At 37.3% G+C, this 72,089-nt stretch overlaps 1 long non-coding RNA gene across 10 annotated transcripts; it reads left to right on the forward strand.

The window, feature by feature from the left end:
• Window positions 1-19,508: 19,508 nt before the first annotated feature.
• Window positions 19,509-31,068, forward strand: LOC147317004 (uncharacterized). Of its 10 annotated transcripts, XR_015131783.1 has the most exons (11): window positions 19,509-19,592; window positions 19,798-19,863; window positions 21,082-21,242; window positions 21,781-21,942; window positions 22,195-22,303; window positions 22,409-22,528; window positions 22,671-22,832; window positions 28,249-28,362; window positions 29,089-29,246; window positions 29,674-29,731; window positions 30,685-31,067. It is a non-coding gene; the product is annotated as an uncharacterized LOC147317004 (long non-coding RNA). The 10 variants fall into 10 exon arrangements; XR_015131782.1 differs by having other exon boundaries at window positions 19,519-19,863; window positions 30,685-31,066; XR_015131790.1 differs by lacking the exons at window positions 19,509-19,592; window positions 19,798-19,863 and having other exon boundaries at window positions 19,883-21,242; window positions 29,677-29,731; window positions 30,688-31,068.
• The last annotated feature ends 41,021 nt before the right edge of the window (window positions 31,069-72,089 follow it).

Genomic DNA, 72,089 nt, shown 5'->3' on the forward strand with positions numbered 1-72,089 from the left:
TAAAGCCATAAACATGTTTGTCTGAGTCTTCTATCAAAAGTTACAGCTATTTATATGAAGTTGTACAAAAACGCTTTCTTTCGCCAAGACAGTGCGTTTCTCACTGTTACATGCATTTGAATGGGGAACTCGACCGAAACAAAGTATAGGTTTTCATTATGTGTATAACTTGAAAATCTTAGCTCAAACAGCTGCAAATCCTGTTTTCCCAGCACGGGGACCTTGAGTTCTATAAGATAAAGCCATAAACATGTGTATCCGAGTCTTCTATCAAAAGTTACAGCTATTTATATGAAGTTGTACAAAAACGCTTTCTTTCGCCAAGACAGTGCGTTTCTCACTGTTACATGCATTTGAATGGGGAACTCGACCGAAACAAAGTATAGGTTTTCATTATGTGTATAACTTGAAAATCTTAGCTCAAACAGCTGCAAATCCTGTTTTCCCAGCACAGGGACCTTGAGTTCTATAAGATAAAGCCATAAACATGTGTATCCGAGTCTTCTATCAAAAGTTACAGCTATTTATATGAAGTTGTACAAAAACGCTTTCTTTCGCCAAGACAGTGCGTTTCTCACTGTTGCATGCATTTGAATGGGGAACTCGACCGAAACAAAGTATAGGTTTTCATTATGTGAATAACTTGAAAATCTTAGCTCAAACAGCTGCAAAACCTGTTTTCCCAGCACGGGGACCTTGAGTTCTATAAGATAAATCCATAAACATGTGTATACGAGTCTTCTATCAAAAGTTACAGCTATTTATATGAAGTTGTACAAAAACGCTTTCTTTCGCCAAGACAGTGCGTTTCTCACTGTTACATGCATTTGAATGGGGAACTCGACCGAAACAAAGTATAGGTTTTCATTATGTGTATAACTTGGAAATCTTAGCTCAAACGGCTGCAAATCCTGTTTTCCCAGCACGGGGACCTTGAGTTCTATAAGATAAAGCCATAAACATGTGTATCCGAGTCTTCTATCAAAAGTTACAGCTATTTATATGAAGTTGTACAAAAACGCTTTCTTTCGCCAAGACAGTGCGTTTCTCACTGTTACATGCATTTGAATGGGGAACTCGACCGAAACAAAGTATAGGTTTTCATTATGTGTATAACTTGAAAATCTTAGCTCAAACAGCTGCAAATCCTGTTTTCCCAGCACAGGGACCTTGAGTTCTATAAGATAAAGCCATAAACATGTGTATCCGAGTCTTCTATCAAAAGTTACAGCTATTTATATGAAGTTGTACAAAAACGCTTTCTTTCGCCAAGACAGTGCGTTTCTCACTGTTACATGCATTTGAATGGGGAACTCGACCGAAACAAAGTATAGGTTTTCATTATGTGTATAACTTGAAAATCTTAGCTCAAACAGCTGCAAATCCTGTTTTCCCAGCACAGGGACCTTGAGTTCTATAAGATAAAGCCATAAACATGTGTATCCGAGTCTTCTATCAAAAGTTACAGCTATTTATATGAAGTTGTACAAAAACGCTTTCTTTCGCCAAGACAGTGCGTTTCTCACTGTTACATGCATTTGAATGGGGAACTCGACCGAAACAAAGTATAGGTTTTCATTATGTGTATAACTTGAAAATCTTAGCTCAAACAGCTGCAAATCCTGTTTTCCCAGCACAGGGACCTTGAGTTCTATAAGATAAAGCCATAAACATGTTTGTCTGAGTCTTCTATCAAAAGTTACAGCTATTTATATGAAGTTGTACAAAAACGCTTTCTTTCGCCAAGACAGTGCGTTTCTCACTGTTACATGCATTTGAATGGGGAACTCGACCGAAACAAAGTATAGGTTTTCATTATGTGAATAACTTGAAAATCTTAGCTCAAACAGCTGCAAAACCTGTTTTCCCAGCACGGGGACCTTGAGTTCTATAAGATAAAGCCATAAACATGTTTGTCTGAGTCTTCTATCAAAAGTTACAGCTATTTATATGAAGTTGTACAAAAACGCTTTCTTTCGCCAAGACAGTGCGTTTCTCACTGTTACATGCATTTGAATGGGGAACTCGACCGAAACAAAGTATAGGTTTTCATTATGTGTATAACTTGAAAATCTTAGCTCAAACAGCTGCAAATCCTGTTTTCCCAGCACGGGGACCTTGAGTTCTATAAGATAAAGCCATAAACATGTGTATCCGAGTCTTCTATCAAAAGTTACAGCTATTTATATGAAGTTGTACAAAAACGCTTTCTTTCGCCAAGACAGTGCGTTTCTCACTGTTACATGCATTTGAATGGGGAACTCGACCGAAACAAAGTATAGGTTTTCATTATGTGTATAACTTGAAAATCTTAGCTCAAACAGCTGCAAATCCTGTTTTCCCAGCACAGGGACCTTGAGTTCTATAAGATAAAGCCATAAACATGTGTATCCGAGTCTTCTATCAAAAGTTACAGCTATTTATATGAAGTTGTACAAAAACGCTTTCTTTCGCCAAGACAGTGCGTTTCTCACTGTTGCATGCATTTGAATGGGGAACTCGACCGAAACAAAGTATAGGTTTTCATTATGTGAATAACTTGAAAATCTTAGCTCAAACAGCTGCAAAACCTGTTTTCCCAGCACGGGGACCTTGAGTTCTATAAGATAAATCCATAAACATGTGTATACGAGTCTTCTATCAAAAGTTACAGCTATTTATATGAAGTTGTACAAAAACGCTTTCTTTCGCCAAGACAGTGCGTTTCTCACTGTTACATGCATTTGAATGGGGAACTCGACCGAAACAAAGTATAGGTTTTCATTATGTGTATAACTTGGAAATCTTAGCTCAAACGGCTGCAAATCCTGTTTTCCCAGCACGGGGACCTTGAGTTCTATAAGATAAAGCCATAAACATGTGTATCCGAGTCTTCTATCAAAAGTTACAGCTATTTATATGAAGTTGTACAAAAACGCTTTCTTTCGCCAAGACAGTGCGTTTCTCACTGTTACATGCATTTGAATGGGGAACTCGACCGAAACAAAGTATAGGTTTTCATTATGTGTATAACTTGAAAATCTTAGCTCAAACAGCTGCAAATCCTGTTTTCCCAGCACAGGGACCTTGAGTTCTATAAGATAAAGCCATAAACATGTGTATCCGAGTCTTCTATCAAAAGTTACAGCTATTTATATGAAGTTGTACAAAAACGCTTTCTTTCGCCAAGACAGTGCGTTTCTCACTGTTACATGCATTTGAATGGGGAACTCGACCGAAACAAAGTATAGGTTTTCATTATGTGTATAACTTGAAAATCTTAGCTCAAACAGCTGCAAATCCTGTTTTCCCAGCACAGGGACCTTGAGTTATATAAGATAAAGCCATAAAGATGTGTATCCGAGTCTTCTATCAAAAGTTACAGCTATTTATATGAAGTTGTACAAAAACGCTTTCTTTCGCCAAGACAGTGCGTTTCTCACTGTTACATGCATTTGAATGGGGAACTCGACCGAAACAAAGTATAGGTTTTCATTATGTGTATAACTTGAAAATCTTAGCTCAAACAGCTGCAAAACCTGTTTTCCCAGCACAGGGACCTTGAGTTCTATAAGATAAAGCCATAAAGATGTGTATCCGAGTCTTCTATCAAAAGTTACAGCTATTTATATGAAGTTGTACAAAAACGCTTTCTTTCGCCAAGACAGTGCGTTTCTCACTGTTACATGCATTTGAATGGGGAACTCGACCGAAACAAAGTATAGGTTTTCATTATGTGTATAACTTGAAAATCTTAGCTCAAACAGCTGCAAATCCTGTTTTCCCAGCACAGGGACCTTGAGTTCTATAAGATAAAGCCATAAACATGTTTGTCTGAGTCTTCTATCAAAAGTTACAGCTATTTATATGAAGTTGTACAAAAACGCTTTCTTTCGCCAAGACAGTGCGTTTCTCACTGTTACATGCATTTGAATGGGGAACTCGACCGAAACAAAGTATAGGTTTTCATTATGTGTATAACTTGAAAATCTTAGCTCAAACAGCTGCTAATCCTGTTTTCCCAGCACAGGGACCTTGAGTTCTATAAGATAAAGCCATAAAGATGTGTATCCGAGTCTTCTATCAAAAGTTACAGCGATTTATATGAAGTTGTACAAAAACGCTTTCTTTCGCCAAGACAGTGCGTTTCTCACTGTTACATGCATTTGAATGGGGAACTCGACCGAAACAAAGTATAGGTTTTCATTATGTGTATAACTTGAAAATCTTAGCTCAAACAGCTGCAAATCCTGTTTTCCCAGCACAGGGACCTTGAGTTCTATAAGATAAAGCCATAAACATGTGTATCCGAGTCTTCTATCAAAAGTTACAGCTATTTATATGAAGTTGTACAAAAACGCTTTCTTTCGCCAAGACAGTGCGTTTCTCACTGTTACATGCATTTGAATGGGGAACTCGACCGAAACAAAGTATAGGTTTTCATTATGTGTATAACTTGAAAATCTTAGCTCAAACAGCTGCAAATCCTGTTTTCCCAGCACAGGGACCTTGAGTTATATAAGATAAAGCCATAAAGATGTGTATCCGAGTCTTCTATCAAAAGTTACAGCTATTTATATGAAGTTGTACAAAAACGCTTTCTTTCGCCAAGACAGTGCGTTTCTCACTGTTACATGCATTTGAATGGGGAACTCGACCGAAACAAAGTATAGGTTTTCATTATGTGTATAACTTGAAAATCTTAGCTCAAACAGCTGCTAATCCTGTTTTCCCAGCACAGGGACCTTGAGTTCTATAAGATAAAGCCATAAACATGTGTATCCGAGTCTTCTATCAAAAGTTACAGCTATTTATATGAAGTTGTACAAAAACGCTTTCTTTCGCCAAGACAGTGCGTTTCTCACTGTTACATGCATTTGAATAGGGAACTCGACCGAAACAAAGTATAGGTTTTCATTATGTGTATAACTTGAAAATCTTAGCTCAAACAGCTGCAAAACCTGTTTTCCCAGCACAGGGACCTTGAGTTCTATAAGATAAAGCCATAAACATGTTTGTCTGAGTCTTATATCAAAAGTTACAGCTATTTATATGAAGTTGTACAAAAACGCTTTCTTTCGCCAAGACAGTGCGTTTCTCACTGTTGCATGCATTTGAATGGGGAACTCGACCGAAACAAAGTATAGGTTTTCATTATGTGAATAACTCGAAAATCTTAGCTCAAACAGCTGCAAATCCTGTTTTCCCAGCACAGGGACTTTGAGTTCTATAAGATAAACGTTTGTCTGAGTCTTCTATCAAAAGTTACAGCTATTTATATGAAGTTGTTCAAAAACGCTTTATTTCGCCAAGACAATGCGCTTCTCACTGTTACCTGCATTTGAATGGGGAACTCGACCGAAACAAAGTATAGGTTTTCATTATGTGTATAACTTGAAAATCTTAGCTCAAACAGCTGCAAATCCTGTTTTCCCAGCACAGGGACCTTGAGTTATATAAGATAAAGCCATAAAGATGTGTATCCGAGTCTTCTATCAAAAGTTACAGCTATTTATATGAAGTTGTACAAAAACGCTTTCTTTCGCCAAGACAGTGCGTTTCTCACTGTTACATGCATTTGAATGGGGAACTCGACCGAAACAAAGTATAGGTTTTCATTATGTGTATAACTTGAAAATCTTAGCTCAAACAGCTGCAAAACCTGTTTTCCCAGCACAGGGACCTTGAGTTCTATAAGATAAAGCCATAAAGATGTGTATCCGAGTCTTCTATCAAAAGTTACAGCTATTTATATGAAGTTGTACAAAAACGCTTTCTTTCGCCAAGACAGTGCGTTTCTCACTGTTACATGCATTTGAATGGGGAACTCGACCGAAACAAAGTATAGGTTTTCATTATGTGTATAACTTGAAAATCTTAGCTCAAACAGCTGCAAATCCTGTTTTCCCAGCACAGGGACCTTGAGTTCTATAAGATAAAGCCATAAACATGTTTGTCTGAGTCTTCTATCAAAAGTTACAGCTATTTATATGAAGTTGTACAAAAACGCTTTCTTTCGCCAAGACAGTGCGTTTCTCACTGTTACATGCATTTGAATGGGGAACTCGACCGAAACAAAGTATAGGTTTTCATTATGTGTATAACTTGAAAATCTTAGCTCAAACAGCTGCTAATCCTGTTTTCCCAGCACAGGGACCTTGAGTTCTATAAGATAAAGCCATAAAGATGTGTATCCGAGTCTTCTATCAAAAGTTACAGCGATTTATATGAAGTTGTACAAAAACGCTTTCTTTCGCCAAGACAGTGCGTTTCTCACTGTTACATGCATTTGAATGGGGAACTCGACCGAAACAAAGTATAGGTTTTCATTATGTGTATAACTTGAAAATCTTAGCTCAAACAGCTGCAAATCCTGTTTTCCCAGCACAGGGACCTTGAGTTCTATAAGATAAAGCCATAAACATGTGTATCCGAGTCTTCTATCAAAAGTTACAGCTATTTATATGAAGTTGTACAAAAACGCTTTCTTTCGCCAAGACAGTGCGTTTCTCACTGTTACATGCATTTGAATGGGGAACTCGACCGAAACAAAGTATAGGTTTTCATTATGTGTATAACTTGAAAATCTTAGCTCAAACAGCTGCAAATCCTGTTTTCCCAGCACAGGGACCTTGAGTTATATAAGATAAAGCCATAAAGATGTGTATCCGAGTCTTCTATCAAAAGTTACAGCTATTTATATGAAGTTGTACAAAAACGCTTTCTTTCGCCAAGACAGTGCGTTTCTCACTGTTACATGCATTTGAATGGGGAACTCGACCGAAACAAAGTATAGGTTTTCATTATGTGTATAACTTGAAAATCTTAGCTCAAACAGCTGCTAATCCTGTTTTCCCAGCACAGGGACCTTGAGTTCTATAAGATAAAGCCATAAACATGTGTATCCGAGTCTTCTATCAAAAGTTACAGCTATTTATATGAAGTTGTACAAAAACGCTTTCTTTCGCCAAGACAGTGCGTTTCTCACTGTTACATGCATTTGAATAGGGAACTCGACCGAAACAAAGTATAGGTTTTCATTATGTGTATAACTTGAAAATCTTAGCTCAAACAGCTGCAAAACCTGTTTTCCCAGCACAGGGACCTTGAGTTCTATAAGATAAAGCCATAAACATGTTTGTCTGAGTCTTATATCAAAAGTTACAGCTATTTATATGAAGTTGTACAAAAACGCTTTCTTTCGCCAAGACAGTGCGTTTCTCACTGTTGCATGCATTTGAATGGGGAACTCGACCGAAACAAAGTATAGGTTTTCATTATGTGAATAACTCGAAAATCTTAGCTCAAACAGCTGCAAATCCTGTTTTCCCAGCACAGGGACTTTGAGTTCTATAAGATAAACGTTTGTCTGAGTCTTCTATCAAAAGTTACAGCTATTTATATGAAGTTGTTCAAAAACGCTTTATTTCGCCAAGACAATGCGCTTCTCACTGTTACCTGCATTTGAATGGGGAACTCGACCGAAACAAAGTATAGGTTTTCATTATGTGTATAACTTGAAAATCTTAGCTCAAACAGCTGCAAATCCTGTTTTCCCAGCACGGGGACCTTGAGTTCTATAAGATAAAGCCATAAACATGTGTATCCGAGTCTTCTATCAAAAGTTACAGCTATTTATATGAAGTTGTACAAAAACGCTTTCTTTCGCCAAGACAGTGCGTTTCTCACTGTTACATGCATTTGAATGGGGAACTCGACCGAAACAAAGTATAGGTTTTCATTATGTGTATAACTTGAAAATCTTAGCTCAAACAGCTGCAAATCCTGTTTTCCCAGCACGGGGACCTTGAGTTCTATAAGATAAAGCCATAAACATGTGTATCCGAGTCTTCTATCAAAAGTTACAGCTATTTATATGAAGTTGTACAAAAACGCTTTCTTTCGCCAAGACAGTGCGTTTCTCACTGTTGCATGCATTTGAATGGGGAACTCGACCGAAACAAAGTATAGGTTTTCATTATGTGAATAACTTGAAAATCTTAGCTCAAACAGCTGCAAAACCTGTTTTCCCAGCACGGGGACCTTGAGTTCTATAAGATAAAGCCATAAACATGTGTATACGAGTCTTCTATCAAAAGTTACAGCGATTTATATGAAGTTGTACAAAAACGCTTTCTTTCGCCAAGACAGTGCGTTTCTCACTGTTACATGCATTTGAATGGGGAACTCGACCGAAACAAAGTATAGGTTTTCATTATGTGTATAACTTGAAAATCTTAGCTCAAACAGCTGCTAATCCTGTTTTCCCAGCACAGGGACCTTGAGTTCTATAAGATAAAGCCATAAAGATGTGTATCCGAGTCTTCTATCAAAAGTTACAGCGATTTATATGAATTTGTACAAAAACGCTTTCTTTCGCCAAGACAGTGCGTTTCTCACTCATGCATTTGAATGGGGAACTCGACCGAAACAAAGTATAGGTTTTCATTATGTGTATAACTTGAAAATCTTAGCTCAAACAGCTGCAAATCCTGTTTTCCCAGCACAGGGACCTTGAGTTCTATAAGATAAAGCCATAAAGATGTGTATCCGAGTCTTCTATCAAAAGTTACAGCTATTTATATGAAGTTGTACAAAAACGCTTTCTTTCGCCAAGACAGTGCGTTTCTCACTGTTACATGCATTTGAATGGGGAACTCGACCGAAACAAAGTATAGGTTTTCATTATGTGTATAACTTGAAAATCTTAGCTCAAACAGCTGCAAATCCTGTTTTCCCAGCACAGGGACCTTGAGTTCTATAAGATAAAGCCATAAACATGTGTATCCGAGTCTTCTATCAAAAGTTACAGCTATTTATATGAAGTTGTACAAAAACGCTTTCTTTCGCCAAGACAGTGCGTTTCTCACTGTTACATGCATTTGAATGGGGAACTCGACCGAAACAAAGTATAGGTTTTCATTATGTGTATAACTTGAAAATCTTAGCTCAAACAGCTGCTAATCCTGTTTTCCCAGCACAGGGACCTTGAGTTCTATAAGATAAAGCCATAAACATGTGTATCCGAGTCTTCTATCAAAAGTTACAGCTATTTATATGAAGTTGTACAAAAACGCTTTCTTTCGCCAAGACAGTGCGTTTCTCACTGTTACATGCATTTGAATGGGGAACTCGACCGAAACAAAGTATAGGTTTTCATTATGTGTATAACTTGAAAATCTTAGCTCAAACAGCTGCAAATCCTGTTTTCCCAGCACAGGGACCTTGAGTTCTATAAGATAAAGCCATAAACATGTGTATCCGAGTCTTCTATCAAAAGTTACAGCTATTTATATGAAGTTGTACAAAAACGCTTTCTTTCGCCAAGACAGTGCGTTTCTCACTGTTACATGCATTTGAATGGGGAACTCGACCGAAACAAAGTATAGGTTTTCATTATGTGTATAACTTGAAAATCTTAGCTCAAACAGCTGCAAATCCTGTTTTCCCAGCACAGGGACCTTGAGTTATATAAGATAAAGCCATAAAGATGTGTATCCGAGTCTTCTATCAAAAGTTACAGCTATTTATATGAAGTTGTACAAAAACGCTTTCTTTCGCCAAGACAGTGCGTTTCTCACTGTTACATGCATTTGAATGGGGAACTCGACCGAAACAAAGTATAGGTTTTCATTATGTGTATAACTTGAAAATCTTAGCTCAAACAGCTGCTAATCCTGTTTTCCCAGCACAGGGACCTTGAGTTCTATAAGATAAAGCCATAAACATGTGTATCCGAGTCTTCTATCAAAAGTTACAGCTATTTATATGAAGTTGTACAAAAACGCTTTCTTTCGCCAAGACAGTGCGTTTCTCACTGTTACATGCATTTGAATAGGGAACTCGACCGAAACAAAGTATAGGTTTTCATTATGTGTATAACTTGAAAATCTTAGCTCAAACAGCTGCAAAACCTGTTTTCCCAGCACAGGGACCTTGAGTTCTATAAGATAAAGCCATAAACATGTTTGTCTGAGTCTTATATCAAAAGTTACAGCTATTTATATGAAGTTGTACAAAAACGCTTTCTTTCGCCAAGACAGTGCGTTTCTCACTGTTGCATGCATTTGAATGGGGAACTCGACCGAAACAAAGTATAGGTTTTCATTATGTGAATAACTCGAAAATCTTAGCTCAAACAGCTGCAAATCCTGTTTTCCCAGCACAGGGACTTTGAGTTCTATAAGATAAACGTTTGTCTGAGTCTTCTATCAAAAGTTACAGCTATTTATATGAAGTTGTTCAAAAACGCTTTATTTCGCCAAGACAATGCGCTTCTCACTGTTACCTGCATTTGAATGGGGAACTCGACCGAAACAAAGTATAGGTTTTCATTATGTGTATAACTTGAAAATCTTAGCTCAAACAGCTGCAAATCCTGTTTTCCCAGCACGGGGACCTTGAGTTCTATAAGATAAAGCCATAAACATGTGTATCCGAGTCTTCTATCAAAAGTTACAGCTATTTATATGAAGTTGTACAAAAACGCTTTCTTTCGCCAAGACAGTGCGTTTCTCACTGTTACATGCATTTGAATGGGGAACTCGACCGAAACAAAGTATAGGTTTTCATTATGTGTATAACTTGAAAATCTTAGCTCAAACAGCTGCAAATCCTGTTTTCCCAGCACGGGGACCTTGAGTTCTATAAGATAAAGCCATAAACATGTGTATCCGAGTCTTCTATCAAAAGTTACAGCTATTTATATGAAGTTGTACAAAAACGCTTTCTTTCGCCAAGACAGTGCGTTTCTCACTGTTGCATGCATTTGAATGGGGAACTCGACCGAAACAAAGTATAGGTTTTCATTATGTGAATAACTTGAAAATCTTAGCTCAAACAGCTGCAAAACCTGTTTTCCCAGCACGGGGACCTTGAGTTCTATAAGATAAAGCCATAAACATGTGTATACGAGTCTTCTATCAAAAGTTACAGCTATTTATATGAAGTTGTACAAAAACGCTTTCTTTCGCCAAGACAGTGCGTTTCTCACTGTTACATGCATTTGAATGGGGAACTCGACCGAAACAAAGTATAGGTTTTCATTATGTGTATAACTTGAAAATCTTAGCTCAAACAGCTGCAAATCCTGTTTTCCCAGCACAGGGACCTTGAGTTCTATAAGATAAAGCCATAAACATGTGTATCCGAGTCTTCTATCAAAAGTTACAGCTATTTATATGAAGTTGTACAAAAACGCTTTCTTTCGCCAAGACAGTGCGTTTCTCACTGTTACATGCATTTGAATGGGGAACTCGACCGAAACAAAGTATAGGTTTTCATTATGTGTATAACTTGAAATTCTTAGCTCAAACAGCTGCAAATCCTGTTTTCCCAGCACAGGGACCTTGAGTTCTATAAGATAAAGCCATAAACATGTGTATCCGAGTCTTCTATCAAAAGTTACAGCTATTTATATGAAGTTGTACAAAAACGCTTTCTTTCGCCAAGACAGTGCGTTTCTCACTGTTACATGCATTTGAATGGGGAACTCGACCGAAACAAAGTATAGGTTTTCATTATGTGTATAACTTGAAAATCTTAGCTCAAACAGCTGCAAATCCTGTTTTCCCAGCACAGGGACCTTGAGTTCTATAAGATAAAGCCATAAACATGTTTGTCTGAGTCTTCTATCAAAAGTTACAGCTATTTATATGAAGTTGTACAAAAACGCTTTCTTTCGCCAAGACAGTGCGTTTCTCACTGTTACATGCATTTGAATGGGGAACTCGACCGAAACAAAGTATAGGTTTTCATTATGTGAATAACTTGAAAATCTTAGCTCAAACAGCTGCAAAACCTGTTTTCCCAGCACGGGGACCTTGAGTTCTATAAGATAAAGCCATAAACATGTTTGTCTGAGTCTTCTATCAAAAGTTACAGCTATTTATATGAAGTTGTACAAAAACGCTTTCTTTCGCCAAGACAGTGCGTTTCTCACTGTTACATGCATTTGAATGGGGAACTCGACCGAAACAAAGTATAGGTTTTCATTATGTGTATAACTTGAAAATCTTAGCTCAAACAGCTGCAAATCCTGTTTTCCCAGCACGGGGACCTTGAGTTCTATAAGATAAAGCCATAAACATGTGTATCCGAGTCTTCTATCAAAAGTTACAGCTATTTATATGAAGTTGTACAAAAACGCTTTCTTTCGCCAAGACAGTGCGTTTCTCACTGTTACATGCATTTGAATGGGGAACTCGACCGAAACAAAGTATAGGTTTTCATTATGTGTATAACTTGAAAATCTTAGCTCAAACAGCTGCAAATCCTGTTTTCCCAGCACAGGGACCTTGAGTTCTATAAGATAAAGCCATAAACATGTGTATCCGAGTCTTCTATCAAAAGTTACAGCTATTTATATGAAGTTGTACAAAAACGCTTTCTTTCGCCAAGACAGTGCGTTTCTCACTGTTGCATGCATTTGAATGGGGAACTCGACCGAAACAAAGTATAGGTTTTCATTATGTGAATAACTTGAAAATCTTAGCTCAAACAGCTGCAAAACCTGTTTTCCCAGCACGGGGACCTTGAGTTCTATAAGATAAATCCATAAACATGTGTATACGAGTCTTCTATCAAAAGTTACAGCTATTTATATGAAGTTGTACAAAAACGCTTTCTTTCGCCAAGACAGTGCGTTTCTCACTGTTACATGCATTTGAATGGGGAACTCGACCGAAACAAAGTATAGGTTTTCATTATGTGTATAACTTGAAAATCTTAGCTCAAACAGCTGCAAATCCTGTTTTCCCAGCACAGGGACCTTGAGTTCTATAAGATAAAGCCATAAACATGTGTATACGAGTCTTCTATCAAAAGTTACAGCTATTTATATGAAGTTGTACAAAAACGCTTTCTTTCGCCAAGACAGTGCGTTTCTCACTGTTACATGCATTTGAATGGGTAACTCGCCCGAAACAAAGTATAGGTTTTCATTATGTGTATAACTTGAAAATCTTAGCTCAAACAGCTGCAAATCCTGTTTTCCCAGCACAGGGACCTTGAGTTCTATAAGATAAAGCCATAAACATGTGTATCCGAGTCTTCTATCAAAAGTTACAGCTATTTATATGAAGTTGTACAAAAACGCTTTCTTTCGCCAAGACAGTGCGTTTCTCACTGTTACATGCATTTGAATGGGGAACTCGACCGAAACAAAGTATAGGTTTTCATTATGTGTATAACTTGAAAATCTTAGCTCAAACAGCTGCAAATCCTGTTTTCCCAGCACAGGGGCCTTGAGTTCTATAAGATAAAGCCATAAACATGTGTATCCGAGTCTTCTATCAAAAGTTACAGCTATTTATATGAAGTTGTACAAAAACGCTTTCTTTCGCCAAGACAGTGCGTTTCTCACTGTTACATGCATTTGAATGGGTAACTCGACCGAAACAAAGTATAGGTTTTCATTATGTGTATAACTTGAAAATCTTAGCTCAAACAGCTGCAAATCCTGTTTTCCCAGCACAGGGACCTTGAGTTCTATAAGATAAAGCCATAAACATGTGTATCCGAGTCTTCTATCAAAAGTTACAGCTATTTATATGAAGTTGTACAAAAACGCTTTCTTTCGCCAAGACAGTGCGTTTCTCACTGTTACATGCATTTGAATGGGGAACTCGACCGAAACAAAGTATAGGTTTTCATTATGTGTATAACTTGAAAATCTTAGCTCAAACAGCTGCAAATCCTGTTTTCCCAGCACAGGGACCTTGAGTTCTATAAGATAAAGCCATAAACATGTGTATCCGAGTCTTCTATCAAAAGTTACAGCTATTTATATGAAGTTGTACAAAAACGCTTTCTTTCGCCAAGACAGTGCGTTTCTCACTGTTACATGCATTTGAATGGGGAACTCGACCGAAACAAAGTATAGGTTTTCATTATGTGTATAACTTGAAAATCTTAGCTCAAACAGCTGCAAATCCTGTTTTCCCAGCACAGGGACCTTGAGTTCTATAAAATAAAGCCATAAACATGTGTATCCGAGTCTTCTATCAAAAGTTACAGCTATTTATATGAAGTTGTACAAAAACGCTTTCTTTCGCCAAGACTGCGTTTCTCACTGTTACATGCATTTGAATGGGGAACTCGACCGAAACAAAGTATAGGTTTTCATTATGTGTATAACTTGAAAATCTTAGCTCAAACAGCTGCAAATCCTGTTTTCCCAGCACAGGGACCTTGAGTTCTATAAAATAAAGCCATAAACATGTGTATCCGAGTCTTCTATCAAAAGTTACAGCTATTTATATGAAGTTGTACAAAAACGCTTTCTTTCGCCAAGACTGCGTTTCTCACTGTTACATGCATTTGAATGGGGAACTCGACCGAAACAAAGTATAGGTTTTCATTATGTGTATAACTTGAAAATCTTAGCTCAAACAGCTGCAAATCCTGTTTTCCCAGCACAGGGACCTTGAGTTCTATAAGATAAAGCCATAAACATGTGTATCCGAGTCTTCTATCAAAAGTTACAGCTATTTATATGAAGTTGTACAAAAACGCTTTCTTTCGCCAAGACAGTGCGTTTCTCACTGTTACATGCATTTGAATGGGGAACTCGACCGAAACAAAGTATAGGTTTTCATTATGTGTATAACTTGAAAATCTTAGCTCAAACAGCTGCAAATCCTGTTTTCCCAGCACAGGGACCTTGAGTTCTATAAGATAAAGCCATAAACATGTGTATACGAGTCTTCTATCAAAAGTTACAGCTATTTATATGAAGTTGTACAAAAACGCTTTCTTTCGCCAAGACAGTGCGTTTCTCACTGTTACATGCATTTGAATGGGTAACTCGCCCGAAACAAAGTATAGGTTTTCATTATGTGTATAACTTGAAAATCTTAGCTCAAACAGCTGCAAATCCTGTTTTCCCAGCACAGGGACCTTGAGTTCTATAAGATAAAGCCATAAAGATGTGTATCCGAGTCTTCTATCAAAAGTTACAGCTATTTATATGAAGTTGTACAAAAACGCTTTCTTTCGCCAAGACAGTGCGTTTCTCACTGTTACATGCATTTGAATGGGGAACTCGACCGAAACAAAGTATAGGTTTTCATTATGTGTATAACTTGAAAATCTTAGCTCAAACAGCTGCAAATCCTGTTTTCCCAGCACAGGGACCTTGAGTTCTATAAGATAAAGCCATAAACATGTGTATCCGAGTCTTCTATCAAAAGTTACAGCTATTTATATGAAGTTGTACAAAAACGCTTTCTTTCGCCAAGACAGTGCGTTTCTCACTGTTACATGCATTTGAATGGGGAACTCGACCGAAACAAAGTATAGGTTTTCATTATGTGTATAACTTGAAAATCTTAGCTCAAACAGCTGCAAATCCTGTTTTCCCAGCACAGGGACCTTGAGTTCTATAAAATAAAGCCATAAACATGTGTATCCGAGTCTTCTATCAAAAGTTACAGCTATTTATATGAAGTTGTACAAAAACGCTTTCTTTCGCCAAGACTGCGTTTCTCACTGTTACATGCATTTGAATGGGGAACTCGACCGAAACAAAGTATAGGTTTTCATTATGTGTATAACTTGAAAATCTTAGCTCAAACAGCTGCAAATCCTGTTTTCCCAGCACAGGGACCTTGAGTTCTATAAGATAAAGCCATAAACATGTGTATCCGAGTCTTCTATCAAAAGTTACAGCTATTTATATGAAGTTGTACAAAAACGCTTTCTTTCGCCAAGACAGTGCGTTTCTCACTGTTACATGCATTTGAATGGGGAACTCGACCGAAACAAAGTATAGGTTTTCATTATGTGTATAACTTGAAAATCTTAGCTCAAACAGCTGCAAATCCTGTTTTCCCAGCACAGGGACCTTGAGTTCTATAAGATAAAGCCATAAACATGTGTATCCGAGTCTTCTATCAAAAGTTACAGCTATTTATATGAAGTTGTACAAAAACGCTTTCTTTCGCCAAGACAGTGCGTTTCTCACTGTTGCATGCATTTGAATGGGGAACTCGACCGAAACAAAGTATAGGTTTTCATTATGTGAATAACTCGAAAATCTTAGCTCAAACAGCTGCAAATCCTGTTTTCCCAGCACAGGGACCTTGAGTTCCATAAGATAAAGCCATAAACATGTTTGTCTGAGTCTTATATCAAAAGTTACAGCTATTTATATGAAGTTGTACAAAAACGCTTTCTTTCGCCAAGACAGTGCGTTTCTCACTGTTACATGCATTTGAATGGGGAACTCGACCGAAACAAATAATAGGTTTTCATTATGTGTATAACTTGAAAATCTTAGCTCAAACAGCTGCAAATCCTGTTTTCCCAGCACAGGGACCTTGAGTTCTATAAGATAAAGCCATAAACATGTTTGTCTGAGTCTTCTATCAAAAGTTACAGCTATTTATATGAAGTTGTACAAAAACGCTTTCTTTCGCCAAGACAGTGCGTTTCTCACTGTTACATGCATTTGAATGGGGAACTCGACCGAAACAAAGTATAGGTTTTCATTATGTGTATAACTTGAAAATCTTAGCTCAAACAGCTGCAAAACCTGTTTTCCCAGCACAGGGACCTTGAGTTCTATAAGATAAAGCCATAAACATGTTTGTCTGAGTCTTATATCAAAAGTTACAGCTATTTATATGAAGTTGTACAAAAACGCTTTCTTTCGCCAAGACAGTGCGTTTCTCACTGTTACATGCATTTGAATGGGGAACTCGACCGAAACAAAGTATAGGTTTTCATTACGTGAATAACTCGAAAATCTTAGCTCAAACCTGTTTGCTCAACACGGGGATACTGAATATTATAAGATAAAGCCATAACTACGTAAATCTGAATCTTCTATCAAAAGTTACAGCTAACTTCATGAAGTTGTACAAAAAGGCTTTATTTTGCAAAGATAGTGCGTTTCTGACTATTACATGCGAGACATGTGTCTCTTTACTGTGTTTAAGACACTTTACAGGTCCCTCCCCTAATGAAGAGTAGTGAGCAGCTGATTGGACCATGGAACAGGTGATCACGTTCAAAAAGCCGCTCTGACAGCTCCAGAGGGGAGAGAGAGAGAGAGTGTGTGCAACGAGCGAGTAGCCTGACAGCCGTCGCGGTCCTGACCATGGTTTTCCCAGCCTGTGCTTATCTTGTGTATTTGTGTGAGGGTGAATTGTAAAAGCCGCTCCTAGTGCATTAGCTGAGAGCTTAGGCACTCGTGGGCTGAAGCGGAAGGGGTGAGCTGCCTTTTCTTTTGGAATCGTTTTCTCCTGTTTTCTTGGTCAGGGAGCGAGGGATAGCTCTGTCATTTGTTTGTTCTTTTTCTTTCCTAGGGTTTAGTTAGTCTTTTCTGGTGGGTCTTAGTTGGTTTTGTTTATTATTTTGGCCTGGGCTCACCCTGGAGCTATGCTTCTTGTCCTTAAATAAAATCACCTTTTTTTACTCACAACTGGTTTGGATGTTTGGCTTGGGAACCAGGGCGGGGATTTGTCTCTCTCTCCTCCAACCTTATGTGCGTCCCTACACGCCTAGATTAGGGGCGTAACATAAATGGAGTTCTCACACGAAACAAAGTATAGCTTTTTATTTTGTGAATAACTTAAAAATCTTAGCTCACATAGCTTTAAAACTGTTTGCTCAACGGGGATATTGAATTCTATAAGATAAAGCCATAAATACGTATATCTGAGTTTCCTATCAAAAGTTACAGCTGTCTTCATGAAGTTGTAAACCCTTTATTTCGCCAAGACAGTGCGTTTCTGACTTTTACATGCATTTGAATGGAGTTCTCGCACGAAACAATGTATAGGCTTTCATTTTTTCAATAACTGGAAGCTCTTGGCTCAAACAGCTGCAAAACCTGTTTCCCCAGCACGGAGATGCTGAATTGTATAAGGCAAAGCCATATTGATCTGTGTCTGAGCCTTCTATCAAAAGTTACAGGTAACTTCATGAAGCTGTACAAAAACACTTTATTTCGCCGAGACCGTGCGTTTCTGACATGCATTTGAATGGAGTTGTCGCACGAAACAAAGTATAGGTATTCATTTTGTGAATAACTTGAAAATCTTAGATCAAACAGCTGCAAAACCTGTTTGCTCAACACGGGGATATCGAACTTTATAAGATAAAGCCATAAATATGTTTATATGCGTCTTCTATCAAAAGTTACAGCTGTCTTGAATGAAAGCATTATAGCAGCTTACCTCGATCATGTGGTAGAACAGACACATGGGCCACCTACGTGTCCTTCTACGGCAGGAGTAGTTGCCACAAACCTGCAAAACAAAAATAAATGATCAGGTGACATGAACAGATTTATACAGCCATAAGCAAGAGATTCTTCCTGCCTGTGGGCGTCAAACTGGACCCCCCCCCCCCCCCCCCCCCCTCCTTACTGTAACTATCAAAACTATCATAGTCTAAAACTATCATCTCATATCAAAACTATTATAATCACATTATCTGACTTTATCAGTTATGAGAAACGGTAAACAATTTGGCAAATAAATTACTTATAATTGTGCTTACCTGGTCCAAATGATCCACAGTCCCTTTGCATTTGTTATAATCCAGGATGATGTGGGGCTTTCTCTTCCCAGAGTCCTGGACTTGTAGCTCACGGTGCCTGGTGCTCAATAAGACAGCCTATTTTCTTTGCTTGGGGATGTAGGAAACCACAGCCTTGCCCCCCCCCCCCCCCCCCCCCCCCCCCCCCCCCCCCCCTGTAGCGACCTGGACGGGAGAGACGATCATCAAATCTTACTGCCCGATTAATTTGCTCAAATCTTTTCTTTTTTTTTTGACATGGTAGCATGAAACAGAAGAGCCCTGTCTCCCCATTTCACAGGCTTGTTGTCGTTTCATGTTGAGACCTGTACAGGCCAGCCAGCATCACAAGCCCCATGTAAGCCTGCAACTCCTCATCTATGTCCTTCCAGTCTTTTACTGACCTGTTGCCCCTGCAGGTTGGTGAAATGCAGGATTAGCTGCATAATGTCCTCTGCAAAAAAAAGATGGCAAGTGCTCACAGGGCTGCTGATCCTATACGAATTGCATAATGGGTTGGTCCTGGGGTTAAAATGGGGGGAGGAAAAAATGGCAGGACCTCTTCGTGTGTGGGTTGCCACATGATTTCTCCATTTTTAGATCTCCACTGGCCATCCTCCAGTCTTGTCTCTTCCTCCTGCTCTTCTTCCTCCTTCTCCTTCTCCTCCTCCGCACATGAGCTGCAAAGCTCCTCGGTGCCTGGCAAAAATTCTTCTTCGCTGTCAGAAGTATCTCCACTGCTTGTGGAGAGTGCAAAACTGCAGCAACAGCCTCCTCTAAACTGAGTGCACGCTTCATTGTGTCTGTGCAGAAATGACCACTCAGACCAGGCTGCAAAGTATTCTCATAGACTTCAAAGGTGCACCTGAATAAACATGCTATACCATACATCCAATAAGAGAGAGGAGGCACACTCTTGATCAAAAAAAAACATAAGCGCACGCCTTTGATCTCTCCCCCCCCCCCCCCTCTCTCTCTCTCTCTCTCTCTCTCTCTCTCTCTCACACACACACACACACATGCACATACATACATACACAATACCATTTTATGGTGGTTAGCTGTTTTATTGTCATGCATTTTACAAGGTAAGATAACCATGTCCTGCATTCAAAACCACTGAAAATGTCTATGGTGGTGCTGTGCCTAATATTGTGCTGGTGTATGCTGGGTAATCGCACAGCTAGCGACTGGGTGACTTTATTCACCCGCTTCGGCTGTTATCAGTCCATATCCCCTAGATATGGACCATCTCCTGCTAGATTGTTCAGAAGGTTGTTATCATCCATCCAGATGGAGGATCACTAACAGGAGCGTGGGAAGACTCCAGAATCCACTCTGGCTGCAATGTGTGTACAGGTAAGACCGTTTAAACGGACAGCATTTATAGACTGACTATTAAAAGTCAGACCAGCGAGTGTCAATAATGTTAATGTGGTTATGTTAGTAATACACCGAGTGCTAATATAACAGCTTTAAGATGCATTTGTAGATGTTATTACGTGTTTTACCGTCTTTATGGTGCTAGCTTAAAGTTACGGTGTAAACGTTAGCTTATATTGGAGTAAAGCTGTTACTGTTTAAACGATGTTAGCACAGAAATATTAGCTTCTGTCATGACTGACGAAGTTACTAGTTAATAAAGTTTCCAGTAAAGTGTTTAATCGCAGCCACAGACTGACAGCAAATATCTCGATTAGCTTCAGTGCATCTGTAATAAATATGTGCAAGTTTCAGTGCTTCGTTTAAACTGTATGATACTTATACTGACCCAGGGTCAGTGTAAAATACAATCCTAGCTGTGTGAACAAAGCCTGGCTCCTTTAATCCTGCATGAAAAACCTCAGGATGCAGGCTATTATTACTCTTTCCTGCTGGCACACCTGTCACACCTGAGAGTCAGCTAGAAACTTACAGTGACGTGGACATCATGCAAAGACTGCCAGACTCTGTAATACTGCAAATGATCAGTGACTCAAGTTAACACTAAACTTTAAACGGTACCTCTGTGTCTCTGTGTGCTGAACATTTAGGATTGAGTCAGGCTGCATCTGTGTTAGTCCTCTGACAGACTGGTGACCTGTCCAGGTGTGCTCTACCTATGACTACTGGGACAGGCTCTAGCTCCTGTAATAGAAATTTTATGTTATTCTCATTTAAAGCATTTAAGTGCTTATGCATATGCTTAGTTGTGACACTGTTATAGACTGTTCAATGAAAGTTTCTAAAACTAGATGAACTTACTTCAGCAGTTTGAGAAAACAACTCCCTTTACAGGTGCTGATAACGTCAAGGGCACAAAACAGCATAACCATTGATCCGTTAGGTTTCATAGCGAGACACGTGAAGTGGCAGAGCTGACATGACTGAACTGTGATGTTTGATGTGTGTTTGCTCTCCTGTGCACAGTAATAAATAGCATGATCACAGCTCTTTCTGTGTTGCAGACTTTATTTAAAAAAATTCCATGACATCTACTATAACTGAACCAACCTGGTGCTCTTCATTTATGGAGGCTGTTGAGTCTGAATGTTGGATGTTGTGTATCTCGTGTTCTCTGGGCTTTGTTGTCCTCAGTCTTTTTGCAGGATCAGAAAACAAAACCGGGAGGCGCGTAAATGTTTCTTCTCCATGATGTTTCTTCAAATGTTTCTTCTGGATGATGATATGACCGTGACACGGGATGCCACCTTTGGTCTTGTGACGAAGCAAAGCTCAGGAAGAAGTGTGATTAAATGGTACCCACATGTTGAGAAGGATGTACAGGGCACCTGCAGCCAAATCCAAGCTTCAGCTTAGTTGTAGTTGCAGAATGCTATAGGACTGAGACATCTAAGGCATCAAATGTTTGATTAAACGGATGAAAAAGAGAAGTTTTTTCCCTATAATTATCACTTCTTAAAATCTGTAGCAACTTCAAGTCTGTCAGCATGCTGAGCATGCTCAGAATGTGACAATATATTTTTGTTCAATATTTAATTTCTTTCAGTTGCAATTGTTAAATGAAAAAATATATATTCTTATAATTTAGCAAACGAATTTATCAAAAAAAAAAATACATATATCTGTATTAGTTTTAGTAAATTAATTTGACACCTGTATTGAAAATACCATATTGTATTCATACAGAATCAGTATGGTATCATTGTTTGTCTGTTCACTGATTGTTGAAGCTAAGAGCTACTTTGATCTGTTTAGATCTAAAGTATCCAAAGTTGAGTTCTAATGTTTCTTCACCCCTGTGTGTGTGATATGTGATTTCCTACATGCTGGCAGAGCAGAGCAGCAGTTTGTGCTCACAGATGGTGACGGTGTGGAGAGACGGTGGTATTTCCTCAGAAGAACCAGCAGAGTCACAAAGGACACCAGTCCATCTCACCACCTTGACTTGCTGACTGATGTTCGTCTGCACTGCACAGAGGAAATCAACTGACCGAGGTTTGTCCAGTGACGTGTTATGAAATGTATATTTGTTTTATGCTTACAGATATGTTTTTCTTGACAGAGGCTCTGCAGAGGTTAGACAAAGCAGAGAAAACATGTGCTTTACATTTTACTGTGATTTATTGAGATATTTGTTGCCTGATGTTCAGCAGGAATGGAGAAATAGAATCAAAGGGAGATGTTTTTCCTGTTTTTGTAATGATGTAAGTAAATCTTCAATATTATTTATTTGCTTGGTTATATTAGGAGCGTTTCTGAGTGAGGGGGAGAGGAGTCATCATCCAGGTAAAGTGACGTGGATCAGTGGATACACTTGTCTCCCCTTTAAAGGAGACGATCCAAGTCATCCTTAAATGTTAGTGCTTTCAAATACACAAACATTTTTAAAGGACAAAAATGAACATCCAACTTTGACTGTAATACAAAATAAATCTTTGCATGTGTGTTTTCAAACTCTCAGATGGGCAGTATATCAGTCTTGGACTGTCTAACCTGCCGGAGCAGCACTGAATGACCACCGCACGAGCATGTTCCTGCAACATTCAGCATCTGATCCTTCATCTGTGTGCTTCTGCTTTTGGTAAGTAGAGTTACCCAACTCCAGTAACTCTAAACACATGCCATCCATTTCTAACGGCCTGGTTACTTCCTGTCAGTTACTTTAGAAACCATGTGGTCACCTGACCTAACACTGTTTCTTCTTCTTCCCCTTAATGTTGAAGTGTCAAATGTCAAACAGCTGGAGAGGAAACTACACCAGTGTACTGGGATGTTTCAGCAACACGTGCCAGATGCTGTTCCTTCATGGTGACATCACCAGAGACAGTCCCGCCCACCTCAGGACCCATTGATTATGATGATCTGATCCATCAAACCCCCAGCAGGTGAACTTTATTCATGACATAACACCGCAACAATGTAAAAAATTAAACAGCAACAGTCTAAATGTAAAGTGCATTCTAAAGTCCTCTTCAATATATGTATGCAAAGAGTCATTCAGGTCACTACAGAACCCAGAGTCTTCATCATTAAATCTCTGGTTGCTTCATTTTTTCTATCCTATATCAGATATTTTAAAGGTTAGCTTAGGTAAAGTTCCATTCTCATGGTGAGGCAAAATGCTTTATGTGTGTGTGTGCGTGTCATGAACGGCTATAAAAGGCCTATAATTAAAGAACAAAGTGGGGTTTGAGTTCGAGTTGCGGCAGACTGTCACTACTTGTAAATGGAACGCAGCCTTCCTACGGCGGACAGCTAATAACAGGAATCGGACGCGGTCCAGCCAAGTCCACAGCAACCACCATAGCAACCGCCTAGCATGACCTTAAAAACATATTCTGTCTTCATAACTATCAAAATCGTGAAATGATTTGCAAAGTGTGAAAGTGTTACAGCTGCAGAGAGCTATGGCGGTATCTATGGAAGCTGTTTACATAGCTAATAATATACGATGTAACCATGGAGACAGTCAGTCACTTGAGCTAGCGGTGCATGTTTACTACAGTGAATAAGGTGATTGAGTGCACAGCGTCCACACATAAACATGTTTGTCTGAGTCTTCTATCAAAAGTTACAGCGATTTATATGAAGTTGTTCAAAAACGCTTTATTTCGCCAAGACAATGCGTTTCTCACTGTTACATGCATTTGAATGGGAAACTCGCCTGAAACAAAGTATAGGTTTTCATTATGTGAATAATTTTAAAATCTTAGCTCAAACGGCTGCAAAACCTGTTTGCCCAGCACGGGGATATTGAGTTATATAAGATAAAGCCATAAACATGTTTGTCTGAGTCTTCTATCAAAAGTTACAGCGATTTATATGAAGTTGTTCAAAAACGCTTTATTTCGCCAAGACAATGCGTTTCTCACTGTTACATGCATTTGAATGGGAAACTCGCCTGAAACAAAGTATAGGTTTTCATTATGTGAATAATTTTAAAATCTTAGCTCAAACGGCTGCAAAACATGTTTGCCCAGCACGGGGATATTGAGTTCTATAAGATAAAGCCATAAACATGTTTGTCTGAGTCTTCTATCAAAAGTTACAGCGATTTATATGAAGTTGTACAAAAACGCTTTATTTCGCCAAGACAGTGTGTTTCTCACTGTTACATGCATTTGAATGGGAAACTCGCCTGAAACAAAGTATAGGTTTTCATTATGTGAATAATTTTCAAATCTTAGCTCAATCGGCTGCAAAACCTGTTCTGTTTGCCCAGCACGGGGATATTGAGTTCTATAAGATAAAGCCATAAACATGTTTGTCTGAGTCTTCTATCAAAAGTTACAGCGATTTATATGAAGTTGTATGAAAATGCTTTATTTCGCCAAGACAGTGTGTTTCTCACTGTTACATGCATTTGAATGGGAAACTCACCCGAGACAAAGTATAGGTTTTCATTATGTGAATAATTTTAAAATCTTAGCTCAAACGGCTGCAAAACCTGTTTACCCAGCACGGGGACATTGAGTTCTATAAGATAAAGTCATGAATACGTATATCTGAATCTTCTATCAAAAGTTACAGCTATTTATATGAAGTTGTACAAAAACGCTTTATTTTGTCAAGACAGTGGGTTTTAGAGTCTTCATCATTAAATCTCTGGTTGCTTCCTTTTTCTATCCTATATCAGATATTTTAAAGGTTAGCTTAGGTAAAGTTCCATTCTCATGGTGAGGCAAAGTGCTTTATGTGTGTGTGTGCGCGTGTCATGAACGGCTATAAAAGGCCTATAATTAAAGAACAAAGCGGGGTTTGAGTTCGAGTTGCGGCACTGTCACTACTTGTAAATGGAACGCAGCCTTCCTATGGCGGACAGCTAATAACAGGAATCGGACGCGGTCCAGCCAAGTCCACAGCAACCACCATAGCAACCGCCTAGCATGACCTTAAAAACATATTCTGTCTTCATAACTATCAAAATCGTGAAATGATTTGCAAAGTGTGAAAGTGTTACAGCTGCAGAGAGCTATGGCGGTATCTATGGAAGCTGTTTACATAGCTAATAATATACGATGTAACCATGGAGACAGTCAGTCACCTTTTCTACAGTGAATAAGGTGATTGAGTGCACAGCGTCCACACTCTGCAGGGGGTAAAGACATTACTTCAATATTGTTTTATATTGATATATATTTGCCTTCTGTTGACCATCACCTCAGGTTCACCATTATAGTTTCAGCATACAAATGCACACTGTCTAAACACATTCAAAAACTCATGTCTCAGAGATAAGCACAGCTGTTCATGTTTGTCATTAGAGTTTTATTTGTAAGAAAATTATGAACTTCATATTGTGCATTAAATAAAAGAACATTTCACAACTCTGAGTCAACAGAAACAGGTAACAGAAATGTCTCTAATGTGTACAGTGTAGTGTAAGCATTAAAAGATCATAAAGGAAAAACTAACATTTATGTGAAACTAATTGTAATAAAAAATGAGCAGGTGCTTTATAGATTTAAAAGAAAGATTCTGAAAACAACACCTTTTTGGTCTAAATGATCAAAGTAGAAAAGAGAACTGATGTTCAAGAACAAACCGTAGCTGCACTAATATTACACATCTCGATCGTTGTACTGAACAGACATGTTGCTTTTAAAACCACATGCAGTGTGTGACCATGACTGTTCACTGAGACCATGAACGCCACTTCGCTGAAGCATTCTTCTTCTTCTTCTTGCCATTAAATTGGAAGCAGAAGCAGCACGAGCTGATTTGATCTACTGAAAGGAAAAAGCAGAACATCTGAGTTGAAACCAGTCAGCTGAAATCATTAAGACAGGAACAAATTCAATGCAGTGGCTTAGCCTGTTACAACTGTTGATACAAGCTAAATACGGTTAACACACAGTGTCAGGGAGCTCCAGTGTGGGAACTAGTGGCTTTAGGTTTGTAGTCATTTAACTTTCATCCATTCATTCATTTAATTCAGGAGGAAGAAATGCCAGGTTGGTGCAGGCTGGTTACATGCATTTGGTCCCATGCTGTCTTTAATTAAATGACTTGGTTCATTTTATGGCTGGGCTGTATGTGGGGTTATATCATGTTATTTGGGCAGGAGTACCTGTCCCCTGTTAGACTTAGAAAGTTTCTCCATAAGTAGAGTTTCTAACTCTTCTAGCACATCTGTGGCTGACAGCTTTTTGGTGGCTCTTTTTACCCCACACTGGTTGTGAGTGTGTAAATAGCCCCACTAGTTATTTTGGGTTGCAGTTAACTAGGGAGGAAGGGGTGGGTATGCCATGATTAGGTGAATAACAATTATATGTGATACATAAATTTCACAATGCATGCATATATCTCTATCAATTAAACCTGGCCTGAGGGCTGCCATTTTTTACATTCAGTTATTTCTCTTAGAAATGTTGGAACTAAATAATGAATGTGTTACAGTTAAAGTGAAACACTGGTCAGTGTAAATGGCTCATTGGGACACAGAAACCTTTAAATTAAACCTGATATCTAGTGTCAAACAATATCAAAGCTGTAAAAGATGTTTACATTCAGAATTTATAAAACTATGATTGTAAATAAATTCAAACAAGTGAGCTTTTCTCTTTGTGCTGAATATCAACACTGTGGTTTCTTAGACTGTAAGCTTTACTTTAGTGCAACCAGTTGCAGAAGCTGCCACTCCAAATGTCTTTTGATAACAAGAAAAAAATACCTTTTCAGTACACGGCCTGAAGTTCTTCTCCGACATCTTCTGCAATCGGCTTTGTCTGCTGGTTTGAAGACAATAAACCACAAAAAAGATGATTTAGTCACTTTGTCTGCGTCATGCAGCTCGAATGTGTCGTGTAACGATGTTGAATAGCCGTCGTTATCCCTCTGCTTTGAGCCTTTTATCAAAAGTTACAGCTAACTTCATGAAGTTGTACAAAAAGGCTTCATTTCGCCGAGACAGTGCGTTTCTGACTATTACATGCATTTGATTGGAGTTCTTGCACGAAACAAAGTATAAGTTTTCATTATGTGAATAACTTGTATTTTACACTGACCCTGGGTCAGTATCAACTTCATGAAGACAGCTGTAACTTTTGATAGAGGACTCACACACACATATTTATGGCTTTGCCTTATAGAATTCAGCATCTCCGTGCTGAGGAAATAGGTTTTGCAGCTGTTTGAGCTAAGATTTTCAAGTTATTCACAAATTGAAAACCTATACTTTGTGTCGGGCGAGAACTCCATTCAAATGCATGTAATAGCGAGAAACGCACTAACGTGGTGAAATAAAGCGTTTTTCCATAAACTTCATAAAGACAGCTGTAAATTTTGAGAGAAGACTCACACACACATTGGGGGGATATTGAAGTCTATAAGATAAAGCCATGAATATGTTTGTCTGAGTCTTCTATCAAAAGTTACAGCAAGCTCTATGAAGTTGATGAGAAACGCTTTACTTCGCCAAGACAGTGCGTTTCTCACTGTTACATGCATTTGAATTTAGTTCTTGCCCGACACAAAGTATAGGTTTTAATTTGTGAATAACTTGAAAATCTTAGCTCAAACAGCTGCAAAACCTATTTCCTGAGCACTGAGATGCTGAATTCTATAAGGCAAAGCCATAAATATGTGTGTGTGATTCTTCTATCAACAGTTACAGCTGTCTTCTTGAAGTTGATACTGACCCAGGGTCAGTGTAAAATACAATCCTAGCTGTGTGAACAAAGCTTGGCTCCTTTAATCCTGCATGACAAACCTCAGGATGCAGGTTATTATTACTCTTTCCTGCTGGCACACCTGAGAGTCAGCTAGAAACTTACAGTGACGTGGACATCATGCAAAGACTGCCAGACTCTGTAATACTGTGAATGATCAGTGACTCAAGTTAACACTAAACTTTAAACAGTACCTCTGTGTCTCTGTGTGCTGAACATTTAGGATTGAGTCTGCATTGACTTTATTTATTGAGACTTTAATGTGCTAAAAGCAGGTTGAAGACAGCTCAGAAACATTTGAAGATTAAAATTTAGCATTATGGCTGCTGGTGGTTTGTAAAGCCTATACTCAGCTGTAGTTTTTGTTACTAATTTATGTTTGTTGTTGTTTAACACAGATTTCAGAAGAGCAAATATGCTTAATAGTTTAACTAGATTTCATTTGTCAGTGTGGGACTGCTGAGTCACCTGAAGAACTCATTTCATTCATTCTCCACATGATGTTCATATACAGAAATGTTTCACAGGAACTGGTTCCTCCCAAACTGTGAACTAGTGTGTTTCCATAGATTATCTCTGTATGAATGTACTTTTAAATGAAGGCAAGTGTTTGTCCTTTTTTGTTCCTCAGTTACAGTACGTGATATCTTGATATCAGGCGGTCAACACTGGGGGAAGACAAGAAGCAGACGTACTTCCAAGAGGGAGCTGCAGTGAGGACACAGCCAGGTCACTGAGGTCAGAGGTCAGAATCTGAAACAGCTCAGGTTTATATTTTAGGGGTTATAAAAAATCAAAATGTATTTATGAAGAAACCTTTAAATAATAGTCATAATTATGATTATTATAAGAAATCTCAAACATTTAAGTGGATTTTCTGTTACACATATTGTATTAGCCCTGCAATAAACTGGCAGCCTGTCTTTGTCCTGTATCAGCTGGGATAGGCTTCATCCTCCCGCAACCCTGAATTGGATACATTGTATTCCAATTATGTAATCTGATCATTTACAAACTCAAGGTATCTAATCAAAATGTAAGTAATAATTATAAAATGGGAAAGCAGAAATAAGTGTGACATAAATGTAAATGTGTTAGCTGACATAGAGGACAGCTACATGTAGTCTGAAAAACCTTTGTTGTCAAGTTTGCAGGTATATCAGCACGAGACATTCTTACATAGAAGAGTCTGTTAAAGTCTCTAACTCAGCGAAGCATTATTGGTCCCGTCTGTTTGGATAAATATAGTAAGTTGATGTTTGTCCATTTATTGACACATTTTCTTAAGTGCTTATCCAGTTCAGGATCACAGTGGAGCTGCAGCTGGATATGTTCATTAAATAAACCTTACAAAAGTTAACAATAAACCTGCATCCATGTACGTTGTTGTCCACAGGATAAGAAAATCAAACTGGAACACTGTGGAACATGTTAATAAATGTTTGTGTGTTTATGCCTGTGTCTTTCACAGGAGGCGCTGGAAGGTTTCCCTAATAGTTCCTGGTGAATCAAAGCAGAACCATAAAGGTTGCTGGATTGCATGATGGCCTTACCCCTGAGCAGTCATCCTGTTAAAGGAGGAACCAGTTAGAAGCTGTTTTCAAAGTAGCTGAGCAGATTTCATCTCAAGTAAGCGATTAACTGTTTGTTCATCTGTTCTGCCACTTAAAGAGCATTTAAGGACGTCTTTCGAGTGTCCAGCTGAATTAATTCTACTGGCTCTCATGGTCATTTGTTATTATAGACATATTTTTCATGTTCATCCAGCTATTTAGTAAATTCTATCTATTTAGTAATATCCGTCAGCTATAAAATGTAATATAGATATAAAAAATATCTAAATATCTCCTGCACTTTATATTTTAATGATGTAAGTCTGTTATCGTGTTACATTAGCATTCCTCACATATCAATGAGATGCTGTACAGTACAATCCTACTGACGCAGCAGAGGGATAACGACGGCTATTCAACATCGTTACACGACACATTCAAGCTGCATGACGCAGACAAAGTGACTAAATCATCTTTTTTATGGTTTATTGTCTTCAAACCAGCAGACAAAGCCGATTGCAGAAGATTTCGGAGAAGAACTTCAGGCCGTGTACTGAAAAGGTATTTTTTTCTTGTTATCAAAAGACATTTGGAGTGGCAGCTTCTGCAACTGGTTGCACTAAAGTAAAGCTTACAGTCTAAGAAACCACAGTGTTGATATTCAGCACAAAGAGAAAAGCTCACTTGTTTGAATTTATTTACAATCATAGTTTTATAAATTCTGAATGTAAACATCTTTTACAGCTTTGATATTGTTTGACACTAGATATCAGGTTTAATTTAAAGGTTTCTGTGTCCCAATGAGCCATTTACACTGACCAGTGTTTCACTTTAACTGTAACACATTCATTATTTAGTTCCAACATTTCTAAGAGAAATAACTGAATGTAAAAAATGGCAGCCCTCAGGCCAGGTTTAATTGATAGAGATATATGCATGCATTGTGAAATTTATGTATCACATATAATTGTTATTCACCTAATCATGGCATACCCACCCCTTCCTCCCTAGTTAACTGCAACCCAAAATAACTAGTGGGGCTATTTACACACTCACAACCAGTGTGGGGTAAAAAGAGCCACCAAAAAGCTGTCAGCCACAGATGTGCTAGAAGAGTTAGAAACTCTACTTATGGAGAAACTTTCTAAGTCTAACAGGGGACAGGTACTCCTGCCCAAATAACATGATATAACCCCACATACAGCCCAGCCATAAAATGAACCAAGTCATTTAATTAAAGACAGCATGGGACCAAATGCATGTAACCAGCCTGCACCAACCTGGCATTTCTTCCTCCTGAATTAAATGAATGAATGGATGAAAGTTAAATGACTACAAACCTAAAGCCACTAGTTCCCACACTGGAGCTCCCTGACACTGTGTGTTAACCGTATTTAGCTTGTATCAACAGTTGTAACAGGCTAAGCCACTTGAGACACTGCATTGAATTTGTTCCTGTCTTAATGATTTCAGCTGACTGGTTTCAACTCAGATGTTCTGCTTTTTCCTTTCAGTAGATCAAATCAGCTCGTGCTGCTTCTGCTTCCAATTTAATGGCAAGAAGAAGACGAAGAATGCTTCAGCGAAGTGCCGTTCATGGTCTCAGTGAACAGTCATGGTCACACACTGCATGTGGTTTTAAAAGCAACATGTCTGTTCAGTACAACGATCGAGATGTGTAATATTAGTGCAGCTACGGTTTGTTCTTGAACATCAGTTCTGTTTTCTACTTTGATCACTTAGACCAAAAAAGTGTTGTTTTCAGATTCTTTCTTTTAAATCTATAAAGCACCTGCTCATTTTTTATTACAATTAGTTTCACATAAATGTTAGTTTTTCCTTTATGATCTTTTAATGCTTACACTACACTGTACACATTAGAGACATTTCTGTTACCTGTTTCTGTTGACTCAGAGTTGTGAAATGTTCTTTTATTTAATGCACAATATGAAGTTCATAATTTTCTTACAAATAAAACTCTAATGACAAACATGAACAGCTGTGCTTATCTCTGAGACATGAGTTTTTGAATGTGTTTAGACAGTGTGCATTTGTATGCTGAAACTATAATGGTGAACCTGAGGTGATGGTCAACAGAAGACAAATATATATCAATATAAAACAATATTGAAGTAATGTCTTTACCCCCTGCAGAGTGTGGACGCTGTGCACTCAATCACCTTATTCACTGTAGAAAAGGTGACTGACTGTCTCCATGGTTACATCGTATATTATTAGCTATGTAAACAGCTTCCATAGATACCGCCATAGCTCTCTGCAGCTGTAACACTTTCACACTTTGCAAATCATTTCACGATTTTGATAGTTATGAAGACAGAATATGTTTTTAAGGTCATGCTAGGCGGTTGCTATGGTGGTTGCTGTGGACTTGGCTGGACCGCGTCCGATTCCTGTTATTAGCTGTCCGCCATAGGAAGGCTGCGTTCCATTTACAAGTAGTGACAGTGCCGCAACTCAAACTCAAACCCCGCTTTGTTCTTTAATTATAGGCCTTTTATAGCCGTTCATGACACGCACACACACACATAAAGCACTTTGCCTCACCATGAGAATGGAACTTTACCTAAGCTAACCTTTAAAATATCTGATATAGGATAGAAAAAGGAAGCAACCAGAGATTTAATGATGAAGACTCTAAAACCCACTGTCTTGACAAAATAAAGCGTTTTTGTACAACTTCATATAAATAGCTGTAACTTTTGATAGAAGATTCAGATATACGTATTCATGACTTTATCTTATAGAACTCAATGTCCCCGTGCTGGCCAAACAGGTTTTGCAGCCGTTTGAGCTAAGATTTTAAAATTATTCACATAATGAAAACCTATACTTTGTTTCAGGCGAGTTTCCCATTCAAATGCATGTAACAGTGAGAAACACACTGTCTTGGCGAAATAAAGCGTTTTTGAACAACTTCATATAAATCGCTGTAACTTTTGATAGAAGACTCAGACAAACATGTTTATGGCTTTATCTTATGGAACTCAATATCCCCGTGCTGGGCAAACAGGTTTTGCAGCCGTTTGAGCTAAGATTTTAAAATTATTCACATAATGAAAACCTATACTTTGTTTCAGGCGAGTTTCCCATTCAAATGCATGTAACAATGAGAAACGCATTGTCTTGGCGAAATAAAGCTTTTTTTGTACAACTTCATATAAATCGCTGTAACTTTTGATAGAAGACTCAGACAAACATGTTTATGGCTTTATCTTATAGAACTCAATATCCCCGTGCTGGGCAAATAGAACAGGTTTTGCAGCCGTTTGAGCTAAGATTTTAAAATGATTCACATAATGAAAACCTATACTTTGTTTCGGTCGAGTTCCCCATTCAAATGCATGTAACAGTGAGAAACACACTGTCTTGGCGAAATAAAGCGTTTTCGTACAACTTCATATAAATCGCTGTAACTTTTGATAGAAGACTCAGACAAACATGTTTATGGCTTTATCTTATAGAACTCAATATCCCCGTGCTGGGCAAACAGAACAGGTTTTGCAGCCGTTTGAGCTAAGATTTTAAAATGATTCACATAATGAAAACCTATACTTTGTCTCGGGCGAGTTTCCCATTCAAATGCATGTAACAGTGAGAAACGCATTGTCTTGGCGAAATAAAGCGTTTTTGAACAACTTCATATAAATCGCTGTAACTTTTGATAGAAGACTCAGACAAACATGTTTATGGCTTTATCTTATATAACTCAATATCCCCGTGCTGGGCAAACAGGTTTTGCAGCCGATTGAGCTAAGATTTGAAAATTATTCACATAATGAAAATCTATACTTTCTCTCGGGCGAGTTTCCCATTCAAATGCATGTAACAGTGAGAAACACACTGTCTTGGCGAAATAAAGCGTTTTTGAACAACTTCATATAAATCGCTGTAACTTTTGATAGAAGACTCGGATACACATGTTTATGGCTTTATCTTATAGAACTCAAGGTCCCTGTGCTGGGAAAAAAGGATTTGCAGCTGTTTGAGCTAAGATTTTCAAGTTATACACATAATGAAAACCTATACTTTGTTTCGGTCGAGTTCCCCATTCAAATGCATGTAACAGTGAGAAACGCATTGTCTTGGCGAAATAAAGCGTTTTTGTACAACTTCATATAAATAGCTGTAACTTTTGATAGAAGACTCGTATACACATGTTTATGGCTTTATCTTATAGAACTCAATATCCCCGTGCTGGGCAAACAGGTTTTGCAGCTGTTTGAGCTAAGATTTCCAAGTTATACACATAATGAAAACCTATACTTTGTCTCGGGTGAGTTTCCCATTCAAATGCATGTAACAGTGAGAAACACACTGTCTTGGCGAAATAAAGCGTTTTCGTACAATTTCATATAAATCGCTGTAACTTTTGATAGAAGACTCAGACAAACATGTTTATGGCTTTATCTTATAGAACTCAATATCCCCGTGCTGGGAAAACAGAACAGTTTTTGCAGCCGTTTGAGCTAAGATTTGAAAATTATTCACATAATGAAAACCTATACTTTGTTTCAGGCGAGTTCCCCATTCAAATGCATGTAACAGTGAGAAACGCATTGTCTTGGCGAAATAAAGCATTTTTGTACAACTTCATATAAATCGCTGTAACTTTTGATAGAAGACTCAGACAAACATGTTTATGGCTTTATCTTATGGAACTCAATATCCCCGTGCTGGGCAAACAGGTTTTGCAGCCGATTGAGCTAAGATTTTAAAATTATTCACATAATGAAAACCTATACTTTGTCTCGGGCGAGTTTCCCATTCAAATGCATGTAACAGTGAGAAACGCATTGTCTTGGCGAAATAAAGCGTTTTTGAACAACTTCATATAAATCGCTGTAACTTTTGATAGAAGACTCGGATACACATGTTTATGGCTTTATCTTATAGAACTCAAGGTCCCTGTGCTGGGAAAAAAGGATTTGCAGCTGTTTGAGCTAAGATTTTCAAGTTATACACATAATGAAAACCTATACTTTGTTTCGGTCGAGTTCCCCATTCAAATGCATGTAACAGTGAGAAACGCATTGTCTTGGCGAAATAAAGCGTTTTTGTACAACTTCATATAAATAGCTGTAACTTTTGATAGAAGACTCGTATACACATGTTTATGGCTTTATCTTATAGAACTCAATATCCCCGTGCTGGGCAAACAGGTTTTGCAGCTGTTTGAGCTAAGATTTCCAAGTTATACACATAATGAAAACCTATACTTTGTCTCGGGTGAGTTTCCCATTCAAATGCATGTAACAGTGAGAAACACACTGTCTTGGCGAAATAAAGCGTTTTCGTACAATTTCATATAAATCGCTGTAACTTTTGATAGAAGACTCAGACAAACATGTTTATGGCTTTATCTTATAGAACTCAATATCCCCGTGCTGGGAAAACAGAACAGTTTTTGCAGCCGTTTGAGCTAAGATTTGAAAATTATTCACATAATGAAAACCTATACTTTGTTTCAGGCGAGTTCCCCATTCAAATGCATGTAACAGTGAGAAACGCATTGTCTTGGCGAAATAAAGCATTTTTGTACAACTTCATATAAATCGCTGTAACTTTTGATAGAAGACTCAGACAAACATGTTTATGGCTTTATCTTATGGAACTCAATATCCCCGTGCTGGGCAAACAGGTTTTGCAGCCCTTTGAGCTAAGATTTGAAAATTATTCACATAATGAAAACCTATACTTTGTTTCAGGCGAGTTCCCCATTCAAATGCATGTAACAGTGAGAAACGCATTGTCTTGGCGAAATAAAGCATTTTTGTACAACTTCATATAAATCGCTGTAACTTTTGATAGAAGACTCAGACAAACATGTTTATGGCTTTATCTTATGGAACTCAATATCCCCGTGCTGGGCAAACAGGTTTTGCAGCCCTTTGAGCTAAGATTTTAAAATTATTCACATAATGAAAACCTATACTTTGTCTCGGGCGAGTTTCCCATTCAAATGCATGTAACAGTGAGAAACGCATTGTCTTGGCGAAATAAAGCGTTTTTGAACAACTTCATATAAATCGCTGTAACTTTTGATAGAAGACTCGGATACACATGTTTATGGCTTTATCTTATAGAACTCAAGGTCCCTGTGCTGGGAAAAAAGGATTTGCAGCTGTTTGAGCTAAGATTTTCAAGTTATACACATAATGAAAACCTATACTTTGTTTCGGTCGAGTTCCCCATTCAAATGCATGTAACAGTGAGAAACGCATTGTCTTGGCGAAATAAAGCGTTTTTGTACAACTTCATATAAATAGCTGTAACTTTTGATAGAAGACTCGTATACACATGTTTATGGCTTTATCTTATAGAACTCAATATCCCCGTGCTGGGCAAACAGGTTTTGCAGCTGTTTGAGCTAAGATTTCCAAGTTATACACATAATGAAAACCTATACTTTGTCTCGGGTGAGTTTCCCATTCAAATGCATGTAACAGTGAGAAACACACTGTCTTGGCGAAATAAAGCGTTTTCGTACAATTTCATATAAATCGCTGTAACTTTTGATAGAAGACTCAGACAAACATGTTTATGGCTTTATCTTATAGAACTCAATATCCCCGTGCTGGGAAAACAGAACAGTTTTTGCAGCCGTTTGAGCTAAGATTTGAAAATTATTCACATAATGAAAACCTATACTTTGTTTCAGGCGAGTTCCCCTTTCAAATGCATGTAACAGTGAGAAACGCATTGTCTTGGCGAAATAAAGCATTTTTGTACAACTTCATATAAATCGCTGTAACTTTTGATAGAAGACTCAGACAAACATGTTTATGGCTTTATCTTATGGAACTCAATATCCCCGTGCTGGGCAAACAGGTTTTGCAGCCCTTTGAGCTAAGATTTTAAAATTATTCACATAATGAAAACCTATACTTTGTCTCGGGCGAGTTTCCCATTCAAATGCATGTAACAGTGAGAAACGCATTGTCTTGGCGAAATAAAGCGTTTTTGAACAACTTCATATAAATCGATGTAACTTTTGATAGAAGACTCGGATACACATGTTTATGGCTTTATCTTATAGAACTCAAGGTCCCTGTGCTGGGAAAAAAGGATTTGCAGCTGTTTGAGCTAAGATTTTCAAGTTATACACATAATGAAAACCTATACTTTGTTTCGGTCGAGTTCCCCATTCAAATGCATGTAACAGTGAGAAACGCATTGTCTTGGCGAAAGAAAGCGTTTTTGTACAACTTCATATAAATAGCTGTAACTTTTGATAGAAGACTCGTATACACATGTTTATGGCTTTATCTTATAGAACTCAATATCCCCGTGCTGGGCAAACAGGTTTTTACAGCTGATTGAGCTAAGATTTTAAAATTATTCACATAATGAAAACCTATACTTTGTTTCAGGCGAGTTTCCCATTCAAATGCATGTAACAGTGAGAAACACACTGTCTTGGCGAAATAAAGCGTTTTCGTACAATTTCATATAAATCGCTGTAACTTTTGATAGAAGACTCAGACAAACATGTTTATGGCTTTATCTTATGGAACTCAATATCCCCGTGCTGGGCAAACAGGTTTTGCAGCCGTTTGAGCTAAGATTTTAAAATTATTCACATAATGAAAACCTATACTTTGTCTCGGGCGAGTTTCCCATTCAAATGCATGTAACAGTGAGAAACGCATTGTCTTGGCGAAATAAAGCGTTTTTGAACAACTTCATATAAATCGCTGTAACTTTTGATAGAAGACTCAGACAAACATGTTTATGGCTTTATCTTATATAACTCAATATCCCCGTGCTGGGCAAACAGGTTTTGCAGCCGATTGAGCTAAGATTTGAAAATTATTCACATAATGAAAATCTATACTTTGTCTCGGGCGAGTTTCCCATTCAAATGCATGTAACAGTGAGAAACGCATTGTCTTGGCGAAATAAAGCGTTTTTGAACAACTTCATATAGATCGCTGTAACTTTTGATAGAAGACTCAGACAAACATGTTTATGGCTTTATCTTATATAAGTCAATATCCCCGTGCTGGGCAAACAGGTTTTGCAGCCGATTGAGCTAAGATTTGAAAATTATTCACATAATGAAAACCTATACTTTGTTTCAGGCGAGTTTCCCATTCAAATGCATGTAACAGTGAGAAACGCATTGTCTTGGCGAAATAAAGCGTTTTCGTACAACTTCATATAAATCGCTGTAACTTTTGATAGAAGACTCAGACAAACATGTTTATGGCTTTATCTTATAGAACTCAATATCCCCGTGCTGGGCAAACAGAACAGGTTTTGCAGCCGTTTGAGCTAAGATTTTAAAATTATTCACATAATGAAAACCTATACTTTGTTTCGGTCGAGTTCCCCATTCAAATGCATGTAACAGTGAGAAACACACTGTCTTGGCGAAATAAAGCGTTTTCGTACAACTTCATATAAATCGCTGTAACTTTTGATAGAAGACTCAGACAAACATGTTTATGGCTTTATCTTATAGAACTCAATATCCCCGTGCTGGGCAAACAGAACAGGTTTTGCAGCTGTTTGAGCTAAGATTTTAAAATTATTCACATAATGAAAACCTATACTTTGTTTCAGGCGAGTTCCCCATTCAAATGCATGTAACAGTGAGAAACGCATTGTCTTGGCGAAATAAAGCATTTTTGTACAACTTCATATAAATCGCTGTAACTTTTGATAGAAGACTCAGACAAACATGTTTATGGCTTTATCTTATGGAACTCAATATCCCCGTGCTGGGCAAACAGGTTTTGCAGCCGTTTGAGCTAAGATTTTAAAATGATTCACATAATGAAAACCTATACTTTGTCTCGGGCGAGTTTCCCATTCAAATGCATGTAACAGTGAGAAACGCATTGTCTTGGCGAAATAAAGCGTTTTTGAACAACTTCATATAAATCGCTGTAACTTTTGATAGAAGACTCAGACAAACATGTTTATGGCTTTATCTTATATAAGTCAATATCCCCGTGCTGGGCAAACAGGTTTTGCAGCCGATTGAGCTAAGATTTGAAAATTATTCACATAATGAAAACCTATACTTTGTTTCAGGCGAGTTTCCCATTCAAATGCATGTAACAGTGAGAAACGCATTGTCTTGGCGAAATAAAGCGTTTTCGTACAACTTCATATAAATCGCTGTAACTTTTGATAGAAGACTCAGACAAACATGTTTATGGCTTTATCTTATAGAACTCAATATCCCCGTGCTGGGCAAACAGAACAGGTTTTGCAGCCGTTTGAGCTAAGATTTTAAAATTATTCACATAATGAAAACCTATACTTTGTTTCGGTCGAGTTCCCCATTCAAATGCATGTAACAGTGAGAAACACACTGTCTTGGCGAAATAAAGCGTTTTCGTACAACTTCATATAAATCGCTGTAACTTTTGATAGAAGACTCAGACAAACATGTTTATGGCTTTATCTTATAGAACTCAATATCCCCGTGCTGGGCAAACAGAACAGGTTTTGCAGCCGTTTGAGCTAAGATTTTAAAATTATTCACATAATGAAAACCTATACTTTGTTTCGGTCGAGTTCCCCATTCAAATGCATGTAACAGTGAGAAACACACTGTCTTGGCGAAATAAAGCGTTTTCGTACAACTTCATATAAATCGCTGTAACTTTTGATAGAAGACTCAGACAAACATGTTTATGGCTTTATCTTATGGAACTCAATATCCCCGTGCTGGGCAAACAGGTTTTGCAGCCGATTGAGCTAAGATTTGAAAATTATTCACATAATGAAAATCTATACTTTGTCTCGGGCGAGTTTCCCATTCAAATGCATGTAACAGTGAGAAACGCATTGTCTTGGCGAAATAAAGCGTTTTTGAACAACTTCATATAAATCGCTGTAACTTTTGATAGAAGACTCAGACAAACATGTTTATGGCTTTATCTTATATAAGTCAATATCCCCGTGCTGGGCAAACAGGTTTTGCAGCCGATTGAGCTAAGATTTTAAAATTATTCACATAATGAAAACCTATACTTTGTTTCGGTCGAGTTCCCCATTCAAATGCATGTAACAGTGAGAAACGCATTGTCTTGGCGAAATAAAGCGTTTTTGAACAACTTCATATAAATCGCTGTAACTTTTGATAGAAGACTCAGACAAACATGTTTATGGCTTTATCTTATATAAGTCAATATCCCCGTGCTGGGCAAACAGGTTTTGCAGCCGATTGAGCTAAGATTTTAAAATTATTCACATAATGAAAACCTATACTTTGTTTCGGTCGAGTTCCCCATTCAAATGCATGTAACAGTGAGAAACACACTGTCTTGGCGAAATAAAGCGTTTTCGTACAACTTCATATAAATCGCTGTAACTTTTGATAGAAGACTCAGACAAACATGTTTATGGCTTTATCTTATAGAACTCAATATCCCCGTGCTGGGCAAACAGAACAGGTTTTGCAGCTGTTTGAGCTAAGATTTTAAAATTATTCACATAATGAAAACCTATACTTTGTTTCAGGCGAGTTCCCCATTCAAATGCATGTAACAGTGAGAAACGCATTGTCTTGGCGAAATAAAGCATTTTTGTACAACTTCATATAAATCGCTGTAACTTTTGATAGAAGACTCAGACAAACATGTTTATGGCTTTATCTTATGGAACTCAATATCCCCGTGCTGGGAAAACAGAACAGTTTTTGCAGCCGTTTGAGCTAAGATTTGAAAATTATTCACATAATGAAAACCTATACTTTGTTTCAGGCGAGTTCCCCATTCAAATGCATGTAACAGTGAGAAACGCATTGTCTTGGCGAAATAAAGCATTTTTGTACAACTTCATATAAATCGCTGTAACTTTTGATAGAAGACTCAGACAAACATGTTTATGGCTTTATCTTATGGAACTCAATATCCCCGTGCTGGGCAAACAGGTTTTGCAGCCCTTTGAGCTAAGATTTGAAAATTATTCACATAATGAAAACCTATACTTTGTTTCAGGCGAGTTCCCCATTCAAATGCATGTAACAGTGAGAAACGCATTGTCTTGGCGAAATAAAGCATTTTTGTACAACTTCATATAAATCGCTGTAACTTTTGATAGAAGACTCAGACAAACATGTTTATGGCTTTATCTTATGGAACTCAATATCCCCGTGCTGGGCAAACAGGTTTTGCAGCCCTTTGAGCTAAGATTTTAAAATTATTCACATAATGAAAACCTATACTTTGTCTCGGGCGAGTTTCCCATTCAAATGCATGTAACAGTGAGAAACGCATTGTCTTGGCGAAATAAAGCGTTTTTGAACAACTTCATATAAATCGCTGTAACTTTTGATAGAAGACTCGGATACACATGTTTATGGCTTTATCTTATAGAACTCAAGGTCCCTGTGCTGGGAAAAAAGGATTTGCAGCTGTTTGAGCTAAGATTTCCAAGTTATACACATAATGAAAACCTATACTTTGTCTCGGGTGAGTTTCCCATTCAAATGCATGTAACAGTGAGAAACACACTGTCTTGGCGAAATAAAGCGTTTTCGTACAATTTCATATAAATCGCTGTAACTTTTGATAGAAGACTCAGACAAACATGTTTATGGCTTTATCTTATAGAACTCAATATCCCCGTGCTGGGAAAACAGAACAGTTTTTGCAGCCCTTTGAGCTAAGATTTTAAAATTATTCACATAATGAAAACCTATACTTTGTCTCGGGCGAGTTTCCCATTCAAATGCATGTAACAGTGAGAAACATTGTCTTGGCGAAATAAAGCGTTTTTGAACAACTTCATATAAATCGCTGTAACTTTTGATAGAAGACTCAGACAAACATGTTTATGGCTTTATCTTATATAACTCAATATCCCCGTGCTGGGCAAACAGTTTTTGCAGCCGTTTGAGCTAAGATTTGAAAATTATTCACATAATGAAAACCTATACTTTGTTTCAGGCGAGTTCCCCATTCAAATGCATGTAACAGTGAGAAACGCATTGTCTTGGCGAAATAAAGCATTTTTGTACAACTTCATATAAATCGCTGTAACTTTTGATAGAAGACTCAGACAAACATGTTTATGGCTTTATCTTATGGAACTCAATATCCCCGTGCTGGGCAAACAGGTTTTGCAGCCGATTGAGCTAAGATTTTAAAATTATTCACATAATGAAAACCTATACTTTGTCTCGGGCGAGTTTCCCATTCAAATGCATGTAACAGTGAGAAACGCATTGTCTTGGCGAAATAAAGCGTTTTTGAACAACTTCATATAAATCGCTGTAACTTTTGATAGAAGACTCGGATACACATGTTTATGGCTTTATCTTATGGAACTCAATATCCCCGTGCTGGGCAAACAGGTTTTGCAGCCGATTGAGCTAAGATTTTAAAATTATTCACATAATGAAAACCTATACTTTGTTTCGGTCGAGTTCCCCATTCAAATGCATGTAACAGTGAGAAACGCATTGTCTTGGCGAAATAAAGCGTTTTTGTACAACTTCATATAAATAGCTGTAACTTTTGATAGAAGACTCGTATACACATGTTTATGGCTTTATCTTATAGAACTCAATATCCCCGTGCTGGGCAAACAGGTTTTGCAGCTGTTTGAGCTAAGATTTCCAAGTTATACACATAATGAAAACCTATACTTTGTCTCGGGTGAGTTTCCCATTCAAATGCATGTAACAGTGAGAAACACACTGTCTTGGCGAAATAAAGCGTTTTCGTACAATTTCATATAAATCGCTGTAACTTTTGATAGAAGACTCAGACAAACATGTTTATGGCTTTATCTTATAGAACTCAATATCCCCGTGCTGGGAAAACAGAACAGTTTTTGCAGCCGTTTGAGCTAAGATTTGAAAATTATTCACATAATGAAAACCTATACTTTGTTTCAGGCGAGTTCCCCATTCAAATGCATGTAACAGTGAGAAACGCATTGTCTTGGCGAAATAAAGCATTTTTGTACAACTTCATATAAATCGCTGTAACTTTTGATAGAAGACTCAGACAAACATGTTTATGGCTTTATCTTATGGAACTCAATATCCCCGTGCTGGGCAAACAGGTTTTGCAGCCGATTGAGCTAAGATTTTAAAATTATTCACATAATGAAAACCTATACTTTGTCTCGGGCGAGTTTCCCATTCAAATGCATGTAACAGTGAGAAACGCATTGTCTTGGCGAAATAAAGCGTTTTTGAACAACTTCATATAAATCGCTGTAACTTTTGATAGAAGACTCGGATACACATGTTTATGGCTTTATCTTATAGAACTCAAGGTCCCTGTGCTGGGAAAAAAGGATTTGCAGCTGTTTGAGCTAAGATTTTCAAGTTATACACATAATGAAAACCTATACTTTGTTTCGGTCGAGTTCCCCATTCAAATGCATGTAACAGTGAGAAACGCATTGTCTTGGCGAAATAAAGCGTTTTTGTACAACTTCATATAAATAGCTGTAACTTTTGATAGAAGACTCGTATACACATGTTTATGGCTTTATCTTATAGAACTCAATATCCCCGTGCTGGGCAAACAGGTTTTGCAGCTGTTTGAGCTAAGATTTCCAAGTTATACACATAATGAAAACCTATACTTTGTCTCGGGTGAGTTTCCCATTCAAATGCATGTAACAGTGAGAAACACACTGTCTTGGCGAAATAAAGCGTTTTCGTACAATTTCATATAAATCGCTGTAACTTTTGATAGAAGACTCAGACAAACATGTTTATGGCTTTATCTTATAGAACTCAATATCCCCGTGCTGGGAAAACAGAACAGTTTTTGCAGCCGTTTGAGCTAAGATTTGAAAATTATTCACATAATGAAAACCTATACTTTGTTTCAGGCGAGTTCCCCATTCAAATGCATGTAACAGTGAGAAACGCATTGTCTTGGCGAAATAAAGCATTTTTGTACAACTTCATATAAATCGCTGTAACTTTTGATAGAAGACTCAGACAAACATGTTTATGGCTTTATCTTATGGAACTCAATATCCCCGTGCTGGGCAAACAGGTTTTGCAGCCCTTTGAGCTAAGATTTGAAAATTATTCACATAATGAAAACCTATACTTTGTTTCAGGCGAGTTCCCCATTCAAATGCATGTAACAGTGAGAAACGCATTGTCTTGGCGAAATAAAGCATTTTTGTACAACTTCATATAAATCGCTGTAACTTTTGATAGAAGACTCAGACAAACATGTTTATGGCTTTATCTTATGGAACTCAATATCCCCGTGCTGGGCAAACAGGTTTTGCAGCCCTTTGAGCTAAGATTTTAAAATTATTCACATAATGAAAACCTATACTTTGTCTCGGGCGAGTTTCCCATTCAAATGCATGTAACAGTGAGAAACGCATTGTCTTGGCGAAATAAAGCGTTTTTGAACAACTTCATATAAATCGCTGTAACTTTTGATAGAAGACTCGGATACACATGTTTATGGCTTTATCTTATAGAACTCAAGGTCCCTGTGCTGGGAAAAAAGGATTTGCAGCTGTTTGAGCTAAGATTTTCAAGTTATACACATAATGAAAACCTATACTTTGTTTCGGTCGAGTTCCCCATTCAAATGCATGTAACAGTGAGAAACGCATTGTCTTGGCGAAATAAAGCGTTTTTGTACAACTTCATATAAATAGCTGTAACTTTTGATAGAAGACTCGTATACACATGTTTATGGCTTTATCTTATAGAACTCAATATCCCCGTGCTGGGCAAACAGGTTTTGCAGCTGTTTGAGCTAAGATTTCCAAGTTATACACATAATGAAAACCTATACTTTGTCTCGGGTGAGTTTCCCATTCAAATGCATGTAACAGTGAGAAACACACTGTCTTGGCGAAATAAAGCGTTTTCGTACAATTTCATATAAATCGCTGTAACTTTTGATAGAAGACTCAGACAAACATGTTTATGGCTTTATCTTATAGAACTCAATATCCCCGTGCTGGGAAAACAGAACAGTTTTTGCAGCCGTTTGAGCTAAGATTTGAAAATTATTCACATAATGAAAACCTATACTTTGTTTCAGGCGAGTTCCCCATTCAAATGCATGTAACAGTGAGAAACGCATTGTCTTGGCGAAATAAAGCATTTTTGTACAACTTCATATAAATCGCTGTAACTTTTGATAGAAGACTCAGACAAACATGTTTATGGCTTTATCTTATGGAACTCAATATCCCCGTGCTGGGCAAACAGGTTTTGCAGCCCTTTGAGCTAAGATTTTAAAATTATTCACATAATGAAAACCTATACTTTGTCTCGGGCGAGTTTCCCATTCAAATGCATGTAACAGTGAGAAACGCATTGTCTTGGCGAAATAAAGCGTTTTTGAACAACTTCATATAAATCGCTGTAACTTTTGATAGAAGACTCGGATACACATGTTTATGGCTTTATCTTATAGAACTCAAGGTCCCTGTGCTGGGAAAAAAGGATTTGCAGCTGTTTGAGCTAAGATTTTCAAGTTATACACATAATGAAAACCTATACTTTGTTTCGGTCGAGTTCCCCATTCAAATGCATGTAACAGTGAGAAACGCATTGTCTTGGCGAAAGAAAGCGTTTTTGTACAACTTCATATAAATAGCTGTAACTTTTGATAGAAGACTCGTATACACATGTTTATGGCTTTATCTTATAGAACTCAATATCCCCGTGCTGGGCAAACAGGTTTTGCAGCTGTTTGAGCTAAGATTTCCAAGTTATACACATAATGAAAACCTATACTTTGTCTCGGGTGAGTTTCCCATTCAAATGCATGTAACAGTGAGAAACACACTGTCTTGGCGAAATAAAGCGTTTTCGTACAATTTCATATAAATCGCTGTAACTTTTGATAGAAGACTCAGACAAACATGTTTATGGCTTTATCTTATAGAACTCAATATCCCCGTGCTGGGAAAACAGAACAGTTTTTGCAGCCGTTTGAGCTAAGATTTGAAAATTATTCACATAATGAAAACCTATACTTTGTTTCAGGCGAGTTCCCCATTCAAATGCATGTAACAGTGAGAAACGCATTGTCTTGGCGAAATAAAGCATTTTTGTACAACTTCATATAAATCGCTGTAACTTTTGATAGAAGACTCAGACAAACATGTTTATGGCTTTATCTTATGGAACTCAATATCCCCGTGCTGGGCAAACAGGTTTTGCAGCCCTTTGAGCTAAGATTTTAAAATTATTCACATAATGAAAACCTATACTTTGTCTCGGGCGAGTTTCCCATTCAAATGCATGTAACAGTGAGAAACATTGTCTTGGCGAAATAAAGCGTTTTTGAACAACTTCATATAAATCGCTGTAACTTTTGATAGAAGACTCAGACAAACATGTTTATGGCTTTATCTTATGGAACTCAATATCCCCGTGCTGGGCAAACAGGTTTTGCAGCCGTTTGAGCTAAGATTTTAAAATTATTCACATAATGAAAACCTATACTTTGTCTCGGGCGAGTTTCCCATTCAAATGCATGTAACAGTGAGAAACGCATTGTCTTGGCGAAATAAAGCGTTTTTGAACAACTTCATATAAATCGCTGTAACTTTTGATAGAAGACTCAGACAAACATGTTTATGGCTTTATCTTATATAACTCAATATCCCCGTGCTGGGCAAACAGGTTTTGCAGCCGATTGAGCTAAGATTTGAAAATTATTCACATAATGAAAATCTATACTTTGTCTCGGGCGAGTTTCCCATTCAAATGCATGTAACAGTGAGAAACGCATTGTCTTGGCGAAATAAAGCGTTTTTGAACAACTTCATATAAATCGCTGTAACTTTTGATAGAAGACTCAGACAAACATGTTTATGGCTTTATCTTATATAAGTCAATATCCCCGTGCTGGGCAAACAGGTTTTGCAGCCGATTGAGCTAAGATTTGAAAATTATTCACATAATGAAAACCTATACTTTGTTTCAGGCGAGTTTCCCATTCAAATGCATGTAACAGTGAGAAACGCATTGTCTTGGCGAAATAAAGCGTTTTCGTACAACTTCATATAAATCGCTGTAACTTTTGATAGAAGACTCAGACAAACATGTTTATGGCTTTATCTTATAGAACTCAATATCCCCGTGCTGGGCAAACAGAACAGGTTTTGCAGCCGTTTGAGCTAAGATTTTAAAATTATTCACATAATGAAAACCTATACTTTGTTTCGGTCGAGTTCCCCATTCAAATGCATGTAACAGTGAGAAACACACTGTCTTGGCGAAATAAAGCGTTTTCGTACAACTTCATATAAATCGCTGTAACTTTTGATAGAAGACTCAGACAAACATGTTTATGGCTTTATCTTATAGAACTCAATATCCCCGTGCTGGGCAAACAGAACAGGTTTTGCAGCTGTTTGAGCTAAGATTTTAAAATTATTCACATAATGAAAACCTATACTTTGTTTCAGGCGAGTTCCCCATTCAAATGCATGTAACAGTGAGAAACGCATTGTCTTGGCGAAATAAAGCATTTTTGTACAACTTCATATAAATCGCTGTAACTTTTGATAGAAGACTCAGACAAACATGTTTATGGCTTTATCTTATGGAACTCAATATCCCCGTGCTGGGCAAACAGGTTTTGCAGCCGTTTGAGCTAAGATTTGAAAATTATTCACATAATGAAAACCTATACTTTGTCTCGGGCGAGTTTCCCATTCAAATGCATGTAACAGTGAGAAACGCATTGTCTTGGCGAAATAAAGCGTTTTTGAACAACTTCATATAAATCGCTGTAACTTTTGATAGAAGACTCAGACAAACATGTTTATGGCTTTATCTTATATAAGTCAATATCCCCGTGCTGGGCAAACAGGTTTTGCAGCCGATTGAGCTAAGATTTGAAAATTATTCACATAATGAAAACCTATACTTTGTTTCAGGCGAGTTTCCCATTCAAATGCATGTAACAGTGAGAAACGCATTGTCTTGGCGAAATAAAGCGTTTTCGTACAACTTCATATAAATCGCTGTAACTTTTGATAGAAGACTCAGACAAACATGTTTATGGCTTTATCTTATAGAACTCAATATCCCCGTGCTGGGCAAACAGAACAGGTTTTGCAGCCGTTTGAGCTAAGATTTTAAAATTATTCACATAATGAAAACCTATACTTTGTTTCGGTCGAGTTCCCCATTCAAATGCATGTAACAGTGAGAAACACACTGTCTTGGCGAAATAAAGCGTTTTCGTACAACTTCATATAAATCGCTGTAACTTTTGATAGAAGACTCAGACAAACATGTTTATGGCTTTATCTTATAGAACTCAATATCCCCGTGCTGGGCAAACAGAACAGGTTTTGCAGCCGTTTGAGCTAAGATTTTAAAATTATTCACATAATGAAAACCTATACTTTGTTTCGGTCGAGTTCCCCATTCAAATGCATGTAACAGTGAGAAACACACTGTCTTGGCGAAATAAAGCGTTTTCGTACAACTTCATATAAATCGCTGTAACTTTTGATAGAAGACTCAGACAAACATGTTTATGGCTTTATCTTATGGAACTCAATATCCCCGTGCTGGGCAAACAGGTTTTGCAGCCGATTGAGCTAAGATTTGAAAATTATTCACATAATGAAAATCTATACTTTGTCTCGGGCGAGTTTCCCATTCAAATGCATGTAACAGTGAGAAACGCATTGTCTTGGCGAAATAAAGCGTTTTTGAACAACTTCATATAAATCGCTGTAACTTTTGATAGAAGACTCAGACAAACATGTTTATGGCTTTATCTTATATAAGTCAATATCCCCGTGCTGGGCAAACAGGTTTTGCAGCCGATTGAGCTAAGATTTTAAAATTATTCACATAATGAAAACCTATACTTTGTTTCGGTCGAGTTCCCCATTCAAATGCATGTAACAGTGAGAAACACACTGTCTTGGCGAAATAAAGCGTTTTCGTACAACTTCATATAAATCGCTGTAACTTTTGATAGAAGACTCAGACAAACATGTTTATGGCTTTATCTTATAGAACTCAATATCCCCGTGCTGGGCAAACAGAACAGGTTTTGCAGCTGTTTGAGCTAAGATTTTAAAATTATTCACATAATGAAAACCTATACTTTGTTTCAGGCGAGTTCCCCATTCAAATGCATGTAACAGTGAGAAACGCATTGTCTTGGCGAAATAAAGCATTTTTGTACAACTTCATATAAATCGCTGTAACTTTTGATAGAAGACTCAGACAAACATGTTTATGGCTTTATCTTATGGAACTCAATATCCCCGTGCTGGGCAAACAGGTTTTGCAGCCCTTTGAGCTAAGATTTGAAAATTATTCACATAATGAAAACCTATACTTTGTTTCAGGCGAGTTCCCCATTCAAATGCATGTAACAGTGAGAAACGCATTGTCTTGGCGAAATAAAGCATTTTTGTACAACTTCATATAAATCGCTGTAACTTTTGATAGAAGACTCAGACAAACATGTTTATGGCTTTATCTTATGGAACTCAATATCCCCGTGCTGGGCAAACAGGTTTTGCAGCCCTTTGAGCTAAGATTTTAAAATTATTCACATAATGAAAACCTATACTTTGTCTCGGGCGAGTTTCCCATTCAAATGCATGTAACAGTGAGAAACGCATTGTCTTGGCGAAATAAAGCGTTTTTGAACAACTTCATATAAATCGCTGTAACTTTTGATAGAAGACTCGGATACACATGTTTATGGCTTTATCTTATAGAACTCAAGGTCCCTGTGCTGGGAAAAAAGGATTTGCAGCTGTTTGAGCTACGATTTCCAAGTTATACACATAATGAAAACCTATACTTTGTCTCGGGTGAGTTTCCCATTCAAATGCATGTAACAGTGAGAAACGCATTGTCTTGGCGAAATAAAGCGTTTTTGAACAACTTCATATAAATCGCTGTAACTTTTGATAGAAGACTCAGACAAACATGTTTATGGCTTTATCTTATATAACTCAGTATCCCCGTGCTGGGCAAACAGGTTTTTACAGCTGATTGAGCTAAGATTTTAAAATTATTCACATAATGAAAACCTATACTTTGTTTCAGGCGAGTTTCCCATTCAAATGCATGTAACAGTGAGAAACACACTGTCTTGGCGAAATAAAGCGTTTTTGTACAACTTCATATAAATCGCTGTAACTTTTGATAGAAGACTCAGACAAACATGTTTATGGCTTTATCTTATAGAACTCAATATCCCCGTGCTGGGAAAACAGAACAGTTTTTGCAGCCGTTTGAGCTAAGATTTGAAAATTATTCACATAATGAAAACCTATACTTTGTTTCAGGCGAGTTCCCCATTCAAATGCATGTAACAGTGAGAAACGCATTGTCTTGGCGAAATAAAGCATTTTTGTACAACTTCATATAAATCGCTGTAACTTTTGATAGAAGACTCAGACAAACATGTTTATGGCTTTATCTTATGGAACTCAATATCCCCGTGCTGGGCAAACAGGTTTTGCAGCCCTTTGAGCTAAGATTTTAAAATTATTCACATAATGAAAACCTATACTTTGTCTCGGGCGAGTTTCCCATTCAAATGCATGTAACAGTGAGAAACATTGTCTTGGCGAAATAAAGCGTTTTTGAACAACTTCATATAAATCGCTGTAACTTTTGATAGAAGACTCAGACAAACATGTTTATGGCTTTATCTTATATAACTCAATATCCCCGTGCTGGGCAAACAGGTTTTACAGCCGATTGAGCTAAGATTTGAAAATTATTCACATAATGAAAACCTATACTTTGTTTCGGTCGAGTTCCCCATTCAAATGCATGTAACAGTGAGAAACACACTGTCTTGGCGAAATAAAGCATTTTTGTACAACTTCATATAAATCGCTGTAACTTTTGATAGAAGACTCAGACAAACATGTTTATGGCTTTATCTTATAGAACTCAATATCCCCGTGCTGGGCAAACAGGTTTTGCAGCCGTTTGAGCTAAGATTTTAAAATTATTCACATAATGAAAACCTATACTTTGTCTCGGGCGAGTTTCCCATTCAAATGCATGTAACAGTGAGAAACGCATTGTCTTGGCGAAATAAAGCGTTTTTGAACAACTTCATATAAATCGCTGTAACTTTTGATAGAAGACTCAGACAAACATGTTTATGGCTTTATCTTATATAACTCAATATCCCCGTGCTGGGCAAACAGGTTTTGCAGCCGATTGAGCTAAGATTTGAAAATTATTCACATAATGAAAATCTATACTTTGTCTCGGGCGAGTTTCCCATTCAAATGCATGTAACAGTGAGAAACGCATTGTCTTGGCGAAATAAAGCGTTTTTGAACAACTTCATATAAATCGCTGTAACTTTTGATAGAAGACTCAGACAAACATGTTTATGGCTTTATCTTATATAAGTCAATATCCCCGTGCTGGGCAAACAGGTTTTGCAGCCGATTGAGCTAAGATTTGAAAATTATTCACATAATGAAAACCTATACTTTGTTTCAGGCGAGTTTCCCATTCAAATGCATGTAACAGTGAGAAACGCATTGTCTTGGCGAAATAAAGCGTTTTCGTACAACTTCATATAAATCGCTGTAACTTTTGATAGAAGACTCAGACAAACATGTTTATGGCTTTATCTTATAGAACTCAATATCCCCGTGCTGGGCAAACAGAACAGGTTTTGCAGCCGTTTGAGCTAAGATTTTAAAATTATTCACATAATGAAAACCTATACTTTGTTTCGGTCGAGTTCCCCATTCAAATGCATGTAACAGTGAGAAACACACTGTCTTGGCGAAATAAAGCGTTTTCGTACAACTTCATATAAATCGCTGTAACTTTTGATAGAAGACTCAGACAAACATGTTTATGGCTTTATCTTATAGAACTCAATATCCCCGTGCTGGGCAAACAGAACAGGTTTTGCAGCTGTTTGAGCTAAGATTTTAAAATTATTCACATAATGAAAACCTATACTTTGTTTCAGGCGAGTTCCCCATTCAAATGCATGTAACAGTGAGAAACGCATTGTCTTGGCGAAATAAAGCATTTTTGTACAACTTCATATAAATCGCTGTAACTTTTGATAGAAGACTCAGACAAACATGTTTATGGCTTTATCTTATGGAACTCAATATCCCCGTGCTGGGCAAACAGGTTTTGCAGCCGTTTGAGCTAAGATTTGAAAATTATTCACATAATGAAAACCTATACTTTGTCTCGGGCGAGTTTCCCATTCAAATGCATGTAACAGTGAGAAACGCATTGTCTTGGCGAAATAAAGCGTTTTTGAACAACTTCATATAAATCGCTGTAACTTTTGATAGAAGACTCAGACAAACATGTTTATGGCTTTATCTTATATAAGTCAATATCCCCGTGCTGGGCAAACAGGTTTTGCAGCCGATTGAGCTAAGATTTGAAAATTATTCACATAATGAAAACCTATACTTTGTTTCAGGCGAGTTTCCCATTCAAATGCATGTAACAGTGAGAAACGCATTGTCTTGGCGAAATAAAGCGTTTTCGTACAACTTCATATAAATCGCTGTAACTTTTGATAGAAGACTCAGACAAACATGTTTATGGCTTTATCTTATAGAACTCAATATCCCCGTGCTGGGCAAACAGAACAGGTTTTGCAGCCGTTTGAGCTAAGATTTTAAAATTATTCACATAATGAAAACCTATACTTTGTTTCGGTCGAGTTCCCCATTCAAATGCATGTAACAGTGAGAAACACACTGTCTTGGCGAAATAAAGCGTTTTCGTACAACTTCATATAAATCGCTGTAACTTTTGATAGAAGACTCAGACAAACATGTTTATGGCTTTATCTTATAGAACTCAATATCCCCGTGCTGGGCAAACAGAACAGGTTTTGCAGCCGTTTGAGCTAAGATTTGAAAATTATTCACATAATGAAAACCTATACTTTGTTTCGGTCGAGTTCCCCATTCAAATGCATGTAACAGTGAGAAACACACTGTCTTGGCGAAATAAAGCGTTTTCGTACAACTTCATATAAATCGCTGTAACTTTTGATAGAAGACTCAGACAAACATGTTTATGGCTTTATCTTATGGAACTCAATATCCCCGTGCTGGGCAAACAGGTTTTGCAGCCGATTGAGCTAAGATTTGAAAATTATTCACATAATGAAAATCTATACTTTGTCTCGGGCGAGTTTCCCATTCAAATGCATGTAACAGTGAGAAACGCATTGTCTTGGCGAAATAAAGCGTTTTTGAACAACTTCATATAAATCGCTGTAACTTTTGATAGAAGACTCAGACAAACATGTTTATGGCTTTATCTTATATAAGTCAATATCCCCGTGCTGGGCAAACAGGTTTTGCAGCCGATTGAGCTAAGATTTGAAAATTATTCACATAATGAAAATCTATACTTTGTCTCGGGCGAGTTTCCCATTCAAATGCATGTAACAGTGAGAAACGCATTGTCTTGGCGAAATAAAGCGTTTTTGAACAACTTCATATAAATCGCTGTAACTTTTGATAGAAGACTCAGACAAACATGTTTATGGCTTTATCTTATATAAGTCAATATCCCCGTGCTGGGCAAACAGGTTTTGCAGCCGATTGAGCTAAGATTTGAAAATTATTCACATAATGAAAACCTATACTTTGTTTCAGGCGAGTTTCCCATTCAAATGCATGTAACAGTGAGAAACGCATTGTCTTGGCGAAATAAAGCGTTTTCGTACAACTTCATATAAATCGCTGTAACTTTTGATAGAAGACTCAGACAAACATGTTTATGGCTTTATCTTATAGAACTCAATATCCCCGTGCTGGGCAAACAGAACAGGATTTGCAGCTGTTTGAGCTAAGATTTCCAAGTTATACACATAATGAAAACCTATACTTTGTCTCGGGTGAGTTTCCCATTCAAATGCATGTAACAGTGAGAAACGCATTGTCTTGGCGAAATAAAGCATTTTTGTACAACTTCATATAAATCGCTGTAACTTTTGATAGAAGACTCAGACAAACATGTTTATGGCTTTATCTTATGGAACTCAAGGTCCCTGTGCTGGGCAAACAGGTTTTGCAGCCGTTTGAGCTAAGATTTGAAAATTATTCACATAATGAAAACCTATACTTTGTCTCGGGCGAGTTTCCCATTCAAATGCATGTAACAGTGAGAAACGCACTGTCTTGGCGAAAGAAAGCGTTTTTGTACAACTTCATATAAATCGCTGTAACTTTTGATAGAAGACTCAGACAAACATGTTTATGGCTTTATCTTATAGAACTCAATATCCCCGTGCTGGGCAAACAGAACAGGTTTTGCAGCCGTTTGAGCTAAGATTTTAAAATTATTCACATAATGAAAACCTATACTTTGTCTCGGGTGAGGTTCCCATTCAAATGCATGTAACAGTGAGAAACACACTGTCTTGGCGAAATAAAGCTTTTTTCAACCACTTCATATAAATCGCTGTAACTTTTGATAGAAGACTCAGACAAACATGTTTATGGCTTTATCTTATATAACTCAATATCCCCGTGCTGGGCAAACAGGTTTTGCAGCAGTTTGAGCTAAGATTTGAAAATTATTCACATAATGAAAACCTATACTTTGTCTCGGGCGAGTTTCCCATTCAAATGCATGTAACAGTGAGAAACGCATTGTCTTGGCGAAATAAAGCGTTTTCGTACAACTTCATATAAATCGCTGTAACTTTTGATAGAAGACTCAGACAAACATGTTTATGGCTTTATCTTATATAACTCAATATCCCCGTGCTGGGCAAACAGGTTTTGCAGCCGTTTGAGCTAAGATTTTAAAATTATTCACATAATGAAAACCTATACTTTGTCTCGGGTGAGTTTCCCATTCAAATGCATGTAACAGTGAGAAACGCATTGTCTTGGCGAAATAAAGCGTTTTTGAACAACTTCATATAAATCGCTGTAACTTTGATAGAAGACTCAGACAAACATGTTTATGGCTTTATCTTATAGAACTCAATATCCCCGTGCTGGGCAAACAGGTTTTGCAGCCGTTTGAGCTAAGATTTTAAAATTATTCACATAATGAAAACCTATACTTTGTCTCGGGCGAGTTTCCCATTCAAATGCATGTAACAGTGAGAAACGCATTGTCTTGGCGAAATAAAGCGTTTTTGAACAACTTCATATAAATCGCTGTAACTTTTGATAGAAGACTCAGACAAACATGTTTATGGCTTTATCTTATAGAACTCAATATCCCCGTGCTGGGCAAACAGAACAGGTTTTGCAGCCGTTTGAGCTAAGATTTGAAAATTATTCACATAATGAAAACCTATACTTTGTCTCGGGCGAGTTTCCCATTCAAATGCATGTAACAGTGAGAAACGCATTGTCTTGGCGAAATAAAGCGTTTTTGAACAACTTCATATAAATCGCTGTAACTTTTGATAGAAGACTCAGACAAACATGTTTATGGCTTTATCTTATATAACTCAATATCCCCGTGCTGGGCAAACAGGTTTTGCAGCCGTTTGAGCTAAGATTTTAAAATTATTCACATAATGAAAACCTATACTTTGTCTCGGGTGAGTTTCCCATTCAAATGCATGTAACAGTGAGAAACACACTGTCTTGGCGAAATAAAGCTTTTTTCAACCACTTCATATAAATCGCTGTAACTTTTGATAGAAGACTCAGACAAACATGTTTATAGCTTTATCTTATAGAACTCAATATCCCCGTGCTGGGCAAACAGGTTTTGCAGCCGTTTGAGCTAAGATTTGAAAATTATTCACATAATGAAAACCTATACTTTGTCTCGGGCGAGTTTCCCATTCAAATGCATGTAACAGTGAGAAACGCATTGTCTTGGCGAAATAAAGCGTTTTTGTACAACTTCATATAAATCGCTGTAACTTTTGATAGAAGACTCAGACAAACATGTTTATGGCTTTATCTTATAGAACTCAATATCCCCGTGCTGGGCAAACAGGTTTTGCAGCCGTTTGAGCTAAGATTTGAAAATTATTCACATAATGAAAACCTATACTTTGTCTCGGGCGAGTTTCCCATTCAAATGCATGTAACAGTGAGAAACGCATTGTCTTGGCGAAATAAAGCGTTTTTGAACAACTTCATATAAATCGCTGTAACTTTTGATAGAAGACTCAGACAAACATGTTTATGGCTTTATCTTATATAACTCAATATCCCCGTGCTGGGCAAACAGGTTTTGCAGCCGTTTGAGCTAAGATTTTAAAATTATTCACATAATGAAAACCTATATTTTGTCTCGGGCGAGTTTCCCATTCAAATGCATGTAACAGTGAGAAACGCATTGTCTTGGCGAAATAAAGCTTTTTTCAACCACTTCATATAAATCGCTGTAACTTTTGATAGAAGACTCAGACAAACATGTTTATGGCTTTATCTTATAGAACTCAATATCCCCGTGCTAGGCAAACAGGTTTTGCAGCCGTTTGAGCTAAGATTTTAAAATTATTCACATAATGAAAACCTATATTTTGTCTCGGGCGAGTTTCCCATTCAAATGCATGTAACAGTGAGAAACACACTGTCTTGGCAAAATAAAGCGTTTTTCATCCACTTCATATAAATCGCTGTAACTTTTGATAGAAGACTCAGACAAACATGTTTATGGCTTTATCTTATATAACTCAATATCCCCGTGCTGGGCAAACAGGTTTTGCAGCCGATTGAGCTAAGATTTGAAAATTATTCACATAATGAAAACCTATACTTTGTCTCGGGTGAGTTTCCCATTCAAATGCATGTAACAGTGAGAAACGCATTGTCTTGGCGAAATAAAGCGTTTTTGAACAACTTCATATAAATCGCTGTAACTTTTGATAGAAGACTCAGACAAACATGTTTATGGCTTTATCTTATATAACTCAATATCCCCGTGCTGGGCAAACAGGTTTTGCAGCCGTTTGAGCTAAGATTTGAAAATTATTCACATAATGAAAACCTATACTTTGTCTCGGGTGAGTTTCCCATTCAAATGCATGTAACAGTGAGAAACACACTGTCTTGGCGAAATAAAGCTTTTTTCAACCACTTCATATAAATCGCTGTAACTTTTGATAGAAGACTCAGACAAACATGTTTATGGCTTTATCTTATATAACTCAATATCCCCGTGCTGGGCAAACAGGTTTTGCAGCCGTTTGAGCTAAGATTTTAAAATTATTCACATAATGAAAACCTATATTTTGTCTCGGGCGAGTTTCCCATTCAAATGCATGTAACAGTGAGAAACACACTGTCTTGGCAAAATTAAGCGTTTTTCAACGACTTCATATAAATCGCTGTAACGTTTGATAGAAGACTCAGACAAACATGTTTATGGCTTTATCTTATAGAACTCAATATCCCCGTGCTGGGCAAATAGGTTTTACAGCCGTTTGAGCTAAGATTTGAAAATTATTCACATAATGAAAACCTATACTTTGTCTCGGGCGAGTTTCCCATTCAAATGCATGTAACAGTGAGAAACGCATTGTCTTGGCGAAATAAAGCGTTTTTGAACAACTTCATATAAATCGCTGTAACTTTTGATAGAAGACTCAGACAAACATGTTTATGGCTTTATCTTATATAACTCAATATCCCCGTGCTGGGCAAACAGGTTTTGCAGCCGTTTGAGCTAAGATTTTAAAATTATTCACATAATGAAAACCTATATTTTGTCTCGGGCGAGTTTCCCATTCAAATGCATGTAACAGTGAGAAACGCATTGTCTTGGCGAAATAAAGCTTTTTTCAACCACTTCATATAAATCGCTGTAACTTTTGATAGAAGACTCAGACAAACATGTTTATGGCTTTATCTTATAGAACTCAATATCCCCGTGCTAGGCAAACAGGTTTTGCAGCCGTTTGAGCTAAGATTTTAAAATTATTCACATAATGAAAACCTATATTTTGTCTCGGGCGAGTTTCCCATTCAAATGCATGTAACAGTGAGAAACACACTGTCTTGGCAAAATAAAGCGTTTTTCATCCACTTCATATAAATCGCTGTAACTTTTGATAGAAGACTCAGACAAACATGTTTATGGCTTTATCTTATATAACTCAATATCCCCGTGCTGGGCAAACAGGTTTTGCAGCCGTTTGAGCTAAGATTTGAAAATTATTCACATAATGAAAACCTATACTTTGTCTCGGGTGAGTTTCCCATTCAAATGCATGTAACAGTGAGAAACACACTGTCTTGGCGAAATAAAGCTTTTTTCAACCACTTCATATAAATCGCTGTAACTTTTGATAGAAGACTCAGACAAACATGTTTATGGCTTTATCTTATATAACTCAATATCCCCGTGCTGGGCAAACAGGTTTTGCAGCCGTTTGAGCTAAGATTTTAAAATTATTCACATAATGAAAACCTATATTTTGTCTCGGGCGAGTTTCCCATTCAAATGCATGTAACAGTGAGAAACACACTGTCTTGGCAAAATTAAGCGTTTTTCAACGACTTCATATAAATCGCTGTAACGTTTGATAGAAGACTCAGACAAACATGTTTATGGCTTTATCTTATAGAACTCAATATCCCCGTGCTGGGCAAACAGGTTTTGCAGCCGATTGAGCTAAGATTTGAAAATTATTCACATAATGAAAACCTATACTTTGTCTCGGGTGAGTTTCCCATTCAAATGCATGTCACAGTGAGAAACGCATTGTCTTGGCGAAATAAAGCGTTTTTGAACAACTTCATATAAATCGCTGTAACTTTTGATAGAAGACTCAGACAAGAAATGTTTATGGCTTTATCTTATATAACTCAATATCCCTGTGCTGGGCAAACAGGTTTTGCAGCCGTTTGAGCTAAGATTTTAAAATTATTCACATAATGAAAACCTATACTTTGTCTCGGGTGAGTTTCCCATTCAAATGCATGTAACAGTGAGAAACACACTGTCTTGGCGAAATAAAGCGTTTTTGAACAACTTCATATAAATCGCTGTAACTTTTGATAGAAGACTCAAACATGTTTATGGCTTTATCTTATGGAACTCAATATCCCCGTGCTGGGTAAACAGGTTTTGCAGCCGTTTGAGCTAAGATTTTAAAATTATTCACATAATGAAAACCTATACTTTGTTTCAGGCGAGTTTCCCATTCAAATGCATGTAACAGTGAGAAACGCATTGTCTTGGCGAAATAAAGCGTTTTTGAACAACTTCATATAAATCGCTGTAACCTTTGATAGAAGACTCAGACAAACATGTTTATGGCTTTATCTTATGGAACTCAATATCCCCGTGCTGGGTAAACAGGTTTTGCAGCCGTTTGAGCTAAGATTTGAAAATTATTCACATAATGAAAACCTATACTTTGTCTCGGGTGAGTTTCCCATTCAAATGCATGTAACAGTGAGAAACACACTGTCTTGGCGAAATAAAGCTTTTTTCAACCACTTCATATAAATCGCTGTAACTTTTGATAGAAGACTCAGACAAACATGTTTATGGCTTTATCTTATATAACTCAATATCCCCGTGCTGGGCAAACAGGTTTTGCAGCCGTTTGAGCTAAGATTTTAAAATTATTCACATAATGAAAACCTATATTTTGTTTCGGGCGAGTTTCCCATTCAAATGCATGTAACAGTGAGAAACGCATTGTCTTGGCGAAATAAAGCGTTTTCGTACAACTTCATATAAATCGCTGTAACTTTTGATAGAAGACTCAGACAAACATGTTTATGGCTTTATCTTATAGAACTCAATATCCCCGTGCTGGGCAAACAGAACAGGTTTTGCAGCCGTTTGAGCTAAGATTTTAAAATTATTCACATAATGAAAACCTATATTTTGTTTCGGGCGAGTTTCCCATTCAAATGCATGTAACAGTGAGAAACGCATTGTCTTGGCGAAATAAAGCTTTTTTCAACCACTTCATATAAATCGCTGTAACTTTTGATAGAAGACTCAGACAAACATGTTTATGGCTTTATCTTATATAACTCAATATCCCCGTGCTGGGCAAACAGGTTTTGCAGCCGACTGAGCTAAGATTTGAAAATTATTCACATAATGAAAACCTATACTTTGACTCGGGTGAGTTTCCCATTCAAATGCATGTAACAGTGAGAAACGCATTGTCTTGGCAAAATAAAGCGTTTTTGAACAACTTCATATAAATCGCTGTAACTTTTGATAGAAGACTCAGACAAACATGTTTATGGCTTTATCTTATATAACTCAATATCCCTGTGCTGGGCAAACAGGTTTTGCAGCCGTTTGAGCTAAGATTTTAAAATTATTCACATAATGAAAACCTATACTTTGTCTCGGGTGAGTTTCCCATTCAAATGCATGTAACAGTGAGAAACACACTGTCTTGGCGAAATAAAGCTTTTTTCAACCACTTCATATAAATCGCTGTAACTTTTGATAGAAGACTCAGACAAACATGTTTATGGCTTTATCTTATATAACTCAATATCCCCGTGCTGGGCAAACAGGTTTTGCAGCCGATTGAGCTAAGATTTTAAAATTATTCACATAATGAAAACCTATACTTTGTCTCGGGTGAGTTTCCCATTCAAATGCATGTAACAGTGAGAAACGCATTGTCTTGGCGAAATAAAGCGTTTTTGAACAACTTCATATAAATCGCTGTAACTTTTGATAGAAGACTCAGACAAACATGTTTATGGCTTTATCTTATGGAACTCAATATCCCCGTGCTGGGCAAACAGGTTTTGCAGCCGTTTGAGCTAAGATTTTAAAATTATTCACATAATGAAAACCTATACTTTGTCTCGGGTGAGTTTCCCATTCAAATGCATGTAACAGTGAGAAACACACTGTCTTGGCGAAATAAAGCTTTTTTCAACCACTTCATATAAATCGCTGTAACTTTTGATAGAAGACTCAGACAAACATGTTTATGGCTTTATCTTATATAACTCAATATCCCCGTGCTGGGCAAACAGGTTTTGCAGCCGTTTGAGCTAAGATTTTAAAATTATTCACATAATGAAAACCTATATTTTGTCTCGGGCGAGTTTCCCATTCAAATGCATGTAACAGTGAGAAACGCATTGTCTTGGCGAAATAAAGCGTTTTTGAACAACTTCATATAAATCGCTGTAACTTTTGATAGAAGACTCAGACAAACATGTTTATGGCTTTATCTTATAGAACTCAATATCCCCGTGCTGGGCAAACAGAACAGGTTTTGCAGCCGTTTGAGCTAAGATTTTAAAATTATTCACATAATGAAAACCTATATTTTGTTTCGGGCGAGTTTCCCATTCAAATGCATGTAACAGTGAGAAACGCATTGTCTTGGCGAAATAAAGCGTTTTTGAACAACTTCATATAAATCGCTGTAACTTTTGATAGAAGACTCAGACAAACATGTTTATGGCTTTATCTTATATAACTCAATATCCCCGTGCTGGGCAAACAGGTTTTGCAGCCGTTTGAGCTAAGATTTTAAAATTATTCACATAATGAAAACCTATACTTTGTTTCAGGCGAGTTTCCCATTCAAATGCATGTAACAGTGAGAAACGCATTGTCTTGGCGAAATAAAGCGTTTTTGAACAACTTCATATAAATCGCTGTAACCTTTGATAGAAGACTCAAACATGTTTATGGCTTTATCTTATGGAACTCAATATCCCCGTGCTGGGTAAACAGGTTTTGCAGCCGTTTGAGCTAAGATTTTAAAATTATTCACATAATGAAAACCTATACTTTGTCTCGGGTGAGTTTCCCATTCAAATGCATGTAACAGTGAGAAACACACTGTCTTGGCGAAATAAAGCTTTTTTCAACCACTTCATATAAATCGCTGTAACTTTTGATAGAAGACTCAGACAAACATGTTTATGGCTTTATCTTATATGGGCAAACAGGTTTTGCAGCCGATTGAGCTAAGATTTTAAAATTATTCACATAATGAAAACCTATATTTTGTTTCGGGCGAGTTTCCCATTCAAATGCATGTAACAGTGAGAAACGCATTGTCTTGGCGAAATAAAGCGTTTTTGAACAACTTCATATAAATCGCTGTAACTTTTGATAGAAGACTCAGACAAACATGTTTATGGCTTTATCTTATGGAACTCAATATCCCCGTGCTGGGCAAACAGGTTTTGCAGCCGTTTGAGCTAAGATTTTAAAATTATTCACATAATGAAAACCTATACTTTGTTTCAGGCGAGTTCCCCATTCAAATGCATGTAACAGTGAGAAACGCATTGTCTTGGCGAAATAAAGCATTTTTGTACAACTTCATATAAATCGCTGTAACTTTTGATAGAAGACTCAGACAAACATGTTTATGGCTTTATCTTATGGAACTCAATATCCCCGTGCTGGGCAAACAGGTTTTGCAGCCCTTTGAGCTAAGATTTTAAAATTATTCACATAATGAAAACCTATACTTTGTCTCGGGCGAGTTTCCCATTCAAATGCATGTAACAGTGAGAAACATTGTCTTGGCGAAATAAAGCGTTTTTGAACAACTTCATATAAATCGCTGTAACTTTTGATAGAAGACTCAGACAAACATGTTTATGGCTTTATCTTATATAACTCAATATCCCCGTGCTGGGCAAACAGGTTTTACAGCCGATTGAGCTAAGATTTGAAAATTATTCACATAATGAAAACCTATACTTTGTTTCGGTCGAGTTCCCCATTCAAATGCATGTAACAGTGAGAAACACACTGTCTTGGCGAAATAAAGCATTTTTGTACAACTTCATATAAATCGCTGTAACTTTTGATAGAAGACTCAGACAAACATGTTTATGGCTTTATCTTATAGAACTCAATATCCCCGTGCTGGGCAAACAGGTTTTGCAGCCGTTTGAGCTAAGATTTTAAAATTATTCACATAATGAAAACCTATACTTTGTCTCGGGCGAGTTTCCCATTCAAATGCATGTAACAGTGAGAAACGCATTGTCTTGGCGAAATAAAGCGTTTTTGAACAACTTCATATAAATCGCTGTAACTTTTGATAGAAGACTCAGACAAACATGTTTATGGCTTTATCTTATATAACTCAATATCCCCGTGCTGGGCAAACAGGTTTTGCAGCCGATTGAGCTAAGATTTGAAAATTATTCACATAATGAAAATCTATACTTTGTCTCGGGCGAGTTTCCCATTCAAATGCATGTAACAGTGAGAAACGCATTGTCTTGGCGAAATAAAGCGTTTTTGAACAACTTCATATAAATCGCTGTAACTTTTGATAGAAGACTCAGACAAACATGTTTATGGCTTTATCTTATATAAGTCAATATCCCCGTGCTGGGCAAACAGGTTTTGCAGCCGATTGAGCTAAGATTTGAAAATTATTCACATAATGAAAACCTATACTTTGTTTCAGGCGAGTTTCCCATTCAAATGCATGTAACAGTGAGAAACGCATTGTCTTGGCGAAATAAAGCGTTTTCGTACAACTTCATATAAATCGCTGTAACTTTTGATAGAAGACTCAGACAAACATGTTTATGGCTTTATCTTATAGAACTCAATATCCCCGTGCTGGGCAAACAGAACAGGTTTTGCAGCCGTTTGAGCTAAGATTTTAAAATTATTCACATAATGAAAACCTATACTTTGTTTCGGTCGAGTTCCCCATTCAAATGCATGTAACAGTGAGAAACACACTGTCTTGGCGAAATAAAGCGTTTTCGTACAACTTCATATAAATCGCTGTAACTTTTGATAGAAGACTCAGACAAACATGTTTATGGCTTTATCTTATAGAACTCAATATCCCCGTGCTGGGCAAACAGAACAGGTTTTGCAGCTGTTTGAGCTAAGATTTTAAAATTATTCACATAATGAAAACCTATACTTTGTTTCAGGCGAGTTCCCCATTCAAATGCATGTAACAGTGAGAAACGCATTGTCTTGGCGAAATAAAGCATTTTTGTACAACTTCATATAAATCGCTGTAACTTTTGATAGAAGACTCAGACAAACATGTTTATGGCTTTATCTTATGGAACTCAATATCCCCGTGCTGGGCAAACAGGTTTTGCAGCCGTTTGAGCTAAGATTTGAAAATTATTCACATAATGAAAACCTATACTTTGTCTCGGGCGAGTTTCCCATTCAAATGCATGTAACAGTGAGAAACGCATTGTCTTGGCGAAATAAAGCGTTTTTGAACAACTTCATATAAATCGCTGTAACTTTTGATAGAAGACTCAGACAAACATGTTTATGGCTTTATCTTATATAAGTCAATATCCCCGTGCTGGGCAAACAGGTTTTGCAGCCGATTGAGCTAAGATTTGAAAATTATTCACATAATGAAAACCTATACTTTGTTTCAGGCGAGTTTCCCATTCAAATGCATGTAACAGTGAGAAACGCATTGTCTTGGCGAAATAAAGCGTTTTCGTACAACTTCATATAAATCGCTGTAACTTTTGATAGAAGACTCAGACAAACATGTTTATGGCTTTATCTTATAGAACTCAATATCCCCGTGCTGGGCAAACAGAACAGGTTTTGCAGCCGTTTGAGCTAAGATTTTAAAATTATTCACATAATGAAAACCTATACTTTGTTTCGGTCGAGTTCCCCATTCAAATGCATGTAACAGTGAGAAACACACTGTCTTGGCGAAATAAAGCGTTTTCGTACAACTTCATATAAATCGCTGTAACTTTTGATAGAAGACTCAGACAAACATGTTTATGGCTTTATCTTATAGAACTCAATATCCCCGTGCTGGGCAAACAGAACAGGTTTTGCAGCCGTTTGAGCTAAGATTTGAAAATTATTCACATAATGAAAACCTATACTTTGTTTCGGTCGAGTTCCCCATTCAAATGCATGTAACAGTGAGAAACACACTGTCTTGGCGAAATAAAGCGTTTTCGTACAACTTCATATAAATCGCTGTAACTTTTGATAGAAGACTCAGACAAACATGTTTATGGCTTTATCTTATGGAACTCAATATCCCCGTGCTGGGCAAACAGGTTTTGCAGCCGATTGAGCTAAGATTTGAAAATTATTCACATAATGAAAATCTATACTTTGTCTCGGGCGAGTTTCCCATTCAAATGCATGTAACAGTGAGAAACGCATTGTCTTGGCGAAATAAAGCGTTTTTGAACAACTTCATATAAATCGCTGTAACTTTTGATAGAAGACTCAGACAAACATGTTTATGGCTTTATCTTATATAAGTCAATATCCCCGTGCTGGGCAAACAGGTTTTGCAGCCGATTGAGCTAAGATTTTAAAATTATTCACATAATGAAAATCTATACTTTGTCTCGGGCGAGTTTCCCATTCAAATGCATGTAACAGTGAGAAACGCATTGTCTTGGCGAAATAAAGCGTTTTTGAACAACTTCATATAAATCGCTGTAACTTTTGATAGAAGACTCAGACAAACATGTTTATGGCTTTATCTTATATAAGTCAATATCCCCGTGCTGGGCAAACAGGTTTTGCAGCCGATTGAGCTAAGATTTGAAAATTATTCACATAATGAAAACCTATACTTTGTTTCAGGCGAGTTTCCCATTCAAATGCATGTAACAGTGAGAAACGCATTGTCTTGGCGAAATAAAGCGTTTTCGTACAACTTCATATAAATCGCTGTAACTTTTGATAGAAGACTCAGACAAACATGTTTATGGCTTTATCTTATAGAACTCAATATCCCCGTGCTGGGCAAACAGAACAGGATTTGCAGCTGTTTGAGCTAAGATTTCCAAGTTATACACATAATGAAAACCTATACTTTGTCTCGGGTGAGTTTCCCATTCAAATGCATGTAACAGTGAGAAACGCATTGTCTTGGCGAAATAAAGCATTTTTGTACAACTTCATATAAATCGCTGTAACTTTTGATAGAAGACTCAGACAAACATGTTTATGGCTTTATCTTATGGAACTCAAGGTCCCTGTGCTGGGCAAACAGGTTTTGCAGCCGTTTGAGCTAAGATTTGAAAATTATTCACATAATGAAAACCTATACTTTGTCTCGGGCGAGTTTCCCATTCAAATGCATGTAACAGTGAGAAACGCACTGTCTTGGCGAAAGAAAGCGTTTTTGTACAACTTCATATAAATCGCTGTAACTTTTGATAGAAGACTCAGACAAACATGTTTATGGCTTTATCTTATAGAACTCAATATCCCCGTGCTGGGCAAACAGAACAGGTTTTGCAGCCGTTTGAGCTAAGATTTGAAAATTATTCACATAATGAAAACCTATACTTTGTCTCGGGTGAGGTTCCCATTCAAATGCATGTAACAGTGAGAAACACACTGTCTTGGCGAAATAAAGCTTTTTTCAACCACTTCATATAAATCGCTGTAACTTTTGATAGAAGACTCAGACAAACATGTTTATGGCTTTATCTTATATAACTCAATATCCCCGTGCTGGGCAAACAGGTTTTGCAGCAGTTTGAGCTAAGATTTGAAAATTATTCACATAATGAAAACCTATACTTTGTCTCGGGCGAGTTTCCCATTCAAATGCATGTAACAGTGAGAAACGCATTGTCTTGGCGAAATAAAGCGTTTTCGTACAACTTCATATAAATCGCTGTAACTTTTGATAGAAGACTCAGACAAACATGTTTATGGCTTTATCTTATATAACTCAATATCCCCGTGCTGGGCAAACAGGTTTTGCAGCCGTTTGAGCTAAGATTTTAAAATTATTCACATAATGAAAACCTATACTTTGTCTCGGGTGAGTTTCCCATTCAAATGCATGTAACAGTGAGAAACGCATTGTCTTGGCGAAATAAAGCGTTTTTGAACAACTTCATATAAATCGCTGTAACTTTGATAGAAGACTCAGACAAACATGTTTATGGCTTTATCTTATAGAACTCAATATCCCCGTGCTGGGCAAACAGGTTTTGCAGCCGTTTGAGCTAAGATTTTAAAATTATTCACATAATGAAAACCTATACTTTGTCTCGGGCGAGTTTCCCATTCAAATGCATGTAACAGTGAGAAACGCATTGTCTTGGCGAAATAAAGCGTTTTTGAACAACTTCATATAAATCGCTGTAACTTTTGATAGAAGACTCAGACAAACATGTTTATGGCTTTATCTTATAGAACTCAATATCCCCGTGCTGGGCAAACAGAACAGGTTTTGCAGCCGTTTGAGCTAAGATTTGAAAATTATTCACATAATGAAAACCTATACTTTGTCTCGGGCGAGTTTCCCATTCAAATGCATGTAACAGTGAGAAACGCATTGTCTTGGCGAAATAAAGCGTTTTTGAACAACTTCATATAAATCGCTGTAACTTTTGATAGAAGACTCAGACAAACATGTTTATGGCTTTATCTTATATAACTCAATATCCCCGTGCTGGGCAAACAGGTTTTGCAGCCGTTTGAGCTAAGATTTTAAAATTATTCACATAATGAAAACCTATACTTTGTCTCGGGTGAGTTTCCCATTCAAATGCATGTAACAGTGAGAAACACACTGTCTTGGCGAAATAAAGCTTTTTTCAACCACTTCATATAAATCGCTGTAACTTTTGATAGAAGACTCAGACAAACATGTTTATAGCTTTATCTTATAGAACTCAATATCCCCGTGCTGGGCAAACAGGTTTTGCAGCCGTTTGAGCTAAGATTTGAAAATTATTCACATAATGAAAACCTATACTTTGTCTCGGGCGAGTTTCCCATTCAAATGCATGTAACAGTGAGAAACGCATTGTCTTGGCGAAATAAAGCGTTTTTGTACAACTTCATATAAATCGCTGTAACTTTTGATAGAAGACTCAGACAAACATGTTTATGGCTTTATCTTATAGAACTCAATATCCCCGTGCTGGGCAAACAGGTTTTGCAGCCGTTTGAGCTAAGATTTGAAAATTATTCACATAATGAAAACCTATACTTTGTCTCGGGCGAGTTTCCCATTCAAATGCATGTAACAGTGAGAAACGCATTGTCTTGGCGAAATAAAGCGTTTTTGAACAACTTCATATAAATCGCTGTAACTTTTGATAGAAGACTCAGACAAACATGTTTATGGCTTTATCTTATATAACTCAATATCCCCGTGCTGGGCAAACAGGTTTTGCAGCCGTTTGAGCTAAGATTTTAAAATTATTCACATAATGAAAACCTATATTTTGTCTCGGGCGAGTTTCCCATTCAAATGCATGTAACAGTGAGAAACGCATTGTCTTGGCGAAATAAAGCTTTTTTCAACCACTTCATATAAATCGCTGTAACTTTTGATAGAAGACTCAGACAAACATGTTTATGGCTTTATCTTATAGAACTCAATATCCCCGTGCTAGGCAAACAGGTTTTGCAGCCGTTTGAGCTAAGATTTTAAAATTATTCACATAATGAAAACCTATATTTTGTCTCGGGCGAGTTTCCCATTCAAATGCATGTAACAGTGAGAAACACACTGTCTTGGCAAAATAAAGCGTTTTTCATCCACTTCATATAAATCGCTGTAACTTTTGATAGAAGACTCAGACAAACATGTTTATGGCTTTATCTTATATAACTCAATATCCCCGTGCTGGGCAAACAGGTTTTGCAGCCGATTGAGCTAAGATTTGAAAATTATTCACATAATGAAAACCTATACTTTGTCTCGGGTGAGTTTCCCATTCAAATGCATGTAACAGTGAGAAACGCATTGTCTTGGCGAAATAAAGCGTTTTTGAACAACTTCATATAAATCGCTGTAACTTTTGATAGAAGACTCAGACAAACATGTTTATGGCTTTATCTTATAGAACTCAATATCCCCGTGCTGGGCAAACAGGTTTTGCAGCCGTTTGAGCTAAGATTTGAAAATTATTCACATAATGAAAACCTATACTTTGTCTCGGGTGAGTTTCCCATTCAAATGCATGTAACAGTGAGAAACACACTGTCTTGGCGAAATAAAGCTTTTTTCAACCACTTCATATAAATCGCTGTAACTTTTGATAGAAGACTCAGACAAACATGTTTATGGCTTTATCTTATATAACTCAATATCCCCGTGCTGGGCAAACAGGTTTTGCAGCCGTTTGAGCTAAGATTTTAAAATTATTCACATAATGAAAACCTATATTTTGTCTCGGGCGAGTTTCCCATTCAAATGCATGTAACAGTGAGAAACACACTGTCTTGGCAAAATTAAGCGTTTTTCAACGACTTCATATAAATCGCTGTAACGTTTGATAGAAGACTCAGACAAACATGTTTATGGCTTTATCTTATAGAACTCAATATCCCCGTGCTGGGCAAATAGGTTTTACAGCCGTTTGAGCTAAGATTTGAAAATTATTCACATAATGAAAACCTATACTTTGTCTCGGGCGAGTTTCCCATTCAAATGCATGTAACAGTGAGAAACGCATTGTCTTGGCGAAATAAAGCGTTTTTGAACAACTTCATATAAATCGCTGTAACTTTTGATAGAAGACTCAGACAAACATGTTTATGGCTTTATCTTATATAACTCAATATCCCCGTGCTGGGCAAACAGGTTTTGCAGCCGTTTGAGCTAAGATTTTAAAATTATTCACATAATGAAAACCTATATTTTGTCTCGGGCGAGTTTCCCATTCAAATGCATGTAACAGTGAGAAACGCATTGTCTTGGCGAAATAAAGCTTTTTTCAACCACTTCATATAAATCGCTGTAACTTTTGATAGAAGACTCAGACAAACATGTTTATGGCTTTATCTTATAGAACTCAATATCCCCGTGCTAGGCAAACAGGTTTTGCAGCCGTTTGAGCTAAGATTTTAAAATTATTCACATAATGAAAACCTATATTTTGTCTCGGGCGAGTTTCCCATTCAAATGCATGTAACAGTGAGAAACACACTGTCTTGGCAAAATAAAGCGTTTTTCATCCACTTCATATAAATCGCTGTAACTTTTGATAGAAGACTCAGACAAACATGTTTATGGCTTTATCTTATATAACTCAATATCCCCGTGCTGGGCAAACAGGTTTTGCAGCCGTTTGAGCTAAGATTTGAAAATTATTCACATAATGAAAACCTATACTTTGTCTCGGGTGAGTTTCCCATTCAAATGCATGTAACAGTGAGAAACACACTGTCTTGGCGAAATAAAGCTTTTTTCAACCACTTCATATAAATCGCTGTAACTTTTGATAGAAGACTCAGACAAACATGTTTATGGCTTTATCTTATATAACTCAATATCCCCGTGCTGGGCAAACAGGTTTTGCAGCCGTTTGAGCTAAGATTTTAAAATTATTCACATAATGAAAACCTATATTTTGTCTCGGGCGAGTTTCCCATTCAAATGCATGTAACAGTGAGAAACACACTGTCTTGGCAAAATTAAGCGTTTTTCAACGACTTCATATAAATCGCTGTAACGTTTGATAGAAGACTCAGACAAACATGTTTATGGCTTTATCTTATAGAACTCAATATCCCCGTGCTGGGCAAACAGGTTTTGCAGCCGATTGAGCTAAGATTTGAAAATTATTCACATAATGAAAACCTATACTTTGTCTCGGGTGAGTTTCCCATTCAAATGCATGTCACAGTGAGAAACGCATTGTCTTGGCGAAATAAAGCGTTTTTGAACAACTTCATATAAATCGCTGTAACTTTTGATAGAAGACTCAGACAAGAAATGTTTATGGCTTTATCTTATATAACTCAATATCCCTGTGCTGGGCAAACAGGTTTTGCAGCCGTTTGAGCTAAGATTTTAAAATTATTCACATAATGAAAACCTATACTTTGTCTCGGGTGAGTTTCCCATTCAAATGCATGTAACAGTGAGAAACACACTGTCTTGGCGAAATAAAGCGTTTTTGAACAACTTCATATAAATCGCTGTAACTTTTGATAGAAGACTCAAACATGTTTATGGCTTTATCTTATGGAACTCAATATCCCCGTGCTGGGTAAACAGGTTTTGCAGCCGTTTGAGCTAAGATTTTAAAATTATTCACATAATGAAAACCTATACTTTGTTTCAGGCGAGTTTCCCATTCAAATGCATGTAACAGTGAGAAACGCATTGTCTTGGCGAAATAAAGCGTTTTTGAACAACTTCATATAAATCGCTGTAACCTTTGATAGAAGACTCAGACAAACATGTTTATGGCTTTATCTTATGGAACTCAATATCCCCGTGCTGGGTAAACAGGTTTTGCAGCCGTTTGAGCTAAGATTTGAAAATTATTCACATAATGAAAACCTATACTTTGTCTCGGGTGAGTTTCCCATTCAAATGCATGTAACAGTGAGAAACACACTGTCTTGGCGAAATAAAGCTTTTTTCAACCACTTCATATAAATCGCTGTAACTTTTGATAGAAGACTCAGACAAACATGTTTATGGCTTTATCTTATATAACTCAATATCCCCGTGCTGGGCAAACAGGTTTTGCAGCCGTTTGAGCTAAGATTTTAAAATTATTCACATAATGAAAACCTATATTTTGTTTCGGGCGAGTTTCCCATTCAAATGCATGTAACAGTGAGAAACGCATTGTCTTGGCGAAATAAAGCGTTTTCGTACAACTTCATATAAATCGCTGTAACTTTTGATAGAAGACTCAGACAAACATGTTTATGGCTTTATCTTATAGAACTCAATATCCCCGTGCTGGGCAAACAGAACAGGTTTTGCAGCCGTTTGAGCTAAGATTTTAAAATTATTCACATAATGAAAACCTATATTTTGTTTCGGGCGAGTTTCCCATTCAAATGCATGTAACAGTGAGAAACGCATTGTCTTGGCGAAATAAAGCTTTTTTCAACCACTTCATATAAATCGCTGTAACTTTTGATAGAAGACTCAGACAAACATGTTTATGGCTTTATCTTATATAACTCAATATCCCCGTGCTGGGCAAACAGGTTTTGCAGCCGACTGAGCTAAGATTTGAAAATTATTCACATAATGAAAACCTATACTTTGACTCGGGTGAGTTTCCCATTCAAATGCATGTAACAGTGAGAAACGCATTGTCTTGGCAAAATAAAGCGTTTTTGAACAACTTCATATAAATCGCTGTAACTTTTGATAGAAGACTCAGACAAACATGTTTATGGCTTTATCTTATATAACTCAATATCCCTGTGCTGGGCAAACAGGTTTTGCAGCCGTTTGAGCTAAGATTTTAAAATTATTCACATAATGAAAACCTATACTTTGTCTCGGGTGAGTTTCCCATTCAAATGCATGTAACAGTGAGAAACACACTGTCTTGGCGAAATAAAGCTTTTTTCAACCACTTCATATAAATCGCTGTAACTTTTGATAGAAGACTCAGACAAACATGTTTATGGCTTTATCTTATATAACTCAATATCCCCGTGCTGGGCAAACAGGTTTTGCAGCCGATTGAGCTAAGATTTTAAAATTATTCACATAATGAAAACCTATACTTTGTCTCGGGTGAGTTTCCCATTCAAATGCATGTAACAGTGAGAAACGCATTGTCTTGGCGAAATAAAGCGTTTTTGAACAACTTCATATAAATCGCTGTAACTTTTGATAGAAGACTCAGACAAACATGTTTATGGCTTTATCTTATGGAACTCAATATCCCCGTGCTGGGCAAACAGGTTTTGCAGCCGTTTGAGCTAAGATTTTAAAATTATTCACATAATGAAAACCTATACTTTGTCTCGGGTGAGTTTCCCATTCAAATGCATGTAACAGTGAGAAACACACTGTCTTGGCGAAATAAAGCTTTTTTCAACCACTTCATATAAATCGCTGTAACTTTTGATAGAAGACTCAGACAAACATGTTTATGGCTTTATCTTATATAACTCAATATCCCCGTGCTGGGCAAACAGGTTTTGCAGCCGTTTGAGCTAAGATTTTAAAATTATTCACATAATGAAAACCTATATTTTGTCTCGGGCGAGTTTCCCATTCAAATGCATGTAACAGTGAGAAACGCATTGTCTTGGCGAAATAAAGCGTTTTTGAACAACTTCATATAA

Source organism: Aulonocara sp. 'chitande type north' Nkhata Bay, linkage group LG12, assembly GCF_057382095.1.
Source record: "Aulonocara sp. 'chitande type north' Nkhata Bay isolate Kocher_YH1m ecotype deep benthic linkage group LG12, A_spYH_male_GT1.1, whole genome shotgun sequence".
Classification (NCBI taxonomy): Eukaryota; Metazoa; Chordata; class Actinopteri; order Cichliformes; family Cichlidae; genus Aulonocara; species Aulonocara sp. 'chitande type north' Nkhata Bay.